This window comes from Oncorhynchus mykiss, chromosome 5 (assembly GCF_057628025.1).
Source record: "Oncorhynchus mykiss isolate SJ-2025 chromosome 5, ASM5762802v1, whole genome shotgun sequence".
In the NCBI taxonomy this organism is placed as follows: Eukaryota; Metazoa; Chordata; class Actinopteri; order Salmoniformes; family Salmonidae; genus Oncorhynchus; species Oncorhynchus mykiss.
In genome coordinates this window covers 40,240,459-40,299,556 of record NC_143026.1, presented here as the reverse complement: position 1 = coordinate 40,299,556, position 59,098 = coordinate 40,240,459, and the positions used below count along the sequence as shown (strand labels likewise).

The window sequence follows — 59,098 nt, the reverse complement described above, 5'->3', positions numbered from 1 at the left end:
GCGAGGTAGATGTTCAGTCTCTCCTGTTCTCAGCTTTTCTCCACAGAACAAAGACACAGGATGCTATTTATAACCCCCTCCCTAGCCTGGGGATGATCAATCAGAAGTCCTTGCAGTACAACTGGGCCAATGGCCAAATAACAACTGTCCTGCTCCAGACTCAATGTACAGTACAGACCAATGAAAACATGTCACACGTAGCTCTGAGTCCAGGACTGACACCCCACAGATTCTAAACAGATGTTGAACTGAAAACCAACTCCTATTGATCGTTAATTCTAGTCCTCTCGTCCTCTGCGTTGTGTATTTATCTTCAAAATATTCTTATAGTCCTTAGCTTAGTGATGAGCTTTGAGGGCACTATGGTGTTGAACGCTGTGCTGTAGTCAATAAATAGCATTCTCACATAGGTGTTCCTTTTGTCCAGGTGGGAAAGGGCAGTGTGGAGTGCAATAGAGATTGCATCATCTGTGGATCTGTTGGAGCGGTTTGCAAATTGGAGTGGGTCTAGGGTTTCTGGGATAATGGTGCTGTGAGCCATGACCAGCCTTTCAAAGCACTTCATGGCTACAGACGTGAGTGCTACGGGTCGGTAGTCATTTAGGCAGGTTACCTTAGTGTTCTTGGGCACAGGGACTATGGTGTTCTGCTTGAAACATGTTGGTATTACAGACTCAGTTGGGGACAGGTTGAAAATGTCAGTGAAGACACTTAAGCCAGTTGGTCATTAACCAAGTAACAATGATTGTATTATTGAAATGAAACTGTTCCACGAAAATGCGCGTTATGAAACTGAAATTCAGATTTGTAGAAATGGTGGGATAAATTGTAAGCAAATTTGAAACTCTATGAAGGGATTTGTTTGACAATCAGATGAAAAGATGATGACTGGTTGTTTTCATACCTAAGGTAATATGTTTTTACAGTCAAATTGCATATCTTTACTATAAAACCCATTTAAAAACATTTGTGCACGAGCAAGTGCGTGCACATATAAAAGGTCCCGTGAAAAAAACACAAGAATGTGTGGGAATCATATGCCCGTCCAGCTGATTTGTTCTGGTTCCGGCCCTGCTTTACTGGTTGCCCTTAGGTCTGCAAAACGAGTGACTGAGCTGCATGAACTTTCAGTTCACAATTCGTGCCTACAGTTTGCCCAGGGCTTTTCCAATGTTTCCTTGTTTCCCAACCCTGCCTTTTTGCCTAAGGTCAGTGACAACTACAATTGTCTCTCCTTGGATCTTGTGGCTTTCCACCCGCCGCCCTTCACTTCTACGCAAGAAGAGCGTCTCCAGCGTTTGTGTCCAGTACACACGTTGTGCATATACTTGGATAGAACAAGAGCTTTGCGCAAGAGCAACCAACTCTTTTGTGTCCTGGGCACCTCCCTGCAAGGGGGGGCCTCTCTCTCGTCAACAGTTGTCACATTGGATTGTGGATGCTATTATGTTGGCCTATAATAGCAAGGAGTTACAGCCTGAAGGCTCACTCCTCCATGGGGTATGGTTACCTCTTCGGTACTATTCAAGGGCATCTCCTTACAGGAGATTTGCGACATGGCTTGTTGGGCACCCCCTCATACTTTTATGAGGTACTACCGTCTAGACGTCACTGCACCTTCTTTGGCACATACTGTCCTCATTGTCGGGACCTCTGAGGGTTGATACATTGAGACTACCTGGCTTCAGAGATCACGTTTGTGATACGGGAGTTGGCCGTATCCCACATGTGAGATATCGAAACAAATCATTCAAAGAGAACTCAAGGTTACTTTTGTAACTCCGGTTCTCTGAGATTATGAGTGCGAGAACTCACCGCATTCCCCTACTCGCAAGAGTGTGAGGAAGTTAGCCATTCTTGAAAATGAGTGGCTCCTTATCATGAGGGAAGCGGCTCACCTCATTTGCCACTCGACCTGTCTGTCTCCGACAGATGTGTAATTGGTTCTTCAAGCTTATGAAATTCAGGTGAATTCCACATGCGAGACATCTCACTCAAAATATCAGAGAACCGAGTTTACGAAAGTAAGCTTGAGTTTTGAATGCATAGTGCAAAGACTTGAGTCTGCAGAAGAAAAGAGAGAAGTGGAGCTAGGATTTTGGAAAGAAACCAGAGAGGAGGTGAGATAAGAAAATTGCACCCAATGAGCGAGACTTTGCAGTCCTTTCCTCTGTCTCATTCTCGTTTTCTCTCCAAACAAACTCATGTTGCAATGCAGTCTTTAGGAGGCTTTATGAAATATTTCTTTATCCTGCTTAGCCCCCGCACTTATAGAAAACTGCATACACTCACACACTGAAATAACAGAAGCATTTGTGATCTGTGCCAACAACAGGCAATTCCAAACTTGCTTTCAAATTCACATTTGTCACAGGATGCTTTTTAAAATCACGAAGAGGAACCTGATTTAGAGGAACCGGACTCATGAGGTTGGGCTTGAAGGTTCTGGTTGGACTGCTAAGGTCATCCCCATGTAACTGTCCAATAGGATAGCTCTAAATAGCACACTGATTTGGAACTAAGTAGGTTATAGAAATAATGTTTTATAGAGTAGAGTGACTGTCTGCTGACCTCGGCTGATGAGAGCAATCCAATCGATCCAACCAACTACGATTTTGTTTCTGCTTCAGTGGCGACCAATTGCTGTTGAAACTCTAGATGATACTGGTAGGTCTCGTGTAGACTGAAGCACTCTACACTGGAGACATTGTGGATGACAAGTGGTGTCAGATTCGGCTGGAAAGGTGTATTGGGAAGAAGCAAAAATGTCTGCTTTAGCTGCTATTGACGTCCGTGCCTTTGTAAAATGCTGACTTTGAGCAGTTTTTGGTCCCCGTCCAGTCTGGGAAAAGACAACATGAGTGACACTGTGGTCAGCTTTCCTGGTTTCCATCTCTCTGAACCAGTGTTTTTCTCTAGCTGGGGAGTCGGGGATGACAGGATTAGGCCCTGCCGATGAATTCTCCAGCGATCTGTGGTTTCCATTAGAAGAACATCACAATGACAATTAAGTGCAACTCAAAGGCTTCTGAAAAGTTTCCGTCTTTTGTTTTCGTTCCTACGCTGTAGTTGTTGAGGTACTGTGCAATAGTACAGCAGACTGTGAAACCCGTCATCTAAGGACACTGTCTGAAGCATGGATTTAGCTTGGGATGTGGTGGAGCGTAAACACACGTAAATGTTGTTTAACACACCCTTTATCGTAACGTTCTCGCACCTATTGTGCTAAATTAGCATTGTTGGCATTAGCGTTTATGTCATCTCCACCACCCTTTATCGGTTACGCGCCTTTTTTTTTTAACAACATAACTCCAAATTTAGCTGAATATTCATGGACAAACATGAAGTCACAATGATATGCTGATTACCGACTGAACGTTTGTCAGCTATGTCCTCATCTGATTCACTCTAATTTACTATCACACAATTCAGTGTCCAAATCGATTCATAACAGCCCAGATTTCAATATGACCCATTTGAAAACCAGCCCAGTTTTCCCCAACATCTAAAAGGGATCATCCAGTGTCCCACAGATATTATGCAATATTTCAGGGACATCAAAAAGGCAAATGCTAGGTCTTATCTAATTCTACTTTATAATGAGGCAATGTAACAATCTCGTCACAACTTCTTTTGACAGTTGGGTCATAGAAAAAGAAATTATTACATATTACTAGTATTACAATGAAGGTTTGCATTATGCTTTTATTAATTAAGTCTTCCAACTGTGTGATTAAACCCACCCAACTGTTCTCATTCTTGTAACAGTGGGCTACAAAGCCCTACTAATGAATTAAATACAATTCATGTGTTTTGGGAAGTCATCATTGCTATTATCTACGCTTGTGTTGTGTGACGGCTGAAATTGGGGGCAGGGGGCCAGAAGATGTTTACTACTTATATGTGGCAAGCATGTGGTTTACATTTTCCATGAGAGGCTTTTCAATATGTAGACTCTGGTTACATTTACCATTGAGGCATCTCACTATGACCAGATCAATTGATGGAACTAAAACAAGAAAATGATTTTGGGGATGGGTACAAAACATTTCTAACAATGATACTGTTTGTTTTATATCACTGCAGTGTACAGTATGTCACTTGTGAAAGGTTTGACCATTATGTATTGGATTACAGATGTAGGATCTTAATTTGAGCCAGTTTGCTACAGCAAGAAAGTAATCATGCAGCAACAGAAAATGTGAATTATTATAATCAATGGACATTTTTGTAGGGGTTGATGCATTTTTCACAACGGAAAGTCAAGTCTGAAATGTGAAAGTGGACTGGGAGTGGACTTGTCCTCTTGCTCAGTTGTGCACCAAGGCCTCCCAGTCCACTTTCTGTTCTGGTTAGAGACCGTTTGTGCTGTTCTGTTGAGGGAGAAGTACACAGTGTTGTACGAGGTCTTCAGTTTCTTGGAAATTTCTCGCATGGAATAGCCTTCATTTCTCAGAGCTAGACTAGACTGACGAGTTTCAGAAGAAAGTCTTTGTTTCTAGCTATTTTGAGACTGTAATTGATCTCACAAATGCTGATGCTCCAGATACTCAACTAGTCTAAAGAAGGACAGATGTATTGCTTCTTTAATCAGTACAACAGTTTTCAGTTGTGCTAACATAATTGCAAAAGGGTTTTCTAATGCTCAATTAGCCTTTTAAAATAATAAACTTGGATTAGCTAACACAACGTGTCATTGGAACACAGGAGTGATGGTTGCTGATAATGGGCCTCTGTACGCCAATGTAGATATTCCAGCTACAATAGTAATTTACAACATTAACAATATCTACACTGTATTTCTGATCAATTTGATGTTATTTTATTGGACAAAAAAATCTGCTTTTCTTTCAAAAACAAGGACATTTCTAAGTGACCCCAAACTTTTGAATGATAGTGTATATATTAAAAAAATGGCAAACGTCACATTTATGTAAGTATTCAGACCCTTCACACAGTACTTTGGCAGCGTCTACAGCCTTGAGTCTTCATGGGTATGATGCTACAAGCTTGGCACACCTGTATTTGAGGAGTTTCTCCAATTCTTCTGTGCAGATCCTCTCAAGCTCTGTCAGGTTGGATGGGGAGTGTCGCTGCACAGCTGTTTTCAGGTCTCTCCAGAGATGTTAGATCGGGTTCAAGTCTGGGCTCTGGCTGGGCAACTCAAGGACATTCAGAGACTTGTCCCGAAGCCACTCCTGCGTTGTCTTGGCTGTGTGCTTAGGGTTGCTGTTGGAAGGTGAACCTTCGCCCCAGTCTGAGGTCCTGAGCACTCTGGAGCAGGTTTTCATCAAGGTTCTCTCTGTACTTTGCTCTGTTCATCTTTCTCTCAATCCTGACTAGTCTCCCAGTCACTGCCGCTGAGAAACATCCCCACAGCATGATGCTGCCACCACCACGCTTCACCGTAGGCATGGTGCCAGGTTTCCTCCAGCCCAAAGAGTTCAATCTTGGTTTCATCAGATAATCTAGTTTCTCATGGTCTGAGTATTTTAGGTACCTTTTGGCAAATTCCCAAGTGGGCTGGCATGTGCCTTTTACTGAGGAGTGGCTTCTGTCGGGCGACTCTACCATAATGGCCTGATTGGTGGAGTTCTACAGAGATGGTTGTCCTTCTGGAAGGTTCTCCCATCTCCACAGAGGAACTCTGGAGCTCTGTCAGAGTGACCATCAGTTTCTTGGTCACCTCCCTGACCAAGGCCCTTCTCCCCGATTACTCAGTTTGGCCAGAGGCCAGCTTTAGGAAGAGTCTTGGTGGTTCCAAACTTCTTCCATTTAAGAATGATGGAGGCCACTGTGTTCTTGGGGACCTTCAATGCTGCAGAAATGTTGTAACCTTTCCCCAGATCTGTGCCTCAACCCAATCCTCTCGGAGCTCTACAGACTATTCCTTTGACCTCATTGCTTGGTTTTTACTCTGACATGCACGGTCAACTGTGGGACCAGGTGTGTGCCTTTCCATATCATGTCCAATCAACTTGAATTTACCACAGGTGGATTCCAATCAAGTTGTAGAAACATTTCAAGGATGATCTATGGAAACAGGATGCACCTGAGCTCAATTTTGAGTCTCATAGCAAATGGTCTGAGTACTTATGTAAATACGGTATTTCTGTTTTTTATGTTTAGAACATTTGCAAAAATGTCTAAAAACCTGTTTTCACTTTGTCATTATGGGGTATTTTGTGTAGATTGATGAGGAAAATGTTTTATTCAATCCATTTTAGAATAAGGCTGTAATATAACAAAATGTGGATAAAGTAAAGGGGTCTAGCAACTTTTAGAATACACTGTATGTACCATGAAAAGATATGGACCAACCTCAGATTTGGCCCTGGGGGGTGTGGCAGCCACTATAACTCAAACATTTCAATACATATTTAACTTCCAGTCAATGTCTCTAAACCAAATCGAGAGTCCCATCTTTCAGATGCAATTGGAACTGAGGTGATGGATACATCAAACAATTAAATGAATAGAAACATCAGACAATTGAACGGTTGATCCATATGACATTCAGAGCGGAACATTAACATCTGTCTGTGTACTGTATAATAGCACTTTGTTAGCCGTTCCAAAGTTATAGCTAAAAGTCTGATGGCACCAGCTATTGCTATATTGCACATATCTGTTGCCATTTTAGTTTTTTACCAGTATGTCAGATTAGCTCAATCGCCAATTTCTCAGCCTCTGGGTATCACAGAAACCTAAAAGTTTGAATGAATAACAGACAAAAGTTTATATCAAGCTATGGATGGAATTGATAAAAAATATCTGTTCAAAGCATACAAAAAAACGTATATTTCAAAAGATCAAATCTGACTATAAATGGGGAATTTAAACCATTTACCTGTGCTACAAAAGGTTAATAAAATTAAAAGTGTTTTTGCTTAACAGACAGTGTCTCTTTACAATTATTAACAATTTGAGGTAAAAATGTTTTTATCTCGTTGGCACTTTTAGGATTAATATCATTATTCAGATGAGAAATTGGTCGGTAAGAGGTCTTGTAATTTCACAGCTCCATATTAATCTTCCACTCTCCCACCCCCAGACTTACTACATGCAGAATAACTATGATTTCAAATGATCTTTTCAACCAACAGGTGCCTTAATTGTAGTCACACACAATATTTTTTGCCTTTTGCTTAAAAACAAACAAATCCTTTGATGAACAGTAAGAGCCAAAGCATTCTTACTTGTTTTCACATTCAGAAGATTGACAATCCAAATACTCCTGTTGTTAACGTCTTGAACTTTGTATTATTATGACCGATTCCTATTGAAATGCAACCGAAATTCACATGAGGTAATAAGGTTCCATTATTTCCATAATGGCTAGAATCTTTTGTTTCATTGCATTTGATGAAAAGAAAAGTGGTGAGTAATTGAAATGGTCATCAGTGTTGCTGAGGGAGGGAGGGCTCCAGCTCCATTCAACTTTAGCCAGGGCTCTCTCTCTCTCTGCTGGGTCCCATTAAAGAGCTCATCTTCCTCCACACAGTCAGTCAGTGATTAGCACAACAGGCCCGAGCAGCCTACGTCTGTGTGAGAGGAACCAGACTTGTTTTTTGTGTGCATAGAGCAGGTGATAAAAGGGAACTATCATGTCAAGGCCAGATGTCCACGCTGGTGTTTGGCTATGACGCAATGCGGCCCTGAAGAGGAGAGCTCCCAGAACCCCACTCTGCTGGGAGCCCTGCCTGACAGACCTGTATATAGAGAGAGAACCTGGAGGGAATCCTATGAAGCAAGCTAGATCTAGCTTCACATTCCAGCCCAGGCTTCGTCTGTACTAAGACGGTGGACATTGCTCATCAGCCTGCTGATAACTCTAGCAGGCTGGTAATTGTGCATGCATGTCGCACATGGCTAGTCAAACGCCAAACTCTTCATTGAGACAATGCGGAAACATCAATCCATGGACGAGTCAGTGCCACATTTTAATTTGTGCTGAAAAAGGAAGAAAAAATTCAGCAGGCTATGCTGTAAAATAGGCTCTTAGAAGTGCCAGATTTATTTTATTACTTATCGTTAATGCCGACTTCGGTGTGCTTATCAATGCACAACCACAAGCACCTTTTTCCCACTCCTATAGTTAAAATAATTGTATTAAGTCATAGAAAGTGTTACTCTGCGTGAAGATTAAAATGGACTATTAAAAGTTACATTCTGTCATTACTAGACGTGTAAGGTGATATATTTTAACATTACACATTTTTAACACACAAAAAATAGTTGATTCATAAAATAGATAATTAGTCGGCTTCCTCAAATGAAAGGAATGAGGACCCAATCTTTGCAAGAGGAAGGGATTCTGATTTCATTGGTCCTCAACTCGTGGCTCAGTCATTTCATTCAGGGTTAGTAGAGTTAGCCGTGAGTTAGCTTGCCCTGGAACAGGATAGTTATGAAGGATTTGTTTCCAAAGAAATGTTTGACCGGTTAAGCCGAGTTGAACTCAGAGTTGACCAAAGTTACCTCGCTAACTCCTCAAACCTGCTTTGTAGGATACACCTCTGGTCTTGTTTTGCAATGTTTTGACTGATTTCATGTCAATTCGCTAGCTAGCTAACCAACAACTGTAGCGATGTATTTTGAGGGACAACAAGTGCTCATTTGTGCAAATGTATTTAAGTTTTTGTTTCTACCCCCAAATAGCTTCTATCCCCAAGCCATAGACTCCTGAACATCTAGTCAAATGGCTACCCAGACTACTCACATTGCCCCCCCCTCCCCTCTCCACACCACTGCCACTCTCTGTTGTCATCTATGCATAGTCACTTTAATTAACTCTACCTACATGTACATACTACCTCAACTAACTGGTGCACCCGCATATTGACTCTGTACCGGCACCCCCTGTATATATTGGTATTTTTACTGCTGCTCTTTATTTACTTGTTACTTTTATCAATTATTCTTATCCATATTTTTTTAAACTGCACTGTTGGTTAGGGGCTCGTAAGTAAGCATTTCACTGTAAGGTCTGGTGTATTTGGCGCATGTGACTAATACAATTTGATTCGTTTTGATTTGATTGCCTTCCCTTTATATGTCACTCCCTTTGGTTTCTTCCCCAGTCGCATTGTTGCTGTTTCATGTCGGTTTTCTGTTTGTGTTTCTTGTTTTGTTCATTTATTTCTTAAATGCATTCACTCCCTGAACTTGCTTCCCGACACTCAGCATACATCGTTACAGTTTTCAATAAAAATTTGGAAACAAAATATAGTTTACATGTTGTGGTCCAGCTTAGCCAACCCCATCTGTTTTGCCCCATAGTTGCGCACGCGTCAGTTTTGTTGCTAAACAACCAACCCATCTATAAAACAGCCTGCCTGTTAGCTCTGAGCTGTCCACATGGTTAAACTGCATTTGTCTTTTAATCAGGATTGGAATGATTTTGGTTCATTGTTGGTGTTGAACTAGGGTATACTCAGTTGTATGATGGAGTGAAGTAAAAAATACTTTAAAGTACTTCTTACGTAGTTGTTTTGAGTATCTGTACTTCACTTTACAATTGATATCTTTGACAACTTTTCCTTCACTACATTCATAAAGAAAATGATGTCAATTCTATTCTATTTATTTGTAAATGGCGACTGAGTGTTGGAGTGTGCCCCTGGCAATCCATAAATTTAAAAAACTTGTGCCGCCTGGTTTGCTTAATATAAGGAATTTGAAATCATTTATACGTATTACTTTTACTTTTAATACTTAAGTATATTTTAGTAATTACATTTACTTTTGATTCTTAAATTCAGTATATTCGGAAAGTATTCCGACCACATTTTGTTATGTTACAGTCTTATTCTAAAATGTATTAAATAAAAAATGTCCTCATCAATCTACACACAGTACCCATAATGACGAAGCAAAACCAGATCTGGGGAAGGGTACCAAAAAATGTCTGCAGCATTAAAGGTCCCCAAATACACAGTGGCCTCCATCGTTCTTAAATGGAAGAAGATTGGAACCACCAAGTCCCTTGCTAAAGCTGGCCACCCAGCTAAACTGAGCAATCAGTGGAGAAGGGCCTTGGTCAGGGAGGTGACCAATAACTCAATGTTTGCTCTGACAGAGCTCCAGAGTTCCTCTGTGGAGATGGGAGAACCTTCCAGAAGGACAACCATCTCTGTAGAACTCCACCAATCAGGCCATTATGGTAAAGTCACCAGACAGAAGCCACTCCTCAGTAAAAGGTACATAACAGCCCACTTTTTTGTTTGCCAAAAAGCACCTAAAAGTTTGCCAAAAAAGCACCTAAAAGACTATCAGACCATTAGAAACAAGATTATCTGGTCTGATGAAACCAATATTGAACTCTTTGGCTTGAATGCCAAGTGTCATGTCTGAAGGAAACCTGGCACCATGCCTACGGTGAAGCATGTTGGTGGCAGCATCATGCTGTGGGGATGTTTTTCAGCAGCAGGGACTGGGAGACTAGTCAGGATTGAGGGAAAGATGAACTGAGTAAAATAGAAAGAGATCCTCCAGAATGCTCAGGACCTCAGACTGGGGCGAAGGTTCACTTTCCAACAGGGCAACCATAAGCACACAACGAAGACAACGCAGGAGTGGCTTCGGGACAAGTCTCTGAATGTCCTTGAGTGGCCCAGTCAGAGCCCGGACTTGAACCCGAACGAACATCTCTGGAGAGACCTGAAAATAGCTGTGCAGCATTGCTCCCCATCCAATTTTACAGAGCTTGAGAGGATCTGCAGAGAATTACTTTAATTAATCTGATGACTTTTATTTATCTAATCAAATAACTATGTTTAATTGTTACCCAATGAATTTAATAATGTAACAATTAACTCATTTGGATTTTGAGGCACCACGAGAGCGGTTGTTTAAAGCGTTACTATCTCCCAAATTAAACTCTAAATATCTTTACCTATCACATCCATAAAACAGTCAACGTATTAATCATAACCTCTTATTATATCATCATTCTGAACAGTCGTAACCTCCTGCATCTGCAAAAACCCCAGTCTTACTTATGATTCAGTACTGCAGAAATGTGTTTAATTATTTATTTACTAGTTTAACTAAATGATAACACAGGATAAAGATACACACTTAATACATTAGAAAAAAGCTCCCTATCGGACCGACACAACATATGGCAGTAAGGAGAGAGAGAGAGAGAAAGAGACACTTTTCGTTGATACATTTTAGGAACTACTTTCACAGTAATCATATACTTTGCACATGAACCGCTGCACGTTTGGATTAAGAAATCATTAATGTATTTACGTGTGAATGCCTTCGTTTGCAGTTCATCTCTGTCGGAACCAGGCCATCTTAATAAGGGTGTTGGGCCTTTCCGTGGCACGCTTGTAAGGCTCTCATTGTCCAAAAGGGTCCCCATCCGTCTTTTCTACCGTTTCTCTCCTCTGCCCGTTGACTTGTTGTTTAGTCCTGAACAGAACTACAGAACTACAGAGTTTATTTTACTTTCCATTCGCTCCTGCTCCTTATTTTGAAGATCGGCTAGCCAGCCGTGTAGATGGTTCTCAGTGGTGAGTAATGAGAGTAGTAGAATGGTCCCACTTAAATTCATTTTCTAGATACTTTACTTAGTACAGCTAATCCGCCGTACCAGTGATTGTCCGGGAAGTGACGGGAAGTGACGTTATTGTCTTCCTCGTGTTGAGATTTCAAAGTTTGAACTATTTTGGATGTGGTTCACTAGTCTGAATGTTAATGTTTCTTTACCAATCCTTTATGCACTCTGTTTGAAAGGGGAGGTTCCGTCAGGCTGACACACTCTCTGACCTCACACAGGGCGTGGCTACTTACTGTGCAAAGTATATAGGAGACAAATGATCTCTTATGGCTCCTAAAATCACATTCCCCCCTCTGTGGGTGAGAGATGGTCTGGTTACTGTCATCCATTGCCAAGCTGATCTGACCCATTCGGATCCTCACAAGACAGTCATTAAAAACAAAACCTAGGCAAGTCAGTTAAGAACAAATTCTTATTTACAATGACGGCCTACCTCGACCAAACCCGGACCACGCTGGGCCAATTGTGCTCTGCCCTATTGGACTCCCAATCACAGCCGTTTGTGATACAGCCTGGAATCAAACCAGGGTCTGTAGTGACAGCTCTGAGATGCAGTGCCTTAGACCGCTGCCCCACTCGGTAGCCCTGTCATGACAGAAGAATGGGAGAAACTCCCCAAATACAGGTGTGCCAAGATTGTAGTGTCATACCTAAGAAGACGTGATGCTGTAATCTCTCCCAAAGGTGCTTCGACAAAGTACTGAGTAAAGGGTCTGAATACTTATGTAAATGTGATATTTAAAAATATAAATATTTTATACATTTGCAAAAAAAAACATTTTAACTGTTTTTGCTTTGTCATTGCTTTAACATTATATTATGTTATATTATATTATATATTATTATATTATTATTATTATAATATTATTATTATATTATTATATATTATTATATTATATATATATATTATATTATATTATGGGGTATTATATTATTATTATTATAATATTATTATTATATTATTATATATTATTATATTATATATATATTATATTATATTATGGGGTATTATATTATGTAATATTATATTATGGGGTATTATGTGTAGATTAATGAGGGGTAAAAACAATTTAATCAATTTTAGAATAAGGCTGTAATGTAACAAAATGTGGAAAAGGTAGTGGGCTCTGAATACTTTCCCAATGAACTACATATAAAATCAAATACTTTTAGTCTTTTACTCAAGTAGTATTTTACAAGGTGACTTTCACTTTTACTTGAAGCATTTTCTATTAAGGTTTCTTTACTTTTACTCAAGTATGACAATTTAGTTATTTTTCTATCACTTGGTATACTTTGCCATACCCAATTGATGCCGCTGATTTTCAATGACTTCTATAACAACTCAATGTGTCAGATGCACACAGTAAGCCTAATTTATGTTGCATGTAAACTAAAGGTACAGGTTATACAAAGTTTGTCAGTCCACTAAATGATCCCTAGACTGATTGAAGTGAGAACTGTATATAATCAATTGCAATTCAGATGCAGAGTTTAAACACTTAAGGTTTATAGAGTACCGTTTATTTTTTTGAGGAACAATGGAAAGTTTGATTGAGCCTTATTCTACCTACATTATGGTCATCGGATCAGGAAGTCAATACAATTACTAAAAATCATTTAAAGTAACTGTGTACTAAGACACTGTTCCACTCCACTTTTAGGAATGAAAAGACTGACGTAATTCATATCACGAAGGCTAGAATAAGCTTATGAAATGCTATTCAAATATGGTACTGTTTATGCCACATAAAAGAGGACTTATTTGCCACTGTGTGTTTGCCATAGTGTGGCTAAGCCTCTTCTCACCCAATAATTATTGTTTAGTCAGTTATCTCAACTGTGTGTTTACAAATTCTTAAATGTGCACATGCCCAAACAAATATAACTGTTCTTAGCAAATACTATTTAAAAATATTTACTTACACTATAATTGCACTTCAGAAAGTATTTACACCCCTTGATCTTTTGTCAAAAAAAATTCATTTTTGGTCAACGATGTACACAAGATGAAAAATTATAACATTTATTAAAAAAATTATGAAAAATAAACACTAATACATCTTGATTAGATACGTAATTATATCTTGATTAGATACGTAAGTATCTGAGACAATGCATGTTATAAACATCTTTGGCAGCAATTACACCTCTGTGTCTTTTTGGGTAGGTCTCTAAGAGCTTTGCACACCACCATGCTTGAAAATATGAAGAGTGGTCCTCAGTGATGTGTTGTGTTGGATTTGCCCCAAACGTATCGCTTTGTATTCAGGACAAAAAGTTAATTTCTTTGACACATTTTTTTGCAGTATTACCTGATGTTTAGGAATACAATATTTTCTGTACAGGCTTCCTTCTTTAAATTCTGTAATTTCTGTTAGTATTGTGGAGTAACTACAATATTGTTGATCCAACCTCATTTTTTCTCAAATCACAAGCATTAAACTGTGTAACTGTTTTAAAATCACCATTGGCCTCATGGTGAAATCCCTGAGCAGTTTCCTTCCTCTCCAGCAACTGAGTTAGGAAGGATGCCTGTATCTTTATAGTGACTGGGTGTATTGATACGCCATCTAAAGCCTATTTAATAAATTCACCATGCTACCAATCGGTGCCCTTCTTTGCGAGGCATTGAAAAACCTCCCTGGTGTTTGTAGTTTAATCTGTGAAATTCACTACTCGATTGAGGGATCTTAGAGATAATTAATTGTATGTGTGGAGTACAGAAATTAGGTAGTCATTCAAAGTCATGTGAACACAGAATGAGTCCATGTGATTTGTGAAGCATATCTTTACCTCTGCACTTATTTAGGCTTGCCATAACAAAAGGGTTGAATACTTATTGACTCAAGACATTTCAGCTTTTCATTTTGGATAAAGAAATAAAAACTCTACTAACAAAATTCCACTTTGTGTAGATTAGAGACACAAAATGTCAAATGAATTCATTTTAAAATCAGGTTGTAACACAACACAATTTTGAAAAAGTGAAGAGTTGTGAATACTTTCTGAAGTATGTGCATTTTACTACCACACTGTAAATACACAGCTATTTGAGACACTTATTGTAAAATGGGATCCATCATTGGCAAGTTTCTGATTCATGAACGATGATGACATCCATAGGCAACTCTTGCTCATTCCTTCTGCAGCTGCAGCACACACTACCACTTCTTCCGTTCTTTGTTAGTGTGATCTCACACTGGTTGACATGCACACTTCTTTTTCACATGTCGGACCTTTGTGGTAGATTATTGCATGGCCCTTCTGTTGGTTTAATGCTTCATGAGCGCTAGGAATTCACTCTGTTCTCATCCATTGTGATAGCAAAGCTACAATTATGTGCCTCTCCCCTTCTGAAAGAAAGCAATGCAGTTTTTTATAGCCATAGAAGTGAGATGATGTGTAGTCTGTTGAAGGATTTCTGCTTTGTTAGGAGCATTCAATATGACTGCTGTTCCGTGTTAGTGGAGGGTGGGTGGTATTATCTGCAGCCCTACTATATATAGTACTGTATGTTTGTATTGTGTTTATGTTAATGTGTGAAGTATGTGTATGTGTGTTTTAATGAGGACATGCACACTGTCTGAATGGACCTCAGTCATTTATGAGAGAGCGAGAGAGAAAGAGAGAGAGAGAGAGAGATCAGAGAGAGAGAGAGAGAGATCAGAGAGATCAGAGAGAGAGAGACAGAGAGAGAGAGAGAGAGAGAATACTTTTGTAGGAATTAGAAGGCTGCTCTATAGTGGAGGGTGGCAGAGAGTGGGCAGAGAGTGGGAGTGTTGACATGTAGTAGTACAGTTTTTGATAATCATGTGTTTGGTTAAAATGTGTTAAACTTGTTTTGTTATAAACCATTCAGGAGAGCTATCCAGTTGTCAGGAGAGCTATCCTGTGGGCTGACTAGGGGAAACCAATAGGAGGAATTGCTGTTACCAGGCAGAAGATGAACAAGCACCTTATGGGAGTGTTGAAATGTCGTATTCAAATTAAAGTAATTGATCATCATATGATTGATTAAAATGCAATACCCAGTTGAAGTCTGAAGTTTACGTACACCTTAGCCAAATACATTTAAACTCAGTTTTTCACAATTCCTGACATTTAATCCTAGTAAAAATTCCCTGTCTTAGGTCAGTTAGGATCACCACTTTATTTTAAGAATGTGAAATGTCATTATAATAGTAGAGTGAATTATTTATTGCAGCTTTTATTTCTTTCATCACATTCCCAGTGGGTCAGAAGTTTACATATACTCAATTAGTTATGGGTAGCATTTAAATTGTTTAACTTGGGTCAAACATTTCGGGTAGCCTTCCACAAGCTTCCCACAGTAAGTTGGGTGAATTTTGGCCCATTCCTCCTGACAGAGCTGGTATAACAGAGTCAGGTTTGTAGGCCTCCTTGCTCGCACACACTTTTTTTCACTTCTTCCCACACATTTTCTGTAGGATTGAGGTCAGGGCTTTGTGATGGCCACTCCAATGCCTTGACCTTGTTGCCCTTAAGCCATTTTGCCACGACTTTGGAAGTATGCTTGGGGTCATTGTCCATTTGGAAGACCCATTTGCGACCAAGCTTTACCTTCCTGACGGATGTCTTGAGGTGTTGCCTCAATATACAGTGGCTTGCAAAAGTATTCACCCCCCTTGGCATTTTTCCTATTTTGTTGCCTTACAACCTGGAATTAAAATGGATTTGGGGAGGTGGGGGTTGTATCATTTGATTTGCACGACATGCCTACCACTTTGAAGAAACAAACGACAAAGAAGACAAAAAAACTGAAAAGTTAAGCGTGCATAACTATTCACCCCTCCTATTCACTAACTATTGCACGTCTCTTGGGGGTATGTCTCTATAAGCTTGGGACATCTAACCACTGGGATTTCTGCCCATTCTTCAAGGCAAAACTGCTTCAGGTCCTTCAAGTTGGATGGGTTCCACTGGTGTACTGCAATCTTTAAGTTAAACCACAGATTCTCAATTGGTTTGAGGTCTGGGCTTTGACTAGGCCATTTCAAGACATTTAAATGTTTCCTCTTAAACCACTCGAGTGTTGCTTTATTAGTAAGCTTAGGGTCATTGTCCTGCTGCAAGGTGAACCTCTGTCCCAGTCTCAAATCTCTGGAAGACTGAAACAGGTTTCCCTCAAGAATTTCCCTGTATTTAGCGCCATCCATCATTCCTTCAATTCTGACCGGTTTCCCAGTTCTGTCCGGTGAAAATTTTTCCCACAGCATGATGCTGTCACCACAATACTTCACTGTGGGGATGGTGTTCTCGGGGTGATGACAGGTGTTGAGTTTGCGCCAGTTTGGTCCCATGATTTTTGTACTTGCATACTATTTTTTGTACAGATGAACGTGGTACCTTCAGGCGTTTGGAAATTGCTCCCAAGGATGAACTGGACTTGTGGAGGTCAATATTTTATTTTTCTGAGGTCTTGGCTGATTTCTTTTGATTTTCCCATGATGTCAAGCAAAGAGGCAATGGGTTTGAAGGTAGGCCTTGAAATACATCCACAGGTACACCTCCAATTAACTCAAACAATGTCAATTAGCCTATCAGAAGCTTCTATAGCCATGACATCATTTTCTGGAATTTTACAAGCTGTTTAAAGGCACAGTCAACTTAGTGTATGTAAACTTCTGAGCCACTGGAATTGTGATACAGTGAATTATAAGTGAAATAATCTGTCTTTAAACAATTGTTGGAAAAATTACTTGTGTCATGCACAAAGTAGATGTCCTAACTGACTTGCCAAACTGTAGAGAGTTAACAAGAAATGTTGAAAATGAGTTTTAATTATTAATGACTCCAACCTAAGTGTATGTAAACTTCCGATATACAAAAGTATATGGACACCCCTTGAAATTAGTGAATTCGGCTATTTCAGCCACACCCATTGCTGAAAGGTGTATGAAATCGAGCACATAGCCATGTAATCTCCATAGACAAACATTGGCAGTAGAATGGCCTTATCGAAGAGCTCAGTGACTTTCAACTTTGCACAGTCATAGACTGCCACCTTTCCAATAAGTCAGTTCATCAAATTTCTGCCCTGCTAGAGCTGACCTGGTCAACTGTAAGTGTTCTTATTGTGAAGTGGAAAGGTCTAGGAGCAATAGCCATAGGCCACACAAGCTCACAGAACAGGCCCTCCAAGTGCTGAAGCGAGTAGCGCGTAAAAATGTGTCTGTCCTCGGTTGCAACACGAGTTCCAAACTGCCTCTGGTTGTAACGTCAGCACAATAACTGTTACTGAGAGCTTCATAAAATGGGTTTCCATGGCCGAGCAGCCGCACACAAGCCTAAGATCACTGTGTGAAATGTCAAGCGTTGGCTGGAGTGGTGTAAAGCTTGCCGCTTTTGAACTCTAGAACAGTGGAAACGCTTTGTCTGGAGTGGTGAATCACACTTCACCATCTGGCAGTCCGATTTACGAATCTGGGCTTGGCGGATGCCAGGAGATGCTACCTTCCCGAATGCACAATGCCAACTGTGGATAAGGAATAATAGTCTGGGGCCTGTTTTTCACAGTTGGTGCTAGGCCCCTTAGTTACAGTGAAGGGAAATCTTAACTCTACAGCATACAATGGCATTCTAGACGATTCTGTGCTTCCGACTTTGTGGCAACAGTTTGAGGAAGGGCGTTTCCTGTTCCAGCATGCCAATGCCCCCGTGCACAAAGCAAGGTCCATAAAGAAATGGCTTGGATGTCAAGGAAAATGCATGGAGTAAAAATACAATTATTTTCTTAAGGAATGTAGTGTAGTTGTGAAGTACAGATATCCCCCCCAAAAAAACTTAAGTAGTACTTTAAAGTATTTTTACTTAAGTACTTTACACCACGTTAACCTACACATGCATTAGGTTCTGCTGACCCATTGTATATACTCTCACACACACACACACACACACACACACACACACACACACACACACACACACACACACACACACACACACACACACACACACACACACACACATGCGCACGGGACTGACCACATCAATGGCTGATCAGGTGCTGTTAGTCAATGTTACTGTAAAGTGTATGATAATGTTCATATTCTAAAATGTTTGAAGTTCCACATAGGCCTCCGTCTGTCTTAACCACTGACAGATGGAATATGATCTCAAGCATAACAGTTTCAGAATATCATAATATAAACCATAAACATGAAATGTGACCAAAATCCTCAAATGTTGTGCAATGTGATATATTTAATTTCATTGTTTTCATCAGTAAATGCATTTTAGCTAAATAAAAAACTGGTCAGAATCCATTAGCTTTCAAATCAAATCAATATGATCTTTACCCAAGCTTAGAAGAGTGTAGCAAAAACAATCATTTAGAGAACTAAACAGCACAGTTTGTTTGTGCTATGTGCTAAGCTATTACTCTATTACATAAGTAGCATGAATAATATTGAAGCACAATGTTGGAGTGCAGATACTGATATTTTTTTGTTTAGCTGTTGAGTTCTATAAATGTGATTCAGATTCCTTTTTTTTCTAGTGAGGGACTACAGAACTGTGCTTGTGGATCAATTTCTGGGAGAAAACAGCAACAAACAAAAAAAGAACACAGATTCAGGGACAGAGGGACAAGCAGAAAGTTATTTTGCCAGGTTTTACTAAATGTACTGTTTGCAGTAGCACAAGGAGGAATAAATCATAACTACTGAAACAAAAAGGGCATATTAGGTTTAGATATTAGGATTAGATATTAGGTTTAGATATTAGGATTAGATATTAGATATTAGGATTAGATATTAGATATTAGGTTTAGATATTAGGATTAAATATTAGATATTAGGATTAGATATTAGATATTAGGTTTAGATATTAGGATTAGATATTAGATATTAGGTTTAGATATTAGGATTAAATATTAGATATTAGGATTAGATATTAGATATTAGGTTTAGATATTAGGATTAGATATTAGATATTAGGTTTAGATATTAGGATTAGATATTAGATATTAGGTTTAGATATTAGGATTAAATATTAGATATTAGGATTAGATATTAGATATTAGGTTTAGATATTAGGATTAGATATTAGATATTAGGTTTAGATATTAGGATTAAATATTAGATATTAGGATTAGATATTAGATATTAGGTTTAGATATTAGGATTAGATATTAGATATTAGGATTAGATATTAGATATTAGGTTTAGATATTAGGATTAGATATTAGATATTAGGATTAGATATTAGATATTAGGTTTAGATATTAGGATTAGATATTAGATATTAGGATTAGATATTAGATATTAGGTTTAGATATTAGATATTAGGATTAGATATTAGATATTAGGATTAGATATTAGGTTTAGATATTAGGATTAGATATTAGATATTAGGATTAGATATTAGATATTAGGTTTAGATATTAGGATTAGATATTAGATATTAGGATTAGATATTAGATATTAGGTTTAGATATTAGGATTAGATATTAGATATTAGGTTTAGATATTAGGATTAGATATTAGATATTAGGTTTAGATATTAGGATTAGATATTAGATATTAGGTTTAGATATTAGATATTAGGATTAGATATTAGATATTAGGATTAGATATTAGGTTTAGATATTAGGATTAGATATTAGATATTAGGATTAGATATTAGATATTAGGTTTAGATATTAGGATTAGATATTAGATATTAGGATTAGATATTAGATATTAGGTTTAGATATTAGGATTAGATATTAGATATTAGGTTTAGATATTAGGATTAGATATTAGATATTAGGTTTAGATATTAGGATTAGATATTAGATATTAGGATTAGATATTAGATATTAGGTTTAGATATTAGGATTAGATATTAGATATTAGGATTAGATATTAGATATTAGGTTTAGATATTAGGATTAGATATTAGATATTAGGTTTAGATATTAGGATTAGATATTAGATATTAGGTTTAGATATTAGGATTAGATATTAGATATTAGGTTTAGATATTAGGATTAGATATTAGATATTAGGATTAGATATTAGATATTAGGTTTAGATATTAGGATTAGATATTAGATATTAGGTTTAGATATTAGGATTAGATATTAGATATTAGGTTTAGATATTAGGATTAGATATTAGATATTAGGATTAGATATTAGATATTAGGTTTAGATATTAGGATTAGATATTAGATATTAGGATTAGATATTAGATATTAGGTTTAGATATTAGGATTAGATATTAGATATTAGGATTAGATATTAGATATTAGGTTTAGATATTAGGATTAGATATTAGATATTAGGTTTAGATATTAGGATTAGATATTAGATATTAGGTTTAGATATTAGGATTAGATATTAGATATTAGGTTTAGATATTAGGATTAGATATTAGATATTAGGTTTATATATTAGTGTAGCCTGCAACTACACTGGTGTTTCTTAAAACCATCAAAGTTTAGTGGGGAACTAGTGAAAAGACTTCAAACTACTGATCACATTACAGTGTTAGAACGTTTTCACAGAAGAGTGACATTTTGAAAGTCTCACACTTTCATAGTTCTATTAAAGGCAAGACTATAACCTGAGCTGTCCGTGGTTCTGAAGCTACGGTTCATCATCACCACTGAGACACAAAAAAGTTGACAAAATTTTGACAAATACTTTAATGAGATAATCAGACCTTGTACAGATACATACCAGCTATATTTCAAACTAAACAGAATGTTTCATGGGGACTACATACACTCAATGGCCAGTCTATTAGGTACACCCATCTAGTACTGGGTCAGACCCCCCTTTGCCTCCAGAACAGCCTGAATTCTTTAAGGCATGGAAATGTTGTTCAATTGGTTTCAAGGGACCTAACGTGTGCTAGGAAAACATTCCCCACACCATTCCACCACCGCCACTAACCTGCACCGTTGATACCAGGCAAGATGGGGCCATGGACTCATGCTGCTTATGCCAAATCGTGACACAACAGGAACCGAGGTTCGTCGAACCAGGCATTGTTTTTCAACTCCTCAATTGTCCAGTGTTGGTGATCGGATGCACACTGGAGCCGCTTTTTCTTGTTTTTAGCTGATAGGAGTGGAACCCGGTGTGATCGTCTGCTACAATAGCCCATCTGTGACAAGGACTGATGAGTTGTGCATTCCGAGATGCCATTCTGCACAGTTTCGTGAACGGGTGGTTTACTTAATAAACTGGCCACTGAGTGCATTCTCCAAGGCAACAATTTAAAGCTTTTTAGAGGTTATGCATCGTGTCACTGCTTTTGGCAACAACTGCTGCGTAAACATGCTTTCTCTTTGCAAATTCTCCTTTTTGGGAAATTATGTAGAACGTTTTGTAATTTGTAAGTCTCTTGCAATCAACAGTTTTTAAGAATTTAAACATGGTCCATGTGTTTTGATTCCCTGCATGGTCTCTATTTATCTAGACCTGCAGGACTAAACTGAGAGAAAAACTATCAGTAGAGGGGAGATTTATCACTGTGTGAAGAGTCTGGTTGTTCCATCAGCCAAGTTATTCTGCCGTGTCACAAGCCATGTACAAACTCACACCTCCGTGACACTGCTGAGACTCAAAGTCAAACGACTTGGAGGCGGATCAGTACTGACTTCTAATGAACACTGCACAGAGTTCTAATACATTATTACAGCCAAAGCCAAAGCAGTCTTTCCTAAAGGGCTGCAACAGTTAGTCTTGGGCTCTTTAATCAACCTAATTCACAGTTTTTCAAAAACATTGTTAGTAGAGAAATGCTATTATAAGGGTTTACTGACATAAGTACCAAATATACTGGTGTACATTTGATCCAATGTCATTACTAATGTTTGCCATGTTCACTCCGCAGTAATTGCCTGTGATCAAGGCTAATAGTCGCTTGTGCTTGTGCTTCCAGGGGCAACAAAATCACGCCAGTGTCACGGGTCCAAGAATAACAAATATATTATAATTTAGACTTCAAGCACATTTCTCCTGCCTGTGGGATAGCGGATCAGGAAGGCCAGAGGGAGCCAAAGCTTAGCTAAGGCCTCTGCTCCGCTGGTCACAACAGTAATTGTTACTTATTAGAAAAGCTTCAGAGCCTTGGTTGGATGAGCCAAATATGGCATGTTTTCAGAAAGGCTTGACACGGATCATATATTATCTGAACCTCCAACACTTGGGAGAGTCAAAGCAATACATCAATATTAAACGTCTGTATTTGGATAACTTCATAAGCATGGAGAAAAATACAATGTGGAATTTTAGAACAATGATTTATGGCTCTTCATAGACAAACATCTGCACACCTCAGTCACAGCTTGGATCAAAGGTGTGAAGAAAAAGCAAATGAGCCTGAAGTGACACATGCTCTCTCTCTCTCTCTCTCTCTCTCTCTCTCTCTCTCTCTCTCTCTCTCTCTCTCTCTCTCTAAATTGATAAACACATCCTTCATCTTAGTTAGGGCCAAGGCAAATGTTTGACACACCTGCTGAACCAAAATTGGAGTCCTCAGGAGATCCTGAAGAGGTCCAAGACTCAGTCTGAGCTGGCCCAGGCTTTAATATATGTAGTTAAATGCAGTCAAATGTCCTCTATTTATAGCTATCTAGCCATTTGATTCATTTGATCAAGCAAGGCAAGAGGCTCTTCAGAGACCCACAGACCCCATGCTCATCAAGGATGTTCCAGACTCACCTCTGTTCCTGGAACTCCCTGGGTTCGGGCCAACGTCCCTGTGTCCGACCTCCAAAAATACACCAAAACCGTGGCTGTCAGAGTTATTCAAATCTACTGCCTTGTCCACCAGAGCATTGGAAAGTGAGCTGTCCAGGATAAAATATTCACAGCTGGTCCTGTGGTTTGGTCATGAAGCCGCAAATTCCTCTGAGCAAACAGAGAAGCTGTGAATGTGTGAAGCCATCGGTGTGGATTTTATTGGAGGTCCACACAGGTTTTTATGAAGTCAAAATGTACGGTTATGAATATAACTACTGTTCCCTGAAGGAAGGAACCAGGTCTAACATACTATGGGAAGTGAAGACCAATCATATTCACCTGAATAAAACTGAAATCACACCCAGCAGCACCGAGCCTGCCCTCGGAAGCCCCACCTTCCTGGCTATAATACAGAGGCTTGCGTTCATTTCCTCAATTAAGCACCACTCTTGGTCTCGGCGAGACCAAACCCACTGATGGCGCGGGGCCAATACCTTGTTCACTCCTTCAGGGAACAGTTATTATATTCATAATTGTACATTCCCTTTCAGTCGGTCACTCTGTATAACATACTATGGGACATACAATCACGCCCCAAGCAGGCTCAGAGGGTACCAAACGAGGAAACTCACGGCAGCCCAAGCACACATAGGTTCCACCGGCTCCAAAAAGCGGTTACCGAAGCCAACTTCTACCCTAATACTTACGCGAGAAGCCTGAACCTTATGTGCCTTATGTGGCCTGAAGTGTCAGATCCTCATATAGGGAACCAGAACCTGCTGCAACTTGGCTATGCGCACTGACAGGATGCCACTGCAGTCCAAGTCCATAGACCCCGACGGTTCCAAGAGCAATACTTACCCTGCGAGCCTGAAATGTCAGAACTCATACAAGGAACCGCAAGTCCAAAACCACAGAACACCTGTCGTGATTTAATAAAGCGCACACACGCGCAACATAGCATCGTCAAGAGTCAAAGAACCACCGCAGGCTGAGGCTCAAACCCACATAAACCCTGCAGTGACCTGGAAACTGTGGACTCACATGCTGCCACGGCAGCCCAAGGCTCAAACCCACAGGGAACTGTGGTAGCCCGGATAAATGCGCAACCTTCACACTGCCTAACACCTACTCAACCAGCCATAAAAACGCCATGAGCCACACTGGGAGCAGTTGCAACCAAGCCATAAAACCTCACAAAGGTTTGTGGGGAACCCCAACTCGCTGCAGCACAGATATCACCAATCTTCATGCCCCTGAACAATGCCCAAGAAGCCGCCACACCCCTAGTGGAGTAGGCACGCACACCACTAAGCAACACGTATACTTTGCTGTCATATGCCAGGGAGATAGCCTCCACAATTCAATGAGAAAGACGCTGCTTCGAAAGCACCCTACTCTAGCCGGATTAGAGAAACAGACAAAAACCTGGTCACAAATGTGGATATCCTTGGTCCTATCCATACGTAAAGTGCGCACCAGACTCAGACCATGCAACCTCCGTTGTTCTCTGGAAGCAGATGGAGGAGGTGAAAAAGGGAACAACCAGGGATCTGTAAGACATAGGCATAGCCTTGGGAGTAAAAGCTGCATTAAGACATAACATCACTTTGGAGTCCAAACAGGAAGGAGGTACTGATAGTGCATGGAGATCCCCAACACGCTTGGCCGATGCCAAGGCCACGAGCAGGGCAGTCTTGTAGGAAAGGACCTAGGTTTAGAGACTCCCAATGGTTCAAATGGAGGCTCACACAGAGCATCCAGGACGAAAGCCAGGTCCCAGGTTGTTGCCATCGTCTTAGACACTGGTCTGAGCCGATGCACGCCTTTCAGGAACCGCCTCACCAGAGGACGAGACCCCGGGGTAGAGCCGTCAATCCCTACATGCCATGCTGAGATGGCTGCCATATAAACCTTCAATGTGAAAAAATAAATGCCCTGCTCAAAAAGCTCTTGCAAGCACATCAAAATGTCTGAAAAGGAGAAATTCCTTTAACCTGACACCAACCCTCAAACTCGTGCCACTTATATGTATGTATACAACCCTCTTGTAGAGGCTTCACTCGCCGACTGTATAATCATAGTCACTATTTGAGGATTGAGACCGCACCAGTGCGTGCCAAAGTCGCCTTCGTCAAATAGAAAAGGGGTGGGGCAATAGGGAGAGCCTGAAAGGCAGGACCAGAAACGTTTAGGCCACACCCTTGAAATTAAACCTCAGAAACTTTATAGCCACATCTCAGATCAACACTCTCTCAACACTAAGGAACTAAGGACCTCTGGGATCACTGATCTAATAACGTCAAGAAAAGGAGGAGTACGCACAGCAAACCGTACTCTCTTGTCACCATCCTCATCACCAGTCTCCCATACATTATCTCCTGAAGGATCAGATCGCCACGCTGAGGACTGAGATAATTCATATTTTTTGTCATGCTTGTTTTCATATCCACCACCACTCTTGACAATCATGTGTCTGAATTTGGGGAGAGATCTGTGTTCATTATGCCCACGCCTGGACATTACCGCACTCTCCACACCCCTGAACACAGAGGAACCTTGGTTCGAAACAATGTGCTTTCATGGTGCTGCCATTTTGATACCCAGGCCCACACCGGGTTCGGGTACTTTGGCAACCAGTTCGTTGCCCCCATTGACAGAGCCACTTGGGAGCACTGTTGCCACAGTAAATGCTCGGGGAGGAGGACCCCGAGAATCTGCCCCCTCCCCAGCCTTCAGCTAGGGTCGCAAGGTCTGCTCCTCACCCCACGCAGTGGAAGAATCTGCGTTCACTCTGCTCTCCTTCGACCCAGCATGGCATGCCAAGACGTCCACCACTGCCCTGAAGCACCAATACGGTCAAAAACCATCCTCGAAGCTGCAACCCGCTTCTGGCCTGGACCCTTTACGCCTCAGAAACTTTATGCCTCAAATGCCCGGTGAAGGATTTTAGTGTGATAAGGACCCTTAGAGCTGCATCCTGCTTTAGTTTCTCCTCGAAACAGGCCTGCAAGGGCTCCATAGCCGAGCCAAACAACCTTGTTGCCAAAACTGACTCATCCTAATAAATCTGCCTGTCCCTCTCAGGAATCTGCAACAACATCAACCAGAAGTGGTGCTGAGTCACCACCATCGCCCCCATACTTTTCAGCCAGATTAGTACAGCGGGACAGACGTAACACAAAATCAGCAGTAGCAGAGAAGCTCTGAAACCGGCTTCCGCGCCTCCACAGTCTTATTCAGCTCTTGCAGCAAATCAACATGATACATCTGCAGCAATGTGAGCACATTCAACTAGCCTCTGGACCTAAGTAACTTGCCAGCTTTATATCCATAGGAGGTGTGCAAATGAACGAAGCCTCCTCCATACCCTTTACATTTATGAACTCGCCATAACCTTGTAGCATCAGCCTGGCTGAATGAGGGGGATCCTTTAGCTCATCTGCAAAATCTTTAAACAAGGGTAAGCAATGCTTCACCGCTGCAGGGACAGAAGGAAAATACCTTCCCCCAAACCTGGAGGAACTCTGCTGTGGGGGTGAAGAATGCCGATCCACCTCCAGATGATATACCGCCCTACGACACAGCTCCATCAAAAAGGTACATTAACCACCAATGATTCACTCTCCCCCGCCGAATCCAAAGCCGGGGCTTTAGGCTGCCCCGGACTGATATCATCAGATTCACACTCTGACAACCGTCCAGAGCCAACCAGGAATAGTATATCATCCCCGTAACCCGGACTCTGAACACTGCCAGAGAAACCGAAATGAGCCTCACTCGGCTGGGATGACAACCCTATCAATTCCAACCGCCACTGCTGCTCTCTCCCAGCTTCAGACAACCCCATTCCCGAGGTCGCTTCACCGGAAAGCCCTATGCCAGCAGCCCCAATTTTCTCACAAAGTGAGCCTGACGCCCAATGGATGTTGATCTCAGCCGGAGACAATGGTCCCACAAACTGGACCGAGCCAAAGCCTCCTGAGCATGTTTCCACCCCAGGCATACAGGACAGCACTCCTGAGTATCTTCAATTTTCATTGCGAAAATATATAAATATATAAATATATAAATATATAAATATATAAATATATAAATATAAAGTATATCCTAGGGCACGGTCGGAGGTTTAAACTCGGCCGATTAGCCTTTTTGAATTTACTCTTAACACTGCCCATCTTAATCGAGCAAGGAAGCACTGACTACACAAGCAAAGAAGAAAGTAGTTACCTTTTAGCAAACACAAGACCCAAAACTCGCAACATCTAGGAGGACGGGTACTTTTCCCCCACTAACAGACACCTATGTCGGAGCCGACTCTTGAAGTCTTCGTGTTCTTGAGAAGTTTTTATAATGCGTGACACGTTGTTCCTTCAGACAGGCTGAAGAACAAAGAATTGAGGAAATGAATCAGGCATCTATTGGCCCGTTAGGCGTGATTTCAGTTTTCTTCAGGTGAATATGATTGGTCATTGACTCCCCATAGTATGTCACACCGAGTGACCGACTGAAAGGGAACAGCAACTTTATACTGAATACCCTTAAAACAACAACACACTGATATGTACCTTTTCCTGAAGCAATCAGAAAACACATTTGTGGTATTTGGTATTTTCTAAAGATCCCTGTTAGCTGTTGCAAAAGCATCTACTCTTCCTGGGTCCACAGAAAACATGAAACACAACATAATACGGAACATTAATAGACAAGAAAAGCTCAAGGACAGAACTACATACATTTGAAAAGTGCACACATAGCCTACATATCAATACATACACACAACATATCCAGGTCAAATAGGAGAGAGGCCTTGAGGTGTAACTTTATCTGTTTTTCGAAACCAGGTTTGCTGTTCATTTGAGCAATATGAGATGCAATAAAAAATGGCTCTATATAATACTGTACGCTTTCTTGAATTGGTTCTGGATTTGGGGACTGTGAAAAGACCCCTGGTGGCATGTCTGGCAAGTGTGTATGTCAGAGCTGTGTGTAAATTGACTCTGCAAACAATTAAGAAATTCATGTTTATTACAAAAAGAAGAAGTAATGCTCTCTTCTCAACTCTTAGCTAAAAGAGACTGGCATGCATAGGATTTATATTAGCCCTCTGATTACAATGAAAAGGCGCCACTGTTCTGGGCCAGATGCAGCTTAACTAGGGCTTTCTTTGCTGTACTTGACCACATGACTAGACAATAATCAAGATAAGACAAAACTAGAGCCTGCAGGACTTGCTTTTGGAGTGTTGTGTCAAAAGTGTATATAGATATTTAAGACAAGTTATGTAATAGATGTACTATAAAAAAAAGTATAGCTTGAACCTGGTATTCAGATATCTAGGCCTACAATCTAGAATAACAACAAAATAAACACTTTTTTTCTGAGGAATGTTAGCCCTTGAATTTCATAAAAGAAAAAAAATATGTTGCTCGTGTCTTGAATACATTTCAGTCTAATTGTACATGATATGTAGTTTACAGAACACCCAAGTAATCATATAAACAGAGCTTGAACGTCCTGTTAAGAGGAAAGGCCATTTTGAAGTGTGCTCAAATGCATCATACTTAATCACGCTTTGACATAACAATTGCACATTTTGGATTATTGAGTCCAACAGCATATATAGTCCCTTATACAAACACCACATGATCAACAGAGACATTTTAGATTCCATCTCACTCGGAAAAACCTCAGAAAGCAACAGATGTTGGACAATTGATAGTGATTGATCCAATCCTGAACACACCCTTGGGCGGGGATGGTGGTGGTGGTGCGTGTACTGTATGTGTGTGTTTTGTGCTCGTGTGTCCTGACGCCTGTCTGATCCTGCTATTTGCTGGAACTGATCTGGAGGTTACGGGGAGAAGAAATGAAACGTCACGTCATGCCTAATTAGAATCAGCTCACAAACAACGTTCTAATATTTATGTTATACCATATGCCCTCTCCTCCCTAGGAAGGCAGAGGGGGAAGAACATGATTTGTACATCACAGGTCAAGGTGAAACGTGCTCTGCTGCTATGCCACCTCGAGAAAGCTTTTAACCCTAAAGACGAAATTGTTTGCGCTACGTAGAGAGAGGCCATGTTCATGGTCGTAGCTCCAAATTAAATGTACCCTTTGTTGGGAAGAGATAAAAGAACAGATGTATCCTTTACGACTCAGTGAATAACTCCAAATCTCCACTTTATGCGGTCTGCTTAACAGTGCTGAAATCTGTGAAGACAACTGAACTACTCACAATTTAGCTCAAAAAACAATATTTTTCCGGATGTCAATGAGATATCTGATACTTTAAATGTGAAAAAAAAGTGCTTCTAGAATGTTTTTAGGTTGCAGTAATCCTCTTCTGTTTTGAAATGTTACAGTTATTTTTGGTAAAATCTCTGCAATTTTGTCAACTGCAAGATCTGTAAAGCAGACTGAAACTGTCACATTGTATTTCCTGTATGTTGTCTTCTTTGGCTGGTTATCGATTTGTGTATTTTTGTGGGCTGTAGATGTCCAATGTCCTTAGCCTTACCTTATCTGTATTTCCGTTATTAAGGATTTAAGAATTTGCGAACTCCTAAGGGTCCGCTCCTTGTTTTCTCTAAAAACACTGTCTGGCATATGAATCTTGCACAGAATGTACCCCAGTTTGAGGTTTGTTTGTTTGTCTACATTTTCCACTGTGAAACCACAAAGTCAATCCCTGAGTTATGAATGAATTTAGGAACAAGCTGTCAAATTGACTCATTGGATTTTCTGGCGTCTTGACGAGCTTCTAAACAGCACCTTCCTTCTGCTCCAACTGCTAGGAAATCAGACTTTTTTCATACCTGTAGCCTACCTACAGTACCCAAGTAATTCATGAAAGGGTTGGTAGTTGTTAGTTGATATGTCAAAAAGCACACCACAGTCTCCATTCATTTGTTACTCTGACCACGTAATACTGCTGTTGATACAGGAATGGGATTTGCAACTGCTTTTGTCGCTATATATTGAATGAACAACAAAAGCTGAGTTTAGACCTACAATTCATATTCTGTGCTGTGTAGTGCTGTGGTATTGTGAAATAAATAGGTGTAAATCTACAAATAGACAATTATACATAGTAAAGAGAAATATATTTATTTTATTCATGTTTAAACGATAGATTAGTATTTAAAAAGAAGAGCATAAATGATAAAAAATAACACATTTGTCCATTCCATATTTTTGGTCTTTTTGGTTTCTTTAAATATTACATAAAATAAATAATTTATTTTAAAGCAGTCAGGTAAAGGAATGGAAATACCCAATACAGTGAACTTGCATGTTAATAAGGTTTATGCTATGGTGCTATCTTGACTAAATTCTCTGCATATGACTCACTCCATGGCCCAGCTTCTCTTCCATCACACCTAAGTCACCCAAGTGCTTCCAGTACTGTACGTGTCTGTCACAAAGCATGAGTGTCAATTTCAGTTCCTCGTATGAGTTAGTACAGCATAAATACATGTAACTGCATCCACAGATCATTACACAGACAAATACACATGGTACACTCTGCCCTTTGACCCTGTCTTCAGTGACGCTGAATCAGTGTCCTTTTTTTGTCCTCTTATTCAGTATTCAGTTTTGTCTCCAACAGTTCGCCCATTGAAAATGATTTGGCACAGAAAAATGTTTCATATTTTCTCCTGTGCCGAATCATAACTTAAAAACAAATCTGTACCATCATCAGTCAGACTCCGCGACAATGAGTTCAAACAGTTCCTTTACATAGTGCCTTCCTTTCAGAAAATACGTATAGTCTTTGCAAATCAAAAACTTTGACTGCATATGACTCCATTATGTCTTTAATGGTTCCCAGTCTTTCCTCAGTGCAGTGAAACATTCCCAGGGGAAGGAACTGTCCAATGCGGTGGCTACACCACTATGGGCAGGAAGTGGGTGGCAGTGTTTTTCCTTCGTGTTTTCTTGCCCCTCATAGGCTTGCCGTTGGCGCTCAGCCCCACGAACATGGGCTTCTTCTTGTTCCGCCACTCTGCTGAGGCATAGGTGTTGTACCTGTTCTCCTCAATCCGTTCGGTCAACCGACAGTCAACACCAAAGTCCCTCTGGTGAACAAACAAGAAAAACAAATTGTGAGTGATTCGACAACTTTGGCAGCACAGGCAATGAAACTGGGGTCTACATTTGCATTATTTATTCAGTAAGCAGGAGTTCGCATCCAGACATCCAGGTTGGTTGGCTCCAATAAGGCAAGTTAACAACAATATAAATACATTCTTGTATAATGGCAGTGGGGTTCATCAGGCTTCTAACAGACTGCTCTTGTCATTTAGTGTCCTGACTAACTAGAAACAAAAAGGGATACAGTTGTGACCCTGTAAAGAATGTTCCTTTCCCAAATGCTCTTTAGCCACAGCTGTTCAAATTGAATCCAGAAGTAAACTGAATGTTCCCAAATCATATGAGAATATTTTGGAAACGCTGCCCTGGGTTCAACTCACGTTCGGCTACCTCTTTCTCATGGAAACTTGTGTGAAAATAATCTCCCACAAAATGGAATATATGAATGTAGAACCAGCTAACTATAATATAATACTTGTGTAATGAGGGACAGATATGCCACCTATGTTTTACTGAGTGAATGACAGTACCTTAGTGTGACACTTTATAATACGTCATGGGAATTGTGTTTCCTAGCTAGAATGCTTTTTGTGTCTCATTTCATCTGATTTCACTACTAAGAGAGCCGTAGTAACAGCCTTTCACTGTTATGTTTCAGATGATGTGTGAGAGCACATGAAACAGTACCGGTAGCCCTTGAGGGCTTTTAGTAGAATGGGGGCTGTTGTATTGTGTTTCTCTGGTCTGAATAGAGTGGAGCACAAGGATGGTGTGGTATATGGGAGGATCTGTGTGTTTGGGAGAGAGGGACGGCAGGGGCGTCTCGGCTTACTTTCTCCAAGACGACAACTCTTTTGGCCGGGCCGACTTGTACTAGGGGATTATTTACGGGCAGTGGAGGGGAACTGTCCTTTAAAACAACCCCAGGCTTCTCTAAGGGCCCGGGGACAGAGGAGAGAAGAGCTCTCACACAACATCAAAGGGGCCAGCTCCTTAGAAGAGTATAGTATGGAAGAGAGTTGTTTTCAACAGTAAGGTGGCAGTGTAAAAACACTACCTGGCAACTAACTAGTGAGTGTTCTGAACACTGAGTCAGTCTAATGGGAAGTTTGTATATTCAGCCAAATAATTAGCTCAATTTTTCTGTAGGGATATTGTTATTCTGTGTGTGAATTTCAGTACAGGCTAATCTTACCGCGCCATAAAGCTCTCCTTTCTTGCTGATTGCCAGGTAAAAGTTACTGCTGAGCCCCTTGATGGCCACGATCCCAACATCCACTGACTTGATCTCCAGCACACCTGGAAGACACACAGACACATTATAGGTTAGTTATACTAGGCCAATACACGTGAAGTGATAGTCAATGAATAATTGAACTGCATTGAGAAAGAATGCTTGTAAAAGCTGGCAGCGTCTGTGTTTTTGACTGCATACAGTTAGGCTCCACTGCTTATTTAAGAAATAAGGCATGAGGGGGTGTGGTATATGGGCAATATACCACGGCTAAGGGCTGTTCTTAGGCACGACTCAACACGGCCCTTAGCCGTGGTATATTGGCCATATACCACAAACCCTGAGGTGCCTTATTGCTATTATAAACTGGTTACCAACGTAATTAGGTCAGCAAAAATAAATGTTCTGTCATACCAGTGGTATACGGTCTGATATACCACGGCTGTCAGCCAATCAGCATTCAGGACTCGTACTACCCAGTTTATAATTGCTGTTATAGCATACAGGCCAGTTGATTAAGTATTACAGTGAATGTAAGTGGATACAGTATGTTGTAGTCCATGATGTTGTCAGTTACTACCGTCTTTTCCAGGATGTTTACTGAACATATCTACATAAAAAGGTATAATAACTGCAGGCCTTGTCTACTGAGTCACACCGGGGGGTAGAGTCACACTGTTATCCCTGCCTGTTATCCCTGCCTGTTATCCCTGACCATGTTTTGAATAATCACAATCATCTTTGCTTGATCCCCCTCAGTAAACCACTGCCTGGCTGCCTGGCTGTGTGTCTCTGTGCCAGTCATTGAGAACAGACAGGCTAAGCCGCCATTTCATTCCCATGCTAACGGGCCATAAGCCCTGAGTGAGAGGCGTTGGCTGGGGCTAAGCTTTGGAAAAACCATTTCTTTGCTTTTGTTTGTTTTCGGAGTGGAGCGGCACACTGGCGAAAGCCAAAATGTCCATATCAGTTTGCAGTCTGAATGTTTCTTGAACCAATTAGGGACTTAAGATGTGGTAACCAGTCTCCTTCATCCTAAAGTCAATTATATAAACCCATAAAGCTATCATGGGTTAGGGGGCATTAGCTCAGGACCAATTCTGGTAGAAGTTGGTCTTTGTAGCAAGCAGGGAGGCAGGGAGGCAGGGAGGTGGCTGGTCTGACCCAGTGTGGAGCCTCCTAGCCTGGGTCAGAGGACAGTAGATATCGCCTCACAAGGTGGCCTTTGACAGGCCAGAGTCAGAGTAGTTAATGGCACCTGTCTACACTGACACTGACTCACCTTCACCCCCCCCCCCCCCCCCCCGCTGACATCTTTTATTTGTGCCATCCCTCTTTCTTACTCCTGGGACACACATTTGTAACATCCTGCTGTCCTGGTGTGATTTTATGCACCGCCTGAGACAAGGGGGGACCCCGTTTTAGGAGGGCTGTTGCAGGATTCTTTGATCAGGGGTAAGTTGCTCAGGCATTTACCCTTAAGTACTTGTTCAACTGGACATATCGTTCCTCTCCATATCTTCCTATTTGGGCTGTGTCTGTCCCTGTACTGGGTTACATGTTATGGTTAACAGTTTTGCGTAAGAGTATCTCACTTGGGGACTCTAGTCTACCCCTGCCATGGACTTTTCCATGTAAACCAATTTCAACTTTGAACCAATACAGTCTGCAGCTGTGGATTCTACTCAAAGGTCATGACCTCTTTTCAGACTCCCCACCCCCTAATTTTACTTCCACAGTCGAAGACTGAAATTGTACCTTGGATGTGTAACACAGGAGGAGTGTGAAAACATATAAGCATACTTCTAAAAGTGCTTGTATAAAACTCATGACACCATAAAACTATGAATAATTCCATTGATGCAGTGTACAAAATAAAGACATTCCAGTCCCCGTCCTGTGAAAACGAACTCCTAGTACATTGTCCATGCCTAAGCTAAACCATTTAGTATGAATTGGCGGTGAGGTTTTATCTGCACCTGTGAACCGGCAAAACAAGCAGTGTGGCCGCCACTCAACAGGCGGATTAGACAGGTTTCTTTATACACAGCGGGCGTAAGAGAGCCCCTTCCGTATGGGCTCTGGTTGCACACAGCTATTGAGTGTGGTGGTAAGGTTATCCGGCCTGGTCTCTGCTCTTCTGCCTTCCCTCAGGTTCATGAACAGGGGAGGGGAAGGGAGGGATGAAAGGAGGAGAAGAGAAATTGGATGACAGTCAGTGGGATTAGAGGGGAATAATCCCTGATCAAAGGGAGGGAGGGAGAGAGAGAGGGAGGGAGAGAGAGAAGGAAGGAGAGAGAGAAGGAAAGAGAGAGAGGCAATGCAAATTGATACAGGTGTATGGAGACCACTTTGAGTAACTAAATTGTACGGAAATGCAATACACTGCAAAGACATGCACCTACAAACTCACACTGACTCACAGTTAAACACACACACACAGGCCATTCCGGAATACCCATCTTTGCGTTCTAAATAGGCATTTTAGGGTATGTGAAAAAAATGACATTTTATAGTACGTGGAATTTCCTAAAATGTTGTATACTTTACATGCCAGGATGTCAGACTCATTTCCGTGTTTCATCTAGTAGAATTCACTGCACACTGTTAAGGAAGTGTGTTTGATAACAGCTGCGAATCAGCTGAGGGGACACGCTGCACCTGACCAAAGCTAACAAAAGGCAAGAATCAACGCAATTTCGCTTTAGGTTACAAATTCCCAGTAGGATGAGCCTAGTATATAAGTAGTATTTGCTGCTTACTGCATTAGCTTTACTAAACAGTATGTTCTAAATGCTGTAGTATGTCGTACTATTAGTACACAGTATGTCGCTTCAGTAAGTAGTAGGCATGCCAGATCTCAGACACAGTCACAAACACCTTCCCCATCTGCACAAGAGTGAATGGTTCAAAACCAGTTTCAAGTCTGAGCTCCCCTGTAATATAAGTGACACTGCAGTATTTTAGGTAAGCTTGCAATGTCAAAATAAGATCTATCTCTGCCGTGTTGAAAGTCAGGCACCTGTTTTAGCCGTTTGCTTTGGGCCATTTGATGTGGCGCGTTAAAGCGAAACCCTTTTTTACGACCCCCTCGCCAAGTCACCAGAACCATCACCTGTACTCTGGAGTTGAAAGGCAGGGCTGTAACAAAAGGCTTAAATTGCAACAATACGGCGGCACTGAACAGACCAGAGACTGAAACATGTTGCTCCTGGCAGCTCAGCACAGGACAGGACAGCACAGCACAGGACAGGACAGCACAGGACAGCACAGGACAGCACAGCACAGCACAGGGCAGCACAGAACAGGACAGGACAGCACAGGGCAGCACAGCACAGGACAGCTCAGCACAGGACAGGACAGCACAGGGCAGCACAGGACAGCACAGCGCAGGACAGCACAGCACAGCACAGCACAGGACAGCACAGCACAGCACAGGACAGCACAGCACAGGACAGGACAGCACAGCACAGGGCAGCACAGCACAGGACAGCTCAGCACAGGACAGCACAGCACAGGGCAGCACAGCACAGGACAGCACAGCACAGGACAGGACAGCACAGGGCAGCACAGCACAGGACAGCACAGGACAGGACAGCACAGGACAGGACAGCACAGGACAGCACAGCACAGGACAGCACAGCACAGGGCAGCACAGCACAGGACAGCACAGCACAGGACAGGACAGCACAGCACAGGGCAGCACAGCACAGGACAGCACAGCACAGGACAGCACAGCACAGGACAGCACAGGACAGGACAGCACAGGACAGCACAGGACAGGACAGCACAGCACAGGGCAGCACAGCACAGGACAGCATAGGACAGGACAGCACAGCACAGGACAGCACAGGACAGCACAGGACAGGACAGCACAGGACAGCACAGCACAGGACAGCACAGCACAGGGCCAGACCCATTTCTCTTCAGCCCCTCCGTTCACAACAGTAAAACGAGTATCCTTACTCTCTCTCTCTTTGCTTCGTTCCTCTCTCTCTTATCCGTCGCTTATCTCTGCGCATCTGTTTCCCTCTATCTTTCTCCCCGTTCTGCCCCCGTTCCTGTCTCCTCACTCTGGTTTCTTTTTATGCTTGGGGGGGTTGTTTTTTTTCTACCTCTGGTTGACACATTGCCCAAAACTTTTATTTATATTTTGTGAGGGTGAACTTTTAAGTGCAGCGAAACAGTTTTATGACCAATATTGAAAGTTTAATAACCAGAGTTTTCTTAACAAACAAGAAAAAAAGGTGCTGACATTCTGCAATCGACATTTTTCAGAAACTACGAAGACAAACACCTGTGTATATAACAGGACTGTGTTAGTTTTATATGGCAGATGAATAAAAACCAGGCCCCAAGGTCCTGTAACAGTCGACTGCAGTCTTCAGTGCTAATGAAGGGTTAGTTCCAGATACAGTATGGACAAGACTATATAAGAGTCCAAAATCAGTTTTCCGCCTCATTTCACTCTATGAAGCTGTATTTGTGCTACCTAGATTTGAGGTCCAATGTTTGCTTGCCTCACTAAAGGAATTTACTGCTGCACACAAGAAGAGGCTGTGTGTTTATGGTGTAATGAGATACCGTATGAGTGCAGGTAAAACATTTCTGAAATATCTTTCTTTAGATAAGGTGAGTCATCTGACTTCTTTCTCTTTTCAACCTCAATTGGTCGATGTGGTTTCACAGTATTTGAGTAATTTGTGTTTCTTGGGTTTCTCCTACAGTACCATTGGCAGAGGCTATGGCTGCTAATTACAGCGTTACTGGAGAGCAGACAGTCGTCTGGTGGCTCAGTTCAGTTCTGCTGGCGGACTGTCCATTGGGTGGTCAAGTCAACCGCCTGGTGTGACTCCCATCGGCAGCAGCCTTGGCTTCTACCCTAGGCTCTGTAGGTGGCCTCTCTCCACCCCTCCTCCCACAGACCCCCTATCTCCACATAAGGCCGTGGTTTCTTGGCAGGGTGACAGAACTCCCGTTATCGCATCTTGTCAAAATGACCTCAATGCTTTCACATCCAGCCAGCTTTACCACTGAGCCTCCCCCACTTCTATCACTGTGTACTGTATAGAAGACTACACACTACTAAAGAACATACAATGCACGCCCTATTCTGAGAGAAATACCTTTTCTCATCAACAACAGGCATCAATTCGATACTAAATTTGAAGCAGCTTAGATGCCACAAGGCCACCATTGTCGTTAACCCAGAGTGTGTGCATAATTATCCTGGGAAACCTAACTTGCTGCCCCTATGACAGGCAAGTCTTTCCTATTAACCTTCCAGATTCAGGGGTGTAGAGGCAGCTCATGTCCTATTAAAGGGGGGCTGGGTTAGTGGCATGAGGGGGTGGGGTAGTGGCAGGAGGGTTTGTGGCTGGGGATAGGGGCCAGATGGGTTGGGGTTGTGGCCGGAGGGGTTGGGGTAGTGGCAGGAGGGGTTGGGGTAGGGGCCGGAGGGGTTGGGGTTGTGGCAGGAGGGGGTGGGGTAGTAACAGGAGGGGTTGGGACTGGGGGTAGGGGTAGGGGCCGGAGGGGTTGGGGTAGTGGCAGGAGGAGGTGGGGTAGTGGCAGCAGAGGTTGGGGTAGTGGCAGGAGGGGTTGGAGGTGGGGGTAGGGGCCAGAGGGGTTGGGGTTGTGGCAGGAGGGGGTGGGGTAGTGGCAGGAGGGGTTGGGGCTGGGGGTAGGGGCCGGAAGGGTTGGTGTTGTGGCAGGAGGGTTTGGGGTAGTAACAGGAGGGGTTGGGGCTGGGGGTAGGGGTAGGCGCCGGAGGGGTTGGGGTAGTAACAGGAGGGGTTGGGGCTGGGGATAGGGGTAGGGGCCGGAGGGGTTGGGGTAGTGGCAGGAGGAGGTGGGGTAGTGGCAGCAGAGGTTGGGGTAGTGGCAGGAGGGGTTGGAGGTGGGGGTAGGGGCCAGAGGGGTTGGGGTTGTGGCAGGAGGGGGTGGGGTAGTGGCAGGAGGGGTTGGGGCTGGGGGTAGGGGCCGGAAGGGTTGGTGTTGTGGCAGGAGGGTTTGGGGTAGTAACAGGAGGGGTTGGGGCTGGGGGTAGGGGTAGGGGCCGGAGGGGTTGGGGTAGTAACAGGAGGGGTTGGGGCTGGGGATAGGGGTAGGGGCCGGAGGGGTTGGGGTAGTGGCAGGAGGAGGTGGGGTAGTGGCAGCAGAGGTTGGGGTAGTGGCAGGAGGGGTTGGAGGTGGGGGTAGGGGCCAGAGGGGTTGGGGTTGTGGCAGGAGGGGGTGGGGTAGTGGCAGGAGGGGTTGGGGCTGGGGGTAGGGGCCGGAAGGTTTGGTGTTGTGGCAGGAGGGTTTGGGGTAGTAACAGGAGGGGTTGGGGCTGGGGTAGGGGTAGGGGCCGGAGGGGTTGGGGTAGTAACAGGAGGGGTTGGGGCTAGGGATAGGGGTAGGGGCCGGAGGGGTTGGGGTAGTGGCAGGAGGAGGTGGGGTAGTGGCAGCAGAGGTTGGGGTAGTGGCAGGAGGGGTTGGAGGTGGGGGTAGGGGCCAGAGGGGTTGGGGTTGTGGCAGGAGGGGGTGGGGTAGTGGCAGGAGGGGTTGGGGCTGGGGGTAGGGGCCGGAAGGGTTGGTGTTGTGGCAGGAGGGTTTGGGGTAGTAACAGGAGGGGTTGGGGCTGGGGGTAGGGGTAGGGGCCGGAGGGGTTGGGGTAGTAACAGGAGGGGTTGGGGCTGGGGATAGGGGTAGGGGCCGGAGGGGTTGGGGTAGTGGCAGGAGGAGGTGGGGTAGTGGCAGCAGAGGTTGGGGTAGTGGCAGGAGGGGTTGGAGGTGGGGGTAGGGGCCAGAGGGGTTGGGGTTGTGGCAGGAGGGGGTGGAGTAGTGGCAGGAGGGGTTGGGGCTGGGGGTAGGGGCCGGAAGGTTTGGTGTTGTGGCAGGAGGGTTTGGGGTAGTAACAGGAGGGGTTGGGGCTGGGGTAGGGGTAGGGGCCGGAGGGGTTGGGGTAGTAACAGGAGGGGTTGGGGCTGGGGATAGGGGCCGGAAGGTTTGGTGTTGTGGCAGGAGGGTTTGGGGTAGTAACAGGAGGGGTTGGGGCTGGGGTAGGGGTAGGGGCCGGAGGGGTTGGGGTAGTAACAGGAGGGGTTGGGGCTAGGGATAGGGGTAGGGGCCGGAGGGGTTGGGGTAGTGGCAGGAGGAGGTGGGGTAGTGGCAGCAGAGGTTGGGGTAGTGGCAGGAGGGGTTGGAGGTGGGGGTAGGGGCCAGAGGGGTTGGGGTTGTGGCAGGAGGGGGTGGGGTAGTGGCAGGAGGGGTTGGGGCTGGGGGTAGGGGCCGGAAGGGTTGGTGTTGTGGCAGGAGGGTTTGGGGTAGTAACAGGAGGGGTTGGGGCTGGGGGTAGGGGCCGGAAGGGTTGGTGTTGTGGCAGGAGGGTTTGGGGTAGTAACAGGAGGGGTTGGGGCTGGGGGTAGGGGTAGGGGCCGGAGGGGTTGGGGTAGTAACAGGAGGGGTTGGGGCTGGGGATAGGGGTAGGGGCCGGAGGGGTTGGGGTAGTGGCAGGAGGTGGGGTAGTGGCAGCAGAGGTTGGGGTAGTGGCAGGAGGGGTTGGAGGTGGGGGTAGGGGCCAGAGGGGTTGGGGTAGTGTCAGGAGGGGGTGGGGGTTTTGGCCAGAGGGGTTGGGGTTTTGACAGGAGATGTGGGGGGGTGGCAGAAGGGGTTGGGGTAGTGTCAGGAGGGGGTGGGGTTTTGGCCAGAGGGGTTGGGGTTTTGACAGGAGATGTGGGGGGGTGGCAGGAGGGGTTGGGGTAGTGGCAGGAAGGTTTGGGGTAGTGGCAGGAAGGTTTGGGGTAGTGGCAGAAGGGGCTGGGCCTGAGCTGGGGTAGTGGCAGGGCAAGGGTGGGGGCTGGGTTAATGGCGGTAGAGGGGCCTGGGGGACTGGAGTAGAGGTAGGAAAGGGGGGGGGCCGGGCTGGGGTAGTGGCAGGGGGGGAGGGTAGTGGAAGGGCAGAGCAGGGGCTGAGGTAGTGGCAGGGCAGGGCAGGGGGGGCTGAGGAACTGGGTTTGACCCTGGGCTGGCTCCTGACAGCAGTGCCTCGCACCTTTGATCTGGCCTCCACAGGCCTCTGGCTCCCAGGCTCCTGAGAGATCAGTGCAGCAGGGTCTGGGCTCTCTTTAGGGGCCGGCTTCATTAGGCTGCAGAACAACACAGCTCTCCCCCCACCAACCCCACTCTACACCCCTCATCTCCCCTACAAACTCCTCACTGCCTCCTAAACATTGTCAGTGGTGACTCCAGATGAACTTAAGGTTAGGGAGGGCTGTAAAAGTGTTTCCCCAGTTTATCTTAGGCCCGTTTGAAGATTATATTGCTGCTCTGCTCCCATTGTATGGCCCACGACTGGATATGAGATGGTTAGGTACGTGTAAATGTCTGCATTTTCAATTATAAAACCGGTTTTACCACTTGAGGTACCACTTGAGGTACAACTTTCAAAGAAAATGATGATTTATTTTCACACGAGGGAGGATGTTGGAATTTTAGAGATATATACTGACAATTCTATATTATATTAAAACAATGAATTCAAATGCTCTTTGCAGAAATATACAAAATGTGTCACTTCTAAGAGTGTTAGGTTTCTGTACAAAAACTGTCCTTCGTGTTTTGTTTCCACTTTTCAACAATCCCAAGTTTGATTTGCATTATTTGAGGTTAGAGTGACTAACATCTAAGGCGAGAGATCTTCCCTCCGACGACTGGCGACAGCCTGATTGACGATCTGTCAAATTCACTATGACACAGGGGTTCATATCCGTGGCACGACTTCAGCGTTTAGGGCACGAGGAACACTAGATCCATTGAGAAACACAAACGCCAGTGTGGCGTTGTGGGAATTGTATACTTTGTGAGTCATTTAAGTATTGGGGTAGATAAAGTCGGACAATAAATATCCCACTCCAGCTGGACAAGCCGTCAAAAGGTTTGTGCATAAGAAAACTTGAGGATGTTTTCGCCATCCACTGTCATTATAATTTATAACTACTCAATAACTTTTAGTTTATTAGTTACTTTTCACAGATATTTTACACCACGACGGGGGTTACTCATGTAAATTGCTGGTAACTCATCGGTGACTGGCTAAATCTGTATGAGGGTGCTTTCAATTTCTTCATGGTGTAATGGGACGCGAGCTTGTGATGGATGCGGTGTAAAGGTAGCCTATTGGTGCTTAAATAGCGGGCGGTGAGCAACATCCAATGAAAACATCGCCTGTTCACTGTCTACATCTTCACCTAGCGACAGTTAAGTCATATTTTATTTTGGGTTTCATGAGGCTGTTAAGTTGTGTTTTAGATCCATCTCCACACAGAAGTTGTACATCTAATACTTCTTATCCATCCTACTGTCAATATTGTTTTCTTTGCCTGAAACGTGGCTCCACAGCAGTCTTACACGGGAGAAACACTGTCAAGCTGTGTGTGATTTTATACCTGGCAGCAAAGCATGATTAAAAGCAAATCCAGATACTCAGAAGAAAATAATCACCTGTAATGAGTATAAATGTGTTGTTTCAAATACCTGAGCTCTGTTTTCCAGCCAACAGATAGCATTAGATTTCTCTGAGATAGAACATTCACATTCGCATGGTTTGAGATCAGCTTACCATGCCGGGTAATAGCACCACTGTGTATTATGTCATGGTGGTTTTAAGGACGTTGCAAACCAAATGAAGTGCATGTTGATGTTCACGGTGGTTTCAGAAAAAATGCAGTCTTCTCAGATAATATGATTTACCCAATGCTATTGGTTCTGCAGCACAGTACCTATGCCAGTAAATGTCAAAACGTGCCATCGGGCACTGAGTGCTTACCATATGAATGTGTGTTTACGGGTTTGATCTGGCAAGGTAATTTATAACCTTTCTTGCATTTTGCACACTATACAAAAACATAATGTTGTGATTCCAATTGTTCTGGACATTCGATAGACTCTTTGAGTCATGTTATGTCATGAACCCGGGGTCATTGGGATTTAAGGTCCCATGTTTTTGAAGTCCAGATGCCTTTTTACTGCTGGGGAAAGTACAATGCACTGCAGCACTCAAGCACTAGGCCTAACAAACTAATCCTCTCCAGAGCCTATCACCACAACTTTCAACATTTCCTGCTGAAAGTGCATCAACAGCTTTTCCTCTGGTTGTTGTGTTGGATCTGTTGTCTTAGGTCCCTCCAGATTTTGGGCAGGATTCGAGCATGTAACGCATACTTTTTTACACTTTACTCTGTCACCATCAAACACACACACAAACACACACACAAACACACACACAAACACACACGTGGCGGCACATAGGCTTCTGTACCCTCTCATAAATGTCAGAGCAGGCACCCATGTGGATGGGGACAGTGTTGGGCCAGCGTTGGTCCAGTGTGGGAACGTGTTGCATTAGTGGCCAGTAAAGCAGTGGGGGTCTGGATATAGGATCTGTGACGGATAAGATCCAGGGCTCCTGCTCAGCCACCAGTTGCCTCAGGACAGCCCCCCTAGTGCCCCCCCCCCCCCCAGGCATTCCTGCCTGCTCCTTTAAAACGGGACAGGCCGTCCAGATGCGTCTCTGGTCCGAGCACTGGTCTCCCTGCACTACCTTTGATGATTCCATTAAGACTCTCTCTCCTCTCTCCTCTCTCCCAGACTTCCATCTGTCCCACCACACTCGGTGTGTGTGTGTGTGTGTGTGTATGTGTGTGTACATACATCTTGAATGTGTTGTGATGTCTGTGGTTCTCAATGTTGATGACTTTGACCTAATCTAGCGAATGTTTGTAACGTTGCAGCACCCAAACACATGAAACATGCTCCCATTTCTTTCACCTGGACAGCCTACCATTCAACTACATTGGCCTATACCATGGATGCCTTACCAGGTTAGATTTAGCAGTGCATCTTCCAAAATAGAGGAAATGCCATGTATCTTTGCCAATCCTGCGCTCTGGGCAGCAACATACTATTGCAGAGCTGAAGGTATGTTCAAAATTTGCTCTTCTGTTGAATCATTATTCCGAATTGTGAGCCTTTGACTTTCTGGTTTGGTTTAAGGAATATAAGTCAAATCCTGCACGTCTGTGAGGGTATTGAATCCGCACATAAGGTAAACATTGAAAACTCAAAACCAGTTAATCAAAACAAAGATGGCCAATTTAAAATTCCAGGGAATTATATTCCATTCTTCAGAGAAGAGAGCTGCCCAGTGAAGTTTTGACGTTTCCAGAGAGGTTGCTGACTGACAGAATAAAGAGGTGGCTGGATGGTATAGTGGCAGGACAGCATGCGGTTCACGAAGTCTGTGTTTTATTACAAAAATGTTCAGATGAGTCAATGATTGACACAAGAGTAAATTGATGGGTGAATATCAGGAAACGCTGAAAGAATATGCGTAAATAATGATTTTTAAAGAATAGGGGAAAATTGTGAGTACAGAGAGCGATGCCTCAGTTCCCCCTTGTCCCCTGCGACTTTGGTCAGTCACCGCATAGAAAAATATGAAAACTGCTAGCTTTCCTTATTTGAACATACACATACACACACACACACACACACACACACACACACACACACACACACACACACACACACACACACACACACACACACACACACACACACACACACACACACACACACTCATTCTCTGACTGCAGCTTGTTAGAGACAGACAGTGGTGTTCTCCTTTAAACCCTGGCACAAATGACCCTCTCTTTAAGTAATGGGGTCAAAGGTTAGTCATACATCTGGACATCCATACCTCCATGTTGAACTCTAAATAGAGCAAACGAAGGGGCAGAAACAATAAGATGCTTGAGAGACAAATCTAGGCTTCCCTGGCCAACCTTCTTGTTCAAGAGGGGTTAGTTGAAGATGAGCGAATGATAAAGTCTTAAGTTTGTAAAGAACTGACTTGCCTTCAATCATTGAGGTTCAATTTCAATATGAATCATAACTTTCACACTTTTCACAAAACCGATTTGTACAGTAGGCCTTCACAAATCTACGTGACTGCACAACCTGTTTAAACAGCTCCAACTTCCCCTGCGATAAGGGAGATACTGCTGGAAAGGTCTAAAGGCAGAAAGTGTCGACACAAGTCGAACGACCCGGGGGTGTAGGAGGGTGCAGGGGTTGTAGGGGGGGGGGGGGGGGGGGGGTGTCCTGTGCCAGTGGTGTCTGCTTTTAATGACTCCCTTTGGCTGAGGCTGCAGCCTCTTCCACTGATGAAGGTATTATGGGGATAATAATAATAGTAATAATAATAATAATAATAATAATACATGCCATTTAGAAAATGCTTTTATCCAAATCCATTTCCAGTCATGCATGCCCTCATTTCCATATGGGTGGTCCAGCGGGAATTAAACCCACACTCCGCCGGACTCTACCAACTGCTGTTATACTGTTAAGCTACGTAACAGACTGCTTGTACTACTTTTAGCACAAGCAATGCAGCACCAACGAAAAATCAATGCAACAAAAAAAGAGAGAACTCCTGTGTACTCATTTATCCTGAATCTTTTGAAGGCCTAGATTGAAATAATCCCTAAACATGTTGCTTCTAATTCTAAGTGTGAAAGGACACGACGTAGCAGCCAATTGGACACATCCCGCACATTCTCTAGACCCCTGGCCAAACAATTATTTATGAATCAGAAAAGAGAAAGCCTATGAAGATGTTAGGGTCAAATATATATATATTTTTTTAAAGCACTGACACAAACCTTTTGTACATCTACACAATCCTCATAACTCACTTGTATTGCCCGTGTGGTTAAGATTTCCCACGAGAACCACACATGGGCACTATAACCACAGAGAGGAGGAGAACACTCAAGAGAGAGTGCCATCCATGTGGTGCAGACGGGTGCAGTTACAGCATACATTTACACATTTCCCAACATGGTTTCTTGCTATCCTCTCATAAACACATTATAAAGACACACACACAACCACACTCTCGCTAAGAGAAACACAAATCAGTGAGAAAACACACGGCCTTGCGTTCCAACAGCGCCACGAGGCTCACGATGAAGCATGCCAGAGCCAAAAACTATAATGGTGGGCTGAGAAAAAGCTTTCACTAGCCCCTTTCGATTGTTCGTCACCAACCAGTCATATTAGTCCATTGCCATAGGTACCCCTCTTTTGCAAAGACGTGGTTCTACTGCTGAAACATGGAACACCAGAGCCCCCATCCCCCATTTATGGTCTGGTGGAACCATAAAAGTACTAGATTTACCTAGCCCTCCCATCCTCTATGCTGCTAAGACCTCGTTTGCAGCACTTAAGAGGATTCCTGTTGTCAGAATTATTCCTTTCATAAATCTTCCAAGAAATGATGAATCCTGCTACAGAACCAGCCAGGAGAGCTGAGGATAACAAACACTATTAGGTTGGATAGTTATAGGGCCACTTTGAGTCAGTCAGAGGAGCTCAGGATTCAGCCAAGTTTGACTTCATTGGATATGGATCTAGAGGTATCTGTATCAAATGTTGCAATATAAAATGAAACAGCACCTTGTCCAGGGTCCTTGTCTACATCAAGGAAAGGAGTAGACCATGACATGACAGAAGAAGTGCTGATACTACTTATTCACTGTGCTTGCTGTACACCAGCATCTCCTCCAGGGCTCAACACATCAACAATCTCCTAATGCAATAGAACGTGACAAAAACAAATGAGTTTGGCTTTAGAACAGCCCATTTTGTGAGGGATTGCCTGCAATGCTAATTCCGCAGCATCAGATTAGAGCGAGGGCTAAATAGGCCTCACCCCTCCGTGATGGACAGCCCGCAAAGTTGGCAACGTGATTGGAAAGAGTTGGACTCTGTGGAGCTCACGATCCAACCTGCAGTTGAACCCTAAACTGCCCTAAGTCCCCTCAATCAAAACTGTCAGGGTCTCATGATTGCTCATTAGCCGGACCCCCTTCTCCCCAGTATCCCCAGGTATATAACTTCAGACCACAGTCCGCTGTGGATGAATTCAGTCGTCTATTAGAGAGTGCTTTTTTCGATTCCTGTTTCTTTCATTGATAAGCAAAGTGAAGGGAGAGGAAAGAGAGAGGGGGGCCCAGATGCCAAATGAGAGAAAATCACTAAGAGAGAAAAAACCCACCCATCTGTTATAAACTGTTTGTTATTGGTCGGTGACATTCTAGATTAGAACAGTAAATAAATTGGACATGTTGAATAATTCAGTATGAAAATAAGCCGTTTGTTTGCTTGGTTCACACATGCAGCGCCTTAATACTCTAATACTGTTGAGTAACGTGCAGGAAAGCAGTGTGACACTGTAATACTGAGCAGATGGATTCTGAAAGGGAATCACACAATATGGGCTGGATTGAGTTTCAAACCGCACATAGATAGGTCTTTTGTAGAGGGCTGAGAGAGAGAAAGGGACCGGGTAACAGACCGGCAGACCTGACCAACCTGACCAACACAGCACACAAAGAGGCTCTAAGAACACAGGTTTGTGCTCCGACAGTGTAGCCTACCTACCTATGTATTTCTACAATGGTTATCATGTCATTCTTCAAAAAGCTATGTTATCAGACTTCATTTTATTTAATTAGAAGATCTTTCATTCATTCGCCTTCTGACTCCACCGTACGTAAACATCGAGCCTCTGTACATGGGCATATCAAAGCTGCAGAGGATAAAGACCCTAACAGGCTGCAATTCTGTGGGCAGTGGAGGCCTGGCCAGGCAATGCCTACTGGTCATACACTGTGTAATTAGAGACAAATTCACCATCTTCTGCCACGCATCAGTCTACAGTGACATCTGAGTTTACAGACAGACACACCTTCCTCAATGTCTGCCTTACCTCACAAAGTATGACACATGTTCACGCATGCTGGAGACAATCCAAGTGAACATGTTTCAGAACAGCACGAAAACTGGAGCTAATGAAGTGAAGGTGTTCCCACACACTACAGTCTCTGTCCTGATGAGGAAGGTCTTCTAATATTTGGTTAATTTTAACCCAAAAATGAATTCCATGATGTTACAGGATACTACCAGACTAAGAGGAGTTGACAGGCTAGATGAACATGTACTCAGCACCATTTTATTGCTAATTTTTCAGCTGTCCCAGGGTTTGTGACTGGACAAACTGCTGGGCAAGGACAAAAACAATCGCTCCCCCAGCATCTCCCCCTCCACCACCAACAAATAGTAGTAACATTACCCAGCAGCTCTCTATCGTCCTGCTGCTCTGAGACATTTCAACTAGGCAACACGTCTCCCTTTCTAGGACCAAACCAGGAGACCTGAAATACCAGTCTGAAGTCTCACCTGTAGTTTCTGCAGTTTCCAAATACACAAACCAAGAGGTGTTGATCATCTTATCTTATGCCACATTTGGACGTTTCACCACAAGGTTTCAAGTCAGAGAAACAGAGAACATTACTGCAACCTGGTGGGCATTTTCCTTTTTGGATTCATAGAAAATGTTTTGTGTTTAATTGTGGCACGTCTCCAAGCTGTTTTGATCGATTCAGATGTATCACCCCTTGGTAGTTCTCTCACTTTGCCTCCAACAGGCCCAGGTCCTCTGCCTCCCCCCAGACATTCGTTCCTAGCCCTGTCTAGCTACACTTCAAATGGGACAGTATTTGGGCAGCATGGGATCTGAATTCCCCAAGAAGTGCTCTGTCCATCTGGTTTCAGAATTATTACCAGGCAGGCTTGTGCCTAAGGTCATTCTGTGAGCTAATGACAAGCGCATTATATTCACATGCTGGCTATTGGCGGGAACCACTCACATGCAGCATGCATTGGACACTCACCATAAAACACTACGCACTTCTCTTTTTTTCCTCCTCTCTTTCTAACTGCCATCTTTCCGTAAACAAGCAAGCACATTGTAAAGTGGATTTCAAAAAATCTATGTATTACATTTTAGTCTAAATGTTTTGAAGCATTAAGGGTAATTTTAGGGTAGATCAAGCCTAGGTGTTATGGTCGCGACCTGATCTCAAACCTTGAACTTTTGGTGGTTATTGACACATCCGCTTCTGATGGTTAAACTCTGAGTGTGCTGAAGGCGAGAGGACGCTCTGCTAATTGAAATTCCTTCAGCCATGTCTTGCAGAGCCTCAGCGTCTGAGTGGCACTGTCTGAGAAGAGAAGCCTCGCACACATGGGCTCCACATGGCAAAGCCTTCTTTTATTGGGGCCAATGTGCGCACAGCGCACTGACGGGAAAGTGTACAACCAGCTTGGAGAGAGCGTGTGGCGGCCAGGTGCTGCGAGCATTGGCAGGGGTCTGGGGTATCGCTCGCTGCGTAGTAATATTTACTGTACCCAGGCAGGCAAGTGTAGTGATTAGAGCAGCATAACAATGAGCTGAGAGATATCATTCTAAGCAGGGGTGTGGATGGATACAAGCACTTCGAAACAGATATTAATGTCAGCCCATGACGGACATAGCTACGCAACTGGGAAGTGATGATGATGATGATGAAAACCTCAAATGATGTTAACACTATATATGCCACTAGTAGCACTGGTTGTATTACATATACAATTGTAATAATAAAATATAATAAGTCACCAAAGAAAGCATATAGGGATGTGATCCCTAAGATATTTGCTCAGAGAGAAAAGGGTTATTCGGGCTATTTCTAATTGGTTCCAGTAGACGTGCTCTAAAGGAAAGTCCACTGAATCAGAGGCAACAACCATGCTGCTTCCACTATCCAAGAACCATCTGCTGCCCAGGCAGAGACAGATCTATGCCTACTGATGCCCACCACAATACCAGGTAAGGTTTGTGTTATGTGTGGAGGCAGTGGAGTCAAATCAAAGGCAGGGAACCAGAGAGCAGTGCCATAATAATGGGGGGGAACCAAACTCTACGGGACTCACATGTGAGAGGGATGAGAAAAGAAGCAAAACTCACAAAACAGAAGCTGAGTGAGTGCATATTTTCCGAGGGGTTACTTACTGTAGAGATCGTCTTTGTTCTTGGTGCCATTGACTTTCCCATTTTTATCAATCCTGAGAAAGAACTTCTGATAGGAGTAGAGTTTCCTCTTGCGCACGTCTCCTTGGAGATGGTTATAGCTGCGCACATGCCGCCCCACAACAGTGTCTGAAGAGGCGTTGGCAGCCCTGGACAAGCGCGCCACGGAGCGAGTGGCGACCCCAGGCGCAATCGGATGACACGTGGAGGGCAGTGGACAGAGCAGCAGGACGAGCAGCACTGAGAGGATGGACAGACGAATGCAGGACCAGGCGGCGGCACCCTTAGTCACTGTCCATATGCACATTGTACTGGAGCTGGGAGGACTGGAGAAAAGCTCACAGAAAGGACCATGCTGGATGGGGGAGAGGGAGAAGGGCTGAGAGCGGGAGATGGAACCCCCGGCGGATGACCACGACAACACTGCTGCTGCTCTTTCTGCTGCTTATTCCTCCCGTGTTCCAAAGGAATGTGTCAACATACATAACTCAAAACTGGGAAACCAGCACCTCTCGCCCTCTGCCGCTCACTCTCCTCGTACAATACTAATGAGAAGCTACCTCTACCACCTCTGGAGAGGATGAGATAAGGGGAGGGTTAGAAGAGGGGACGGGGAGACAACAAAAATGTTAAAAAAAATGAATAAATAAAACAAATCTCAAGATAAACACTACAGCTGTTTCTCATCAAAATGAAGAATCAAAGGATGGGGGAAAAAAGGAATCATGTAATCCTTGCTTTTCTTCTGGTCTCTGGATGTTCCTCTGAAGTTACTTGTCTGTTTAATAGAGCCTCTTAGCTGGAGTGTCTCTTTCTTGGTGTGCTGTGCTCCTCTATGTGGGGGAAGTGAGAATGGAAGCGCTGGGTCTCTGTGCCCTGGTCCCTCTGAGCTAGAGTAGAGTGTGAGCTGGAGCTTTCCTTCTCTTTTCTCCGTCTCTCTGAGCTGAGTCCCTGTGAGTGGAGTGGCTGCGTGCTGCTTCTCTTCTCTGAGTGCCCCTCTCTCTCTCTCTCCTGTTGGGATCTCTGTTGAGGAGTTCCTCTCCCTGTCTGTCTCGCTGCGCTGAGGTGACTGGGTCTTGTCACTCTTCTCACCTTATTTATCTGACGCAATCCCCCCAGATGTAATCTCTTAGGATAATTGGCGGTCTATGAAAGCCAGTTGGCTTTGAAGATCTATGTGTGCGAGTTTTTTTTTTATTATGTTGCTTAGTTGCTAGTGTGTGTCTGTGTGTGTGAGGGTGAGTGTGCGTGTGTGTCAGATAGAGTAAGGGAGAGGTTGTTTTTCTCCCCTCCTATCCCTCTCTCTCTTTCTCTCCTCTACCCCTCCCTCTCACCCTGTTCCCTCCCCTTCTGAGTCCAAGTCCTACCAGTTGCTCAGAACAGGTTTGGAGTGAATTGTGGAAATTCTCTCTCCTCAATTTCTCTCCTCTCGTTTCCTATTCCCATATCCCCCTCTCCCCCTGTCTTCTGTATCTTTTATATTTATCTGTTTTCCTGTCTTTCACGGTGGAAGTGTTGCCAGACAGGTTAGGTCTCTATTGACTTCAGTCTTATCAATGCCACCTGGGTGCTTCTGACCATTGCTGGTATCCTCCTTAAAAGGTGAGGCTCGGAGTGTTGTCTTCATCTGTTTCCTTTAGGGCCTCTTCTTCTTTTTAGAAATACATATTTGCTGAGGAGTTTGCTTTTTATCCTTTCATCGTGAGTGGTAATCAACACGACAGAGATGTCCCTTTAAAATACAGTCGGGTCCATAATTATTGGCACCGTTGATAAAGATTTTATAAGACTATAAAATAAATAACACAAATACTGAGCTGTATTGCATGTAAAAAAAAACAAAGGAGAAATTATATTATTTTATGCTGATATAATAGCTCAGAGAGAGATTTTGTTAAGCAAGTAATAAAAAAAATCTTTAAAAGATTATGGTAAAAGTGATTGGCACCCGTGTGTTCAATACTCCAGCACCCATTCCTTGGGAGGATAGCGACAGTGAGCCTTTTTCTAAAATGTTTTATGAGATTGGAGAACACAATGGGGGGAATTTTAGACCATTTCCCCATACATAATCTTTCCAGGTCCTTAATTTCCTTAATGTCTGCACTGATGGACTGCTCTCTTCAATTCAATGGGGTTTAATTCCGGAGACTGAGATGGCCATTGCAAAATGTTGATTTTGTGGTCAATTAATGATTCATTTGTGGATTTTTATGTATGCTTGGGGTTATCGTCCTGCTGGAGATCCACTTGTGGCCAAATCTCAGCCTCCTGGCAAAGGCAACGTGGTTTTTGGCTAAAATGTCCTGGTACTTGGTAAAGTGTGTGATGCCGTTGACCTTAACAAGGGTCACAGGACCAGTGAAAACAAAATAGCCCCATAACATCAAAGATGCACCACCATATTTTAAATTAGGTATGGGGTTCTTCTGTTTTACGATGCCAAACCCACCACTTGAGGCCAAAGAGCTCTATTTTCATGTCATCTGACCATAGCACCGCTTGGAGTTTGATAAACAGCATTCACACTTAGATTGGAACCCGTGCTATTATCAGATGACATGACAATAGAGCTCTTTGGCGGCAGGTGGCCTAGAGGTTAGTTAGAGAGGCAAGCCTGCAACCGGAGTGCTGCCAGTTCAAATCCCAGGTCCAACAAAGGAATCTATCGGGAAGTGAGCTGGCAACCGGAGGGTTGCTGGTATCAAGTCCTAGATGCCATTGCCTGCTGTTGTGCCCTCGAGCAAGGTTCCCAATGCAGCAGCCCCCCCCCCCCCCCCCCCCCTCCCCCCCCACACACACACCCCTCCAAAAACCTGTATATGTGCTGTATGTATACAGGTTGGACCAATAAAGTCATAAAGTCATCTTAATCTATGAAGGAATGGTCTAAGAACCCTCCCAACGTGTTCTCAAATCTCATAAACCAGGAGGGTAGGAGGGTACTAGAGTGTTGAAAACAGGGGTGCCAATCATTTTGACCCCTGTCTTTTTTATATATTTTTGTGTTACTTAAAACAAAATATTTTTCTCTGAGCAATTGTTTTAGTATAAATAATCGCATTTTTGTTTGGGGCATACAATACAGCTCAGTATTTGTATTATTTATTTTATTCAGACTTTTTTGCTCATCTTTATCAAGGGTGCTAATAATTATGGACCTGACCATATTACAGATCAAAGAAACAACATTTGATGCAGTATTGCTACAATATTTAGAACTTGACCATGACTAGAATTAATGGACCATCCTGACAAATTACCACAAAACTAAGGTCTAACCAAATCAGGCAAAGATGTGGACAAACAGACAACACGCTATACATTCAGTTACAACACAAGTGATTTACTAGGCTTTTAAAACCCAAAGTAGACCTTCCGTGTGTCAGTCAATTTCACCCTTCAAAGAATCTAGGTCTCATGTCTGGTTTGTTCATTGTTTAATTTCCTTTTCACATTGTCAGACAAAAGCCATATCTCCGGTCCTTTCCCTCCTCTTTACCTACCTATCAAACATCTTGTGTTATGGTGGTCATGCTAAAGCTATTTCCACCACAGCCAAAGAAGTGTCATGCATGTCTCTCAAGATCACGACACAGCTCAGTAAGGAGTGAAACCTTTACTTTAAAGATACAGTTTTATTGTAAGACTCCAACTTTTGTCATCAATAAATGTGACACTTTATTTGTGGTGGTTTTGGACTTCAGCCTTTTGACTTTATTCATCCACGGGGAATCTGGCTCAGGTCTTCAGTACCTGCATCACAGACCATTCAGACTGTCTCTAACGTCCCAGAGACGACTGGAATCCCTACCACCCATCCGAGGCAGTGAGAGAGGCCAAACAAACCATGGGATACAAACAGGCACTCTAGGGAGGGGGACGGAGCGAGGGGCACGGAGCGAGGGGCACTGGAGTGGGGATACCAGAGAGAGAGAGTACATCTGGTCTGTACAACACTGTGCTGAATTCATTGGTATACAATGGCAACACACGTCACTTTCACAAGCACATTTACACACTTGTTTGGTATTGAAGTAACACTTCTGGTCATACACACATGTATAGGTTCTGGAAGTCATTGAGCTAGATATACATATGCGAATACCAAGATAGATAATATGGTCAGTCCTGATCATATTCTATGGCTGCCTTTCCAGAAACGCTCAGATGTTGTGGATTATTACTGAGCTACATGTAGGGAAAATGTGCTAAAAACAAACACAGAATTTCACTGAGTCCATCAAGTGAGATAAAAGTTTAAAGAACAGCAAAACAACATTATTCAACAAAAACTCCTCTGAATCCCATTTCTTACATGGTTGTTTGTCTAATCGGATTGTCATCTCACTAGAGAAGATGTCCCTCCCCCTCTTTCCCCACTGGTTGTTAGAGCTCCAACTACTTCTCTGGTAGTCTGCTGTCTGATCCCTTCTGGCCATGCCTTCGAGTTTCCAGTATGATAGCTCAGCACTTAATCTGGTGTTGTACAAACAGTCTAATGTTATCATTCACTTCCCCTGTACTATACTCTGCTTCCTGTAAACCTGATGCAGGGAGGGACAAACAGAATCAGGGGAGACATTTTACATTTTAGACATTTAGCAGACACTCTCATTCAGAGCGACTTACAGTTAGTGCATTCATCTCAGTAATAGTAAGTACATTTGTCCTCAATAAAGTATATATCGGCAAGGTCAGAGCTAGTAAAGGGGACCTACTGGAGAACAGAATATTGTTTTTCCACAAAACACTTATTTTAACAAGGTGCAGCAGGTAGCCAAGTGGTTAGAGAGTTTGGCCAGTGACCGGAAGGTTGCTGGATCAAATCCCCGAGCTGACAAGGTAAAACGATGTTGTTCTGCTCCTGAGCAAGGCAGTTAACCCACTATTCCCTGTGGTTGTTGATTAAGGCAGTCCTCTGCACCTCTCTGAATCAGAGGGTTTGGGTTAAATGCGGAAGACACATTTCAGTTGGACAACTGACTAGGTATCCCCCTTTCCCTACTGTATAAGTCAACCCATCTGATGCATGAATATCCCTGTCATGCATTCAACAACTAACCTTAGTTTTTATCGAAAGCATTGTGTTGCAGGTTTGAAGATCAGTAACCTGATGCTCAGGTTCTTTGAATGTCATGGATTTCATCTGCATTGCTTCTCTGATGCTCTTCTGTTGTGCAGCAATCCTAATTAAACTCAGATGTTGGGAATGAGTTCTCTATGAGAAAAAAAAACACACTTTGTCACACAAGAAAACAATTTGTTGGATGTTTTGATGCACTGGATATCCGGTTTCCCCCCCAAGCTGCTTAGGGAAACCGTGGAAACAATCACAGGGGTAGATAAAGGGTAGCACTGTTAACACACTATTATCGGTCTCCTCTGATATTAGTCTACCTCTATGACTTTGGCCAGTGTTTTGTGTGAAGCACATCATTCAAAACAAAACCTATGTAAATACTCTCACCATGTGAGTGTAATTTGAACCCGGTGTCCATATCATGTCAGCTAAGTTGATTGTAGAGACCCACTGCTTCATAGGGAATTGTGGCAGCATCAACCCAACAAGAACTCTACCTATGGTTGCGTCTCTCAAAAAGGGGTTAGATTTGAAAAAATGTCAGCACTGTTCCTTGTGGTTAGCTGCCCCCATTTGAGATAGGAGAGCCTGAGAACTATACAACGGCACTACTAAACGCAATCCAATCTGTCCGCATAGATTTGAATCGCTAACTTACATGTATGAGTGTAGATGGTATCAGGATAATAAGGGGTCTGAATCCGTCTCTGTTACTTCAAAGAGGAGGGGGTGAAATTCTACCTGGTTTCCAGCCTGGATCAGGTCTTCCTGTGGGTCCTCTGTCAGTTGTTCCACTCTGGCTATAGAGAGAGAATCTGTTTCAGGCAGTGCCTCTTCATAAAACCTGACCACTACTTCTCGTCATGTATTTTTGTCCCTGTTTAAAGCCCTATTAAAAGAGCTGATAAAAATACACTATGTGGACACGTTGAACATGCCATTCCAAAAATCATGGGCATTAATTATGACGTTTCAGGTATGAGCCAGATGCAGACAGTGTCAAAGAAGCAAAAGTGTATTTCTAATACAGGGGCAGGCAAACGACAGGTCAAAGGCAGGCAAGGGGTCAATAATTCAGAGAGGGTGCAAAGGGTCCAGAATGGCAGGCAGTCTCAGGGTCAGGGCAGGCAGGGGTCAATAATCCAGTGATGTGGAGCAAGGTATAGAACAGCAGGCAGGCTCAGGGTCAGGGCAGGCAGAACGGTCAAAACCGGGAAGGACTAGAAAACAGGAGCAAGAAACAGGCAGGAGCAGGGGAACAAACGCTGGTAGGTTTCACGAACAAAACGAACTGGCAACAGACAAACAGAAAACACAGGTATAAATACACAGGGGATAATAGGGAAAATGGGCAACACCTGGAGGGGGGTGGAGACAAGCACAAAGACAGATGAAACAGATCAGGGTGTGACAGTGCCCCCACATCTAGGGGCGCCACCTGGCGTCCTACCTAGGCGCATACCTGGTTGACCGGGGTGTTGGCGTTGGAAATTCTCGATGAGGCCTGGGTCCATGATGTCCCTGGCGGTGACCCAGCACCTCTCCTCTGGGCCATAACCCTCCCAGTCAACCAGGTACTGGAACCCCTACCCCGAGGTCAAAACTTCAGGAGATGCCTCACCGTGTACGCCGGTTGGCCGTCGATGAGACGGGGAGAGGAGTGGGCCTGGAAACAGGAGACAAAGGGCTGTGAGACATGGGTTTGACACTGGACACATGAAAGGTGGGATGTATACGAAGGGTACGGGGCAACAGATGACGAACAGCAGAGGGGCTAATGACTTTGGAGATGGGAAAAAGGCCGACAAACCGGGGGGAGAGTTTGCAGGATTCCACCCGGAGGGGCAGATCCCAGGTGAACAGCCATACCTTCTTCCCAAGACGATACCGAGGAGCCGGGGTCTGGTTGCAATCCACTTGTCGTCGATACCTGGAGGTGGTCTTGAGGAGGGCCGACCAGGCTCTCCTCCAGGTACGACGACTGCGAAGGACAAACATCTGGGCAGAAGGTATGCTGACCTCTTCTGATACACCAGGGAACACTCAAAAAGTGATAGGCCCATGGCAGAGCAGGGGAGGGTGTTGCGGGCGTATTCGACCCACACAAGCTGCTGGTTCCAGGTGGTGGGGTTGGCGGAGAGTAGTGAAATTGAGAGTAGTCTCAAGGTCCTGGTTGGCTTGTTCCGACTGGCCGTTGGACTGGGGGTGGAACCCGGAGGACAGGCTGGCCAATGACCCAATGAGGGTGCAGAACACCTTCCAGAACCGGGACAAGAACTGAGGACCCCGGTCGGAGGCCATGCCAACTGGCAGTCCATGGGATCCGGAAGACGCGCTGCACAATGACCTGGGCCGTCTCCTTGGCAGAGGGTAGCTTGGGGAGAGGAACGAAGTGGGCAGCTTTAGAAAACTGATCCACAATGGTCAGGATGGCAATGTTGCCATCAGATGGGGGGAGACCCATGACAAAGTCCCGGGAGATGTGAGACCAGGAACAGTGAGGAAAAGACAGAGGTTGAAGGAGACCATCCGGAACTTGCCGAGGAGTCTTGTTCTGTGCACAGACCTTGCAAGCGGCAACAAATGCGGAGATGTCAGGAACCATGGTAGGCCACCAAAAGCGAGGAGTGTGCCCACTCCAGGACCGAGGAGCGTCCCGCGTCAGGCACGAACATCCGGTTATCTGGACCACCCCGGCTTTTGGCTGGGATCGCTGTGCGTCCTGAACCTGCTTCCCTATTTGCCAGCTGAGTACCGTCGCCAGGCACAAGGTGGGAAGGATGGTCTCAGGTTCCGGTGTAGTAGTCGTGGGGTTATAGTGGCGTGACAGCGCATCCGGCTTGACATTGTTGGATCCCGGCCGGTAGGAGAAGGAGAAGTTGAACCAGGTGAACAGTAGGGCCTACCTAGCCTGCCGGGAATTGAGGCCCTTGGCAGTGTGGAGATATTCCAGGTTCTTGTGGTCGGTCCACATAGTGCCTCCACTCCTCCAACACCATCTTCACTGCGAGAAGCTCACGATTCGTAGTTCCTTTTCGTGGCGTTGAGGCGGTGGGAGAAGAAGGCGCAGGGATGCAACTTGAGGTCCAGGTCAGACCGCTGGACCAGGACAGCCCCCACTACGACATCCGAAGCCTCGGCCTCTACCACGATCAGGCGGGACTGGTCAGGATGAACCAAGATGGGAGCTGTGTTTGAGATCCCGGGAACGGCTGGTGAGCAGCTGGGGACCACGTGAACGGAACCTTGGGAGAGCCAGGGTGCTGTAGCCCTGGATAAGGCGGAGAAAGAAGTTGGCGAAACCCAGGAACCGCTGCAGCTGTACTCTGGACGTAGGCTGGGGCCAATCCACCACTACTCTTACCTTCCCGGGATCCATCTGTACGCTCCCTGCAGTGATGATGTAACCCAGGTGAATCGGCAGTGATGATGTCATTTTTTAAAAACATGTCAATACTTTGCCCCTTGATAACCAGCGCACTTCTGACTCATCCTGACATGACCCTCCAGCATGACAATGCCACCAGCCATACTGCTCGTTCTGTGCATTATTTCCTGCAAGACAGGAATGTCAGCGTTCTGCCATGGCCAGCGAGGAGCCCGGATCTCAATCACATTGAGCACGTCTGGGACCTGTTGGATCGGAGGGTGAGGGCTAGGGCCATTCCCCCCAGAAATGTCCGGGAACTTGCAGGAGCCTTGGTGGAAGAGTGGGGTGTCATCTCACAGTAAGAACTGGCAAATCTGGTGCAGACCATGAGATACACTGCAGTACTTAATGCAGCTGGTGGCCAAACCAGATACTGAATGTTACTTTTGATTTTGACCCCCATTTGTTCAGGGACACATTATTTCATTTCTGTTAGTCACATGTCTGTGGAACTTGTTCAGTTTATGTCTCAGTTGTTGAATATTGTTATGTTCATACAAATATTTACACATGTTAAGTTTGCTGAAAATAAACGCAGTTGGCAGTTAGAGGATGTTTCTTTTTTTGCTGAGTTTATATAAGCACCACCGTTCAAAACTTTGGGGTCACTTAGAAATGTCCTTGTTTTTGAAAGAAAAGCTATTTAAATAACATCAAATTGATCAGAAATACAGTGGAGACATTGTTAATGTTGTAAATGACTATTGTAGCTGGAAACGGCTCTACATGGGTGTATAGAGGCCTGTTATCGGTAACCATCACTCCTGCGTTCCAATGGCACATTGTGTTAGCTAATCCAAGTTTATCATTTTAAAATGCTAATTGATCCTTAGAAATCCCTTTTGCAATTACGTTAGCACAGGTGAAAACTGTTGATTAAAGAAGCAATAAAACTGGCATTCTTTAGACTAGTTGATTATCTGGAGCATCAGCATTTGTGGGTTTGATTACAGGCTCAAAATGACCAGAAACAAATACATTTCTTCTGAAACTCGTTAGTCTAATCTTATTCTGAGAA

At 43.7% G+C, this 59,098-nt stretch overlaps 1 protein-coding gene across 1 annotated transcript; it reads right to left on the bottom strand.

Annotated features, from left to right (window-relative positions):
- Positions 1 to 30,365: 30,365 nt before the first annotated feature.
- Positions 30,366 to 50,954, bottom strand: fgf10a (fibroblast growth factor 10a). Its single transcript, XM_021602827.3, has 3 exons — positions 49,550 to 50,954; positions 32,569 to 32,672; positions 30,366 to 31,357 (listed from the first exon to the last, which is right to left on the bottom strand). The coding sequence occupies exons 1-3, from the start codon at positions 49,872 to 49,874 to the stop codon at positions 31,166 to 31,168; spliced, it is 621 nt and encodes a 206-aa protein (XP_021458502.1). The 5' UTR covers positions 49,875 to 50,954; the 3' UTR covers positions 30,366 to 31,165.
- Between the last annotated feature and the right edge of the window lie 8,144 nt (positions 50,955 to 59,098).

Coding starts and splice junctions, on each gene's coding strand:
- fgf10a (XM_021602827.3), bottom strand. CDS start 49,874: ATGTGCATATGGACAGTGACTAAGGGTGCCGCCGCCTGGTCCTGCATT. Junction 32,673..49,549: donor GAACAAAGACGATCTCTACA/GTAAGTAACCCC, acceptor TGTGTCTTCCAG/GTGTGCTGGAGATCAAGTCA. Junction 31,358..32,568: donor AAGGAGAGCTTTATGGCGCG/GTAAGATTAGCC, acceptor TTTGTTCACCAG/AGGGACTTTGGTGTTGACTG.